Source organism: Chiroxiphia lanceolata, chromosome 6 (assembly GCF_009829145.1).
Source record: "Chiroxiphia lanceolata isolate bChiLan1 chromosome 6, bChiLan1.pri, whole genome shotgun sequence".
In the NCBI taxonomy this organism is placed as follows: Eukaryota; Metazoa; Chordata; class Aves; order Passeriformes; family Pipridae; genus Chiroxiphia; species Chiroxiphia lanceolata.
This window is the reverse complement of record NC_045642.1, coordinates 6,992,598-7,062,148: the sequence shown is the minus strand read 5'-3', so window position 1 is coordinate 7,062,148 and position 69,551 is coordinate 6,992,598. Positions and strand designations below refer to the sequence as shown.

The window sequence follows — 69,551 nt, the reverse complement described above, 5'->3', positions numbered from 1 at the left end:
CTATTTTTTACTGTTGGAACAGCTGTGGGACAAAAATTAAGCTGATCAGCTACAGTTACACCAGCGGCCTGTGGCCAAACTAAGGATGGAATCCTTATTTTCTGATCTGACTGTTTGCTGCTGTTCAGTTCCCTACAGCTTTTTATTTGGAAAGATCATACAGTGAAAATGAGCCAACTTCTAATCCTTACTTGGAGAAGCAAAGTCACTTAAAAGCCCACAGAAGATTTCACATTAAAGCTGTCATTTGAACCTATGATAACCAATAGATACCAGAAAGGGCATTTGAGAGACAAACTGGATTTTCAGGCTAAAGTATGTGGGCTGTAGTTATGGCAAATGTTAGACAAACAGTATTTTATGACTTGTTTACTGTAATCTTCCTCCTTCTCACAGAGCCTGCAAGGCTGTGTGCCAAAGTGCCAGGACAGGAACAGTTCTAAGACCATCTCACCCAAGATTTCTTTTTTTGTTGTTTGTTTGACCCAGGGAGGTGGACTGTTGGAGGGGTTTTTCTGTGTGTGTGAAGTAGTTACCAAGGCACCATTCCTTGGGTAGGAAGAGCTCTTTGTTGAAATCTTAATCCCAGTTTACCTTTGTTCAGACCAGCCAGTCGGACTCGTACATGCCGTACAGGAAATTTTTTTCGTAAACCGCGTTTTGATGGATTTTGTTCCCGGCTTAAAGCCGCGCTCGAACAATGGGGGCAGGCACATGGCATTGGTTGCACTGATGATTTAGAGTTTGCTGGCTTTTATATGGAACAAGAGGAAAGCTGGTCTGGTGTCAGCAGTCATTACCTTCTGTCTGTGATGTGCTTTCCTGACACAGTGGCGCTTGAGAGGCTGCTTTGTAACCACGTTACTATGAAAACAGACTTTTCCAAGGAACAAATTATCCCGAGTGCAGTAGCCATATGCAGACAACCCCAGCTGTAGCTCTGGCTTCCACTAGTATCGTTTACAGACCTGAATATTTGTATAAATGCCAATTAAACTGTGGTAGCATCATTTGTCACAGAAAGCTTAACCATATAATGGAAATACCTCACTTTCTGTTGCCAAACAATGTGAAAAGGACTTTTACTGCAATAAATCAGCCCTGCATGATTATAGAGTTGCAGTACGTAGTTTCAGCATTTCAGGGGATCTGATTTGGTGAAGTTGGTGATACCGCTCATGTGGGTTAGGAATGCAGGACTGGGTGCTGTGAAACCACTGACAAAACAGCAAGACCTGACAAGTTATAAGAAGAGCGCTTCTATTTGAGAGAACAATCCTAAATCCCAAGAATAGGGCAGTGGAAGAAATATTGGAATGGTTTAGGAGATAACACAAAATTTACTCCCTCCTCCAAACATGCATTCAAACAAGAACATCTTGCCTGAAGTAAGTTTGACCATCAGCAATTATAGCACCAATTTTAGAAATTTAGGCACAGTGAATGTGCCTATGAATCATATGAATCATCCTGCATATTGATTGATATATTTAGTATACTGAAATAGCTGTTTAAACTTTCCTTCCTCCAAAAATCATTTTGTGTCTATGCAGTTGTGTGTTTGTTACTGTACACACAGGCTGAAGCCGTGATGATAATTTGATTTACATCTGCAGTAAGAAGTACATGACCTGCCATCTAGGTCAACTGGTTCTTTTTCCTTTGAGACAACATAGCAGCTCTTCATAGCAAATGAAGCCTCTCTAATCTTCAACCATTGTCCATTTACACATGAGTAAATAGGTTAAACTGTTCATAAAACGACAGAATCATACAAGGAGTAATACGAAGTGGCAGTAGCAAAACTGAAAAGCAGTCCATTATGTTTTGCTCTGGGTTGTACCTGCCAGTGTACTGAAGACTGAGTAGAGTATTGGATAACCATCAAGTTAATGGCTAAGGGGCAATTTGGTTACTCAGAGAAGAGGTTTACTCTCGTTTCTCTTACCAGGGGCACGAGCACTCTCACAGCAGCCCTCCTGAGCTCAGTGCAGCCATTCACTGCTGTCCTGTGAGCCAGGACCCTGCCCCAACCACTAAATGGCCAAAAGTAAAGTGTGCCCACTTGCACTAAAATTGTATCTCTGCATAAGAGACCAGTGGGTTTCATTACATAATTAGTTCTCATTTTCCCGCCTACCTCTTTGTGGTCTGGATGGTCCAGTGTCCTTCCTATCACACACCACATTTCCTCCTCTACAGCAGCACCTCTGGGGTTTGTTCCTGCCAACTATCAGGTCCAATGCTTGGGAACTCCACAGGTTCCTCTTGCCAGCACTCACAATCCCATGGGATTTCCCTCCAGCAGTGGGAATGGGTACCTGGCACAGGCAGGAGAGAGAACAAGTGGTAAGCAGTAGCAATATGTTTTACAGTATGTTTGCGTATGCAGCATGGCATTCTTCTAGGATATAAATAAGCAGAAAAGAATATCAGTATTACTCCATCAAGCAGGAATGATTAATGGAGCTAGGCAGTTTCCCAACTCCTCCATCATCCCTTACCCTCTGGAAAGCTCTATGATCCTATAATAATCACTGGATGCTATCTTTCCATTTGGGTAGTTTGTCCAATATAACTCAACCAGGACTTACAGCTCACGCCTACTGTAACAGGTCACCATATGCTTCACATCTGGTCCTACAGAAAAAGCCATATTATACATATGATGGCAACTATTTTAGGGGACAGTCTCCAGAGACTGATGATAGCTGTGACTAGCAGTCTTGACAATTTAGCAGTTTCATTAATCAGCATTAAAATCTCATTTTACTATTGCAGGCATAATTACTACTAGTTCAAATGATGACTAAAATAAGCAATTTCATGAGTTTTGTTATTTAGCAAGCTGATATAGACAATTTTTTTTCTAAAATGTAGGCATTTAAAAAAATGCCAACAGCAAGTCCACCACTTTGTGTCATCAAAAGTTATTGGACCAAGCTGACCTCATCAGTGATGATAGAGCAGAAGTGTATTTAATCAGCAAACAAGCAAAGGATGTAGACTTCCTATATATGTTTCTCAGAATTCCAATCTGATTTGTCAGAGGAGGAAGCACTGCTTTAGGGTGGCCTGGAATATCTGAATGTTTGCTGTCAGGTGAATATTTCAATTTACAATTGGGATCTAACTCTTTCTTTTATTGGAGAGGGGGAGGGAAAAGAAAAAGAAGCCAATTTCCAGACAACAGTATGCAGAGAAATTGTGTCTCCTCTTGCCTCGCACACCACATGCTGGAACCCACTGGGTATTTAGAGTTTGAACCACTTATTTTCTATATGTTTGCTATAGAGGATTGAAACTTGGTACAAATTCTTTTCTTGAAATACTTGAAGTCTTCCTGAGAGGATAAAACACAGTAGCCTGGATTATTCACTGGCTGCCGTGTAGAATTCTATGCACGTGTCTATTATTCTTCTCCAATGTCCTAACAGCCTTTTCCCAATGCACCATCCACTAAAACATGAACAAGAGGAGGCCATGCCAGGTGGACAGGTACATTCTAACTTTCAATAGTTCATATTGTGAGAAGGCTGCCTGCAGGAACTCAGCCTGGCAAGCTGAGAAAAATGTCTTTAAAAAGAGCCAGGCAAAAAAAAATGCGGTTCTCTTCTTCATTACTCACAGAATCCAAATCCATCCTGTGTATGCTGCCACTGTGTGGGCCAGAAAAAGGAAACTTCTTCCTCTTCAAGTAAAACATTTTCCTCTTCACTATTGAAAGAAGAGTTACTTTCCATCAAATTTAGTGAAAATTTGCACGCCAGATTCAGTGTAGCAGCAAGGTACATGTACCTCCTTAAAACCTTGGCAGTATCAGGGCTAATTTGCAGGTGGTTTGTTAAAATGAGAAGTGCTCTAAAACTGTGCTGCAATTGCAGACATGTCTCTGCTCTGCCTGTGTCCCGTGGGCACTTCCTCACGAACAAACAATTCCTACAGCACTTGCAGCTGAAATTTTCCCCTTTCCTGCTCTGGAGTAGAAAGTTTCATTCTCCCAGTGCAAGGGTGACATTTAAATGAGTATTTGATGGGCAGGTTTTGGGCGCTCTGTATTGTCAGGTATGATGAACCCATTTTAAATGAACTATGCTACAACTACAAAGCAAGGAACTGCAATTAAATTTGGTTTTCTCCAAAAGAAAGATCTCTTTAAAGGAGAGGTAGCTATTGGAGCAAATGAGCAGGGATACTGGCCTGGAGCTGTCCCATAAAATTCCTTTAAAGGCCATCTGCTGTCTTTCCTGGCTGACTCCCTGCCAGGTTACAAACTGGAGCAGGAGGCTCTGGAAAACCCTTGAAAACTGTCATTTTTCCCAGCTGCCAGGAACTGTGATGCTCATCAGTGAAAACACGGGCGATGTACTGGATTCTTCACGTGAGCAGGTCTTCAGGGTTGAAATTTATTTTAAGCTTGTGCTTAAAATAACAGCTCGTGCTGTTGTTGTCAAACCTATGCTAAAGCAATTACTGTCTGCGAGGGTCACCTGGAGTTCAGTATCACTTAAGAACTTAGAGCAGGGCAGTGAATGGCTGAGCAGAGTGGCCAACACAGGCTCTCTCGCTTAAAGAAGCAGAGCAGCTCCCCTCTTGCCTCCTGCTTTACTTTTTTCTTTTTTCTTTTTTTTTTTTTTTTTTAAATGAGAAGCAGGTTTAAGCCCTATTCTTTGATTACATCAAGCCATACTGTCGAAAAACCCCTCCCCTGCTGCAAGTAGCCAACTCCCTCCCCAGATGCAAACCCTGACCTGTGCTGGGGCGGCAGCTCCAGCCTCCTTTTGCCTGGCCCCTCAGGGGTATTGAAAAAGCCAAGCCATCGTTAGGTTTCAGAGCAATCCACTGAGACAAGATCCGTTCTGACACACAGTCTAAAATGGATGAGCCGAGATGTGACAAAGAGCAAATGAAAGCCAAAGCAAGAAATAAACAGAGCCATCTAAGGGAACCCCTCAAATGTGCTTTTCCCCCTTGATCAGCTGCCAGCCCCTCGCTGCTCCTTCTCTGTCCGGCCCAAGTGGTGGGTTTGGAGCTGGGCTGCTCCAGCACTGCTGAGGGAAAGCCAGCGCTGTCACAGGGAAGCTCTGCTGCCTCCACGCAGCTTAATTTCCATTTTCACATTTTCTACCTTTTCTTAAATAACGCCATTTTTACATTTAGATGAGCTAAGAGACTGGTTTTTCTCCTCAGTCCCTTGGCTGGGGAATTACCGTGTAATGCAAGGCAGCTGTTCCTGCATCTGAAAGCTGGAATACCAAGACCTTGCCTAGTGAAAGAAGCCTGCACTGGGGAGAAGGAGTGTGACAGGAACAGCAGGGATCCTGGGCTGCCTGCTCAAAGGAACGACAATGAGGATTTTATGAGTCTGCATCAGAGCCCTATAGCCATTCTCTCCACCACAGAAGGAGGACTCAACCCAGGTAGGTACTACATTGCTTGTGAGAAAGCCATAATCATTGGTTTTCTCCTTGCCATAAAAAAGCAGAATACATGTGGGGTGGTCCCAAAATGTGTTATATTTTGACAGTTATGCTCCAGAGAAAAGTTTGATGGATGTAGCTGTTGTTTTTGGGGTTGGGGAGGAAAGTTTCAAAAAAAAAAAAATAACCAGAAAACTGCCTTCTGTCCTTACCTGATGCCCTTTTCAGTTTTTTGAGGGCTGAGGTGTTATACTGCTTCATTTATAGCAGCTGCAGATGGAGGGCTACTTTGCACGTGGGTGTATTTTTTATGTGTGTGTATACATACAACGTCATCATGTTTTCACTTTTATGTGTGTGTGTACACACACCACAAATGAAAACCTGTTGATGCTTTGTGCATTGAGAAGTATGCTCAGATGTTAAAGACAGCTGGTTTTGTGGGGTCCCTACACACACTTAGGAACTATGAGGACTGTTTTCATTATACCTCACCAGGAGGTTTTTTAGTAACAGAGCTCAAGAAGTTGCAAGCGAGATTTGGTTTTAACTTCTCTGTCATTCATGAAAATACCTCGTCACAAATAAACCTGTTATTTAACTCAGAGTGGTGATTATAGACGATCCTCTGGTTAGACTTCTTAGACAATACAGAAATGCAGCAATTTTCATCATTAACATATTTTACAGGTACTACACAACTGCAGATGAGCAGGGAGAGCCCTGATCCTGCATCCACTAGAGCCAAAAGTAGAGCCAAAAGTTTTGTTGGTAATCTCCAACTGCAGGTGGTGCTGTTGCTGGTCAGGCACAAGAGTTTTATTTAGTAACTGAGAACAGCAACAGAATCAGAATTCTGATACCACTTTTGGTGGAAATATGATACATTTTGTTGTCTGATCATTATTCTCATATTTAATAATGAGAAGGAAGTGTACTAAGTAAGCACAGCAGGATTAAAATAATTCCCTGATGGAAAGACAGAAGCCTTCAGGAAAGGGTCAAGCTTTATTGCCTGTGAGGGTGCTGTCAGCATAAATAATTATCATGAACTTCAACTTCGAGCAATCAAACTTCATCGTATTGAAGGAGCCCCATTAAACGCTCAGATTGTTCTTAATTTGATCTAGTGCAGTCAATTCCTTAGGGAAGGAGAGACTGCAGAAATCAATATGGCATCGCAAAGGAAGCTGAGGTGTCTTGGTCTTGTCTACCAGAGGAAGTGGAACCGTCTGAGGAGGGAGGTTGTCTCACACTGCTGAGGCACAAGGGCCGTAGAGCTCGTGAACTGGTCAGGAGCCCTGGGATAGCCTGAACCAGACAAAGTGTTTCAAAGCCAACTGAGGTGAGGTAAATCAGGCTCGAAGCAGCATTTCTTCTAAAGCTTTGCTGAGATGGTATTAAGCTCCTTTTTTAGGTTTCATTGTTTCCCAGCCCTTACCCAGACAGTTTGGTGATGGCATCTGCTCTGCCGTGGCGATGCTTTTCCAGCGCCATCTCGGTGCAGCTGGCAGGGTGCAGCTGGGGTGGTCAGTGCTGCCTCGGGTCTGACTTCTGTCTTCAGAGACAGGCAGAGAGCGATGCAAGTTTCAGTGCACCTTCTGTTGCCTCTCTGTTTATAGTTCTGCAAGTTATATATACACTGCTGGTTTCAATCTGATTTTTAAATCTCCACTCACTTTCTTCAGAGAAGAGAGTGAAATACTGAACCTTAGAAGGGAGAGATTTGTAGGCAAAGCTAAGACTAGAAATCAAATCCACTAGATTAAGCTTTAATATTCATAACATTTAGACTTAATGGACTATACTCCCTAGACCTGCACTGTCATAGTTTAACCCCAACCAGCAACTGAGCTCCATGCAGCTGCTCACTCACTCCGTGTTGGGATGGGAGAGAGAACTGGAAGGATAAAAGTGATAAAACTCCTGAGTTGAGATAAAGACAGTTTAATAAGTAAATCAAAATCCTTACATGCAAGCAAAGCAAAACAAGAAATTCATTCCCTATTTCCCATGGGCAGGAGGGTCCTCAACCATCCTCAGGAGAGCAGGGCTCCATCGCATGCAACAGTGACTGGGGTAGACAAATGCTGTCACTAAACATCCTCCCCTTCCCTCCTTCTTCCCCCAGCTTTATATGCTGAGCATGATGTCCTGTGGTCTGGAATATCCCTTGGATCAGTTGGGGTCAGCTGTCCTGGCTGTGTCCCCTCCCAGCTCCTTGTGCACCCCAGTCTAATTGCTGGTGGGATGGTGTGAGAGGCGGAAAAGACCTCTGCTCTGTGTGAGCATAGCTCAGCAGCAAGGAAAACATGCCTGTATTATTAACACTGTTTCCAGCACAAATCCAAAACATAGCCCATAGCAGCTACTATGGAGAAAATTAACTCCATTCCAGCCCAAACCAGCACATGTATAAACACCTCGTCCCTAAATGAGCCCCTTTCACTGTGAGCTTCTGTTACACTCCTTGTAGCAACTATTGTCGGAGGACACAGAAAAGTTGAAATAATTGGCACAAATTTTTCTTAAAACATCTCTTATCTCTCATGATTTGAAAATTACCCTCTGTCACTTTGTAGTTATTCTGTTAACCAACATTCATATTGAAATATTTCTAAACAAAAGAACAGCTTGTGGTAAGCAGACTTTTTATTCCCCCCCCATATTTTGATCACAGGACTGTGGAAAAAAAATTAACTTGACAAAAGCCCTTAAAAATTAATAAGGGCAAGGCCATTTATAAAGCAAAATGCCTTTTCATTTGAAAGCTTTCTGTTCCTCCTCACTTACAGATGTGGGTATTGCACATATGCTTTGAGCTTCATGGGTCTGATTGTTTCACCGAAAGGAGAATATGAGATGCTTCTTCTGAGCTGTGCCTCAGATAACTAAATTAATTTTATGTCAGAAATATTGAAAATGACAAAGATAAAGGTTTTACAAACAGATTTAATGGCTTTTCCCTTCTAATTGCTGGTTGAATATTGGGAAACTTGACCTAATTCAGAGTAGGAATAACACTCCCTACTCCTTCAAGTGGGCTTCAGTGGACAAAAGAAGCCTTGCTCCAACTCCTCGGAGGTAAAGAAAGCAGGCTTTCATATCCCGTTAGCCTTTCCTCCCTGGCAGGTTCAGAGTGCAAGCTTAAGCCTGCAAAGGGAGGGTGCCCAGCTTTCCCTGGCCTTTTCAAAATAAACCAACACAACTTTTAGCTTGCTAGCCCCACAACAGCCACCTTTTTGTGCAGCAGGAGATGGCTTGTGACTGACTGACGTGGCAGGTGCTGCAGGAGCCAAGACAATTCTGCATTTCAACTGATTGTTGTCACTACCAAAGCCTATTATCTGGGGTAATAAAGTTTAAGATTAAGGGGATTCTGCATGTTTGTGCTATTCTCCACAAAGCTTATCTTCTAATAGACCAGCTGCTTTATTACGCTTCACCCACCCCTTCCCATTGTGCAGGGAAGGCACATGCACGGATGGGAGCAGCCGAGGCAGGCCATGGCCACCAGCTGGGAATATCAGATCACCCCCCAGCCTCCATCTGGGAGTATTAAGTTACCAGCAGTTGCCAGCTGGGAATGTCGCATCTTCCACCTTGCCCAGCAAAGCACATCACGCATTATTGTCGGGATTCTGCCGAGTCCATAACCCAGTTGGGTTCCCACTCTAACTCCTCCTGACTTAGGTGCTCCATGTGCAACTGCTCTGGCTTTGCTGGCCACGGTGACTGTGTCCTAGGGATGCAAATGTTCAGATGAAACTGTTTCCTCATTCTATTCTCTGGCATATGCCCTTGTGTCCTTGTTTTGGCTGGGGTAGGGTTAATTTTCTCCCTAGTGCGTGCTATGGAGCTGTGTTTTGGATTTGTAGTGGAAATGGTGTCAGTAATTCAGGGATGTTTAGGTAATGCTGAGCAGCACTCACACAGAGCCAAGGCCTTTTCTGCCTCTCACCTCACTCCACCAGCGAGGGGCTTGGAGTATACGAGGAATTGAAAGGGACAGAGCCAGGACAGCTGACCCCAACTGGCCTAAGGGATATTCCAGACCATATGGTGTCATGCTCAGCATATAAAGCTGGGGCAAGAAGGAAGGAAGGGGGGATGTTCAGTGATAGCATTTGTCTTCCCAAGTCACCGTTATGGGAGACAGAGTCCTGCTTTCCTGGAGATGTCTGAATGCCTGCCTGTCCATGGGAAGTGGGAAATGAATTCCTTGCTTTGCTTGTGCATGTAGCTTTTGCTTTACCTATTAAACTGTCTTTGTCTCACTCCAGGAATTTGCTCCCTTTTACACTTCTGGTTCTCTCCCCATCCCACCAGCAGGGAGTGAGCAAGCGGCTGTGTGGAGCTCAGTTGCCAGCCAGGGTTAAACCTTGACTCCTTGGAAAAAATGCTAAACATCTGCAGCAGAAAATACTCAAATGAAACTGCCAACCATTCATCACCCAGAGAATTTATGTATGTCTTTACCTCACATCTTAAACCTTGCATTCACTGAAGGCCACAACACTGAGATATTATTGCCACATATCTTATACCAAACAGGGACTCAACTAACCTCAGGTCAGGAGAATAGGGGAGCATGGAGACATGGAGAGATGCTCTGTTGCCATGCCCTCCTCCCATTTTTTTTCCTCTGGATGTATCCTAGATGCATTTTAATAAATAGGATCTGCCATAACATCCTGCCTTCTTCACAGGGAGTGTGGTAACATTAAAACAACGTTAGCATTTCACTTTTGATTCAAAGATCTTGGAGTGTTTCAAAGGGACAGGAGCAGACTGGAGGAGCAGACCAATGGGAACCTGACAAAATTCAGCAAGGACACACACGGGTTCTGCACTTTGGAGGTACTAACCCTGTGGCACAGCACTGGGAAACAACTGTGCTGGGAAAAAGCAGTGGGAGGCAGTGAGCTGAATCCGAGCCAGCAGCGTGCCTGCCATAGCAGCTAAGGTGGCCAACAGCACTGGGGCTGTGTTAGAGTGAGCACAGCCCGCAGAGGAAGTGATGAGTCCCCATCTTCTGCACTTGTTAGGCTACATCCGTAATATTGTGAGTTCTGGGGCCCCTGATGTAAGGAAGGTGAAGAAACTATGAGCTACAAAAAATATTTTATCTGACTTCTGCATTACCATCCAAGTCTGCAATGGGAGTGTCCTTAATAGCTCTCCTGCACTGGGGGGAGTACGATAGCATGTCAACCCCAAAATCCCTGCCTTCATTCAAGGCCCTTGGGATCAGATCTTGCCATACCTTATAGCTTCAAAATGAGGACTAGGGCTGACAGTTTTCATCTTTGGGGATGTCATTACCTCTAATTAGCAGATAACACTACCCCTGACTAAGAAACTGAGTAGTCTTTGCAATTGAGACAGCAAAGCCAGAATAAAATGTCTTGAGGTTTGAGAACAGCTTCAAATATCACTTATTTCCATCCCTGATTCAGGCACTTTGTCTTCATATTGGCTCAAGAAAGCAAGCACATCAAAGATCAATATACTTCAGGGAATGTGTGGGAGGAAGGGAAGAAGAGTAATGGTGAGATGATTCTCATATTTCTTTGAGGCATATTAATATTTCCTTGGCCACAAAACACACATCACAGGTGTGCTAAGTTCCAGACTGGTGGGTCTTTGCTGCAAGATGCATAATACCTGTATGAGCTAGGAGCCCTGCAGGTATCTTTAATGGGTACCAAATATTTATGGGGAAAACAGGAAGAAAGATTGGTCATTTAGGGCCAAAACAGTCTGCATGAACAGAAAACTTGGGCTCTTCTTTTGTTCAGGGACACCAGCAGCAGTAACACACTGTAACAAACACAGGCAAGAATGTGTAAAGCTCTGCATAGCCAGAGCTACAGACAAAAAGGTTGGGCAAGAATAACCCAAATATCAGCAAAAAAATCCAAAAGAATGCAAAAGAGGATATTTTTCCCCAGTAATTAATTTTTTGGGAAAGATCTAAGTGGTCTGACTAGGGCCGGGGCTCCGAGCACGGGGTGTCCGCACGCGGCACTGACAATGGCACAGTTCACACTCCCGTGAGCGGCTCTGTCGTGAGGCAACAGCACTTAATTTTGCTCTTAATAAAAAACGTCAGAGGATTAAGACCAAGCTGAAGATTTCTACTGCCATCCTGGGATTTAGAGGTTATGCTGAAATCATTAATACAACCACTGTTTGAACTCTTTTGATCACCAAGTATTAAATTCATCCGTAAGTACATAAATCCCAAGAAGCAGGAAAGCAGAGCTACCCAGCATTGCTGGTCCTTATTCATCTGCTTTTCTCATTGTTGCCAGTGGTTGTAATGTCTCTCAGTCATATCCTGAACTGCATAAAGAACCAATACAACAGTCCATCCCCATAAAAAGCTGTCCTAAATTATCTTAGAAGTTCCATTTTCTCACTTCAGACTCCCTGAGAGCATCCATTACAATCCCAGGTGGCTTAGTTCCCTCCCTGGGGCTCCTGGCCATGCTCTGTGCTACCCCAGAGCAGCAGGGTTGGCCTTGCCCCCTGCCCTTTCTAGCAAACAGGTATTTCTCAAAGTGCATTTAAATGAAGGCAATGAGTCTCGATGCCTTTGCAGTAGTGGTGATAGCCCAGCCGAGCCAATGCAGCGTGCTGAAAGAGGGTAAGACACAGTTCATGGGCCAATATAGGAGTGCATCTTCCCTGGGCAGCTCAGGTATATCATGCATTCCTGCAGAGAACATCTGGCTGTGTGTTAGGGATGGCTGTGAGATGGGATGCTGCCATCGCTCCTCCCTATCCCCATGGGCAGGAGCAGAGGACAGCTTTAGACACGTGCACTCCACTCAGGTTTTCGGTGAATGTCAGTCCTCCTTTTTCATGCTATTTTCCCACTAGTGTGTTTGGCTTCTGGATTTGTGCCTGAAGAGTTTATTCTGTATTTTATTATTGTATATTATTATATGTTGAGTCCATGCTGGGTACTCATCTGGTGGCAGAGCTGACTTAACAGAGCTGTTCTGGCTGGCACATACCACTGTCTTGCACGTCTGTTTGTTGGTCCAATAACTTTATCCCCACGCTGTGGTGATAAAGAAGAAACCTTTTTTTTTTTTTTTTTTTTTAATAACATAAGTGACTAATATAAAAACCACCCTCTAAAGCCCAAAGACCTCAAACCATTTATTACAACAAAATCTACACTGGAATTGGATGAGTTAGCACACTAGTCAGAGAACTCCAATAGTAATTTCTTGTTGTTGTTTTAGAAGTTCTTAACAAACATTTCTAAGTCAGACAAAGGATTATGCTAATGAGCCTGCTGAGCTGACACTGCCTTTCCGCAGCCGCAGCTTTTCAAGACAATGGCCGCATTTTCTTCTAAAAGCAACTCCCTCATTAACAGGAAGACTCCAGAACACACCGATTCTCACAGAGAGACAATTCCTCTAATTATATTTTCTGTTTGACTTTAAGGAGTATTTGAATAAAACTGTCACTCCACAGTACTATGCCATTGTTTCATAGTCTTCCTTTTCACATCCTTTTCTCCCCTTAAAACGAAGATTCCTAAGAAACCCCTACTTGCTATCGCAGCAAACTTGTTTTGTTTTCCTCTTTCTTTTTTTTTTTTTTTTAAGTGCCCCTCGCCACATTGCTGACAGCTCAGGTTAGATCACGGGATGTCTTAAGAGGTGAAATGGTCTTAGTAATGCTTTAGACTTTCATTACTCAGCCAGATTGTGGAGTCTATCAATTACACCTACATTGACACGCCGGTGAATTAATTGGCGTGTTTGACAAGGACAGCTATTACCCCGTGTTGTTCTGACAGCTGGGTTTGATATCAGAAATTTGTCAACCTTCCCCTTCACGTGAGCTGCTGGAGGAACAGTGGAGTAGACCAGCTGAGGACATTGCAAGTTTTTTTCCTCCCCTGCACAATCTCAACACCTGGTGATAACCTAAACCCTAAATAAAATCCGGGACATTCATAACATCAAGAAGCAAGCAGCATGCCAGACCTGTGCTATAAAACAATCTCCAGACTGGGCTGAGAAAGCATTCAAGGAGTCAGAAAACTAATTCATTATCATCAGAAAAGTTAGCACCTTTCAGTAATGACTTTCTGTGTGTCCTTCAAGTGCCAATGATACTTATTGGGAGGGGTATTTTAAATTTATCTGAGTTTGGGGATTGGTGGTTACAAGACTGTTGATAACTTAAACTTCACCTCTCTTAAGATCGGGGGCAAGACTGAGTTACAAGGGCAAGACTGAGTTGGATGTAAAGAGTTCTGGGCATGGAACACCTTGCTGGGGAGCTGTGCTGCTCGCTGGCTACTACTGTCTCACTTTGAGACAGTTCTTGAGAGTTTCTTAACTTCCTTTTCCATGGCTGACAAGAGCTTTTTTCTGGCTTTTAAGACCAGATAAGAGAATTACGTAGTATTTTATAGAAAACAACATGTAGGCATCCTGCCCCCAGAGCTGGCAGAAACTCCCTGCCCTCACAGCCTTAGTCTTAGTGCCCCTTCCTCTAGAGGGAAACACCTCAGCTGGCCCCCAGCTTAGCAAGAGATCATCCCTTTCTGGGTGAAGAGCAAAAGCCAAGCTGTGGCTGTGCCCACCTCTGCACCCCTCTGATGGGCACAGAGAAGGAGAAAATGCACTTGCAGCCAGCAGATTCCTCCAAGGCTGACAGGAGGGCAATGAAAACAGACTCACTCTCACAGCCTAAAGCAGCTCAGGAGAAAACCCTCAGGCACGTAACTTCATTAGGTCTAGAATATGGCACCAGTCATGCTCAAAAGTCAAAAGTTAGTTTGTAAACAATGAGCATACGTTAAAGCTATTAGAAAGTCAAGATTTACAAGAACTCTGTGAAAAGGAAAAAAGAAAAGAGCCCCAAATTTCCCAGTTCCTCAGCTCAGCAAACAAGTAACAGCTACTTGGCTTTCCCAAGGCCACGTGGCAAATTGTACGTGTAGTGAGGAGTGAACCAATTGCTTTGGGACAGCCCTTTAGCCACAAAGCAAATCTCTTTTTTCTTTAAATAGAATGATATTTTTTTTTTTATATCTGGAAAATAGGTTATCAACATCCATTACCCTAAGAATGCCAACACGGATGGACCTTTGGGTGGGCTCTGAAAGGGATTGAATCCATAGGGAGACAGGTCTGGCTGGCTGCTGGCAGTGTGAGAGCAGAATCCAAGCCTGACTTCTGGCCTCTCCAGGCAAAGGTCTGGGCAAGGAAAGTGTTGGTCTCCACGTCATCAAAGCAAGCAAAATGTTGGTCGCACTGGTAGGTGATCGCCATAAATCTTTTCTCCTACAGCTGTGGTTCCCTTCCATGAGATGACACAGTGAAGAAGAGCTGCTCCCCTTCACCTATCAGCCAGTAATCCCTGGGTTAATTGTGTGCCTTGGGACTACACTACCATTAGATCTGGAAATTACTGGTCTTTTAAAGAGATAATAATGCAGCCAGGTTTTTGTTTATAGCTCACTAGTTTTGCTAGAAAGTGGTGTACAGTAAAGATTCAATCACCCAAAACCTGGTGAAAAGGTACACAGCAAACACTGTTATGGTGTTTATGAGTGTTGAGGAGAAATAGCTGTAACCAGTTAATTTTTTTTCTTTGACCAAGTCATATGTTGGTAGCCAGCAAAATCATGTCATCTGACACATAGACATGTGATTACCACAAAAGTCCTTTAGCAGGTGGTCCAAGAAACGTAAAGTTAGAGGTATTACTAAAACACATTCAAAAAACTAGCAGAAAGCTATCTGACAGGCTCAGGCCCACAGATTCCTGTAGGGAAAATTTGCTCATGGCAGTCAGTTGTTCCACTTACATGACCAGGGGCTGCTCCCCTGGACAAGGGTTTCCAGGGCTGGAACAAACGCTGTGATATCTGCCTGCCTCAGCCTCAAGCCACAGAAAATGGGTTCCTGGAGTCTTGTTCTGCATTTCATCCCAAAAAACCCATAAGATGGGAGAGGAATGAAAGTCGAGCAGCTCACTTACTTCTTCTACATGTGGCTGCAAAGCTGGTAGGTGATAAATTGTTTGCAAAGAGCTGGAAATGTGCAATGGACAAAACGTATTCCAACCTCTGAAGATCTGGTGATATCATCTCTGAATTAAAGAGATGCTTTGAACGGATGATTCAATCAGCGAGCAGAGAAAGTTGCAAAAATTATATGCAATTTAATGGTGAAACATTTCCATTTTTGAGGCAGCACATTAAATTATGCAGCAGTGCATCAAACTAACTTTCAAGTCAAAGTGACCTCTGGTTAAGGTATATTGAAATAATCTTACTTTATGAAATATTTGTTAGGGGAAAAAATCCCAACACCTGATATACATAGATTTTGCCATTTCAGTGACTTGTCTTACTAAATGAAAAAATATAGCCTTGTAAGTGTTCATTAGCAGCAGAAGCAGCACAGAGATCCATATGTGCAGTTAGTGTGATCACACTGAAGTGCTAAATTACCTAAGCAAGGACTGCAGTAGTAGATTTCTTTTAGAAAAAAGGATGGTCAAGTAGACACAGGCAGTAAGATTACCTTTAAAATGTTTTACTGTAAACCAAAAATAGCTACCCAGCTTTGGAAAAGAAAGAAAAAGAGAGCGGAGGGGAGGGGGGAAAGAGAGAGAACATAATTTCCAAACCCTTAGCTTATTTTTAATTTATAGCCCTTGGAAAAAAAATAAGTGGATAGCCCAATCATTTATATGCCTGGGCAAAAGCAATACATCTATATAAAAGTACAGTGATATATTTCTGTTGCTAGTTTAATGTGCTGCTCTGTGCCCTGCGTGTTCTGATTCATTGGAGAGCAGCAATCATGTCGACAGGAGCTGTTCTTCAGTTCCCATCAGCGACAACTAAAGGCCAATTCAAGGTTGTGGTGGGGTCATGAATCTAACACAGTCACTGATAGAACAATTTTCCTTCCACATGACACTGTCGGTGGGATGGAGGGAATATACAGCAAGGACTGCTGCAGGTATGTCTTGTTTTCTCATCCTTCCTCTCCTCCCCCCACCCCCTCCTCTTTTTTTGTTTTTAATTTTTGGCCATGGTCTGCGCTGTTAACAAGCAGCCTCTGGGGAAAACAGAATCAGTCACTGGAAAATAAGAAGAGAGGAAACTTCTAAGCCTCTAAGAAGCCAGCATACTCCTGGCCCCTGTGCAGGGCAACTCAGCAGCACCAGTTCACTGTGAACATTGGATCCACCCCAAGACAACACAAGCTGCATATCTGAAGACATGTACAGTCTTATAAAGAAGAAAGATGCTGGACCAAACTCCACAGTGATTTCACCTCTGGTCCAGCACCCTTCAAGTTAAATAAAGAAGCATTTTTTTCTGAATGTGACCCCACCTGAGCTGCTATCCTTACATGGTATAAGGTATAAGGTATGAATTTTGCCTGACAGCGCTCTTATTTTCACGCGTTGTAACGCATTGTAGATGATCCTTCCAGGGAACTTGGCACAAGCTATGAACAAGCTGGGGAAAAAAAAAAAAAGAAAAAGTCAACCCCCGCTATTGTTTCTGCTATATATGTCACTGGGAGAGCAGATTTTGGAGCAGATGAGTATTATTTCATTCTCATGCCATTACGAGCCATCACGAGACCATACTGCCCTAAAATAATCCTCTGTGGCAAGGTGCATAGTTATATTCAATGCCTTGTATTTCCCATAATTCAAAAGCCAAAAGCCCAGTGCATATTTGCAGTGGATAAGGATCGGTCCAAGCTTTTCTTACCACCAAATTTGCCTGCCATGTGCATCGTGCTCATTCACACCTGGAGCAAGGCCACACTGCAGACTTCTCTGAAAAGGCCGCAAGTGAACTTGGCCTCACTGAGGCTCCGGTTTCTCCTTCAATGGGCTGAGCACAGAAGGGCTGGAAGAATGGTGATCTTTCCTGTTCATAGGAATGCTGCTCACCAGGGACATGGGGAGCTCAGGCAGCCTGTGGAGTGAGCCTGCTCACCAGGTCAGTCTTCTCTTTCTGATATAAATGCACCAGGCACAAATGAGCAGAGATGGGAGAGAGGGAACTGCAGCTGCCCAAGGATACATGGAGAGCCTTGAGAGGAGATCTGCTCACTTGAGGGGTCCCCCCAGCTTTCTAGGACATTACCTTCAAAAGAAGTTCTGCCATCCGTTTAAAATAAGGGGTTTCCCTCCTTGTTTTAAGCAGCTTCAAAGCCAGATGAGCCCCAATCTGCCATTTCCCTTTGATCCCCAAGACAATTTCAATGTTTGTTTGCATGGAAACACGAACGGGACCCTCTTTAGGTCCTAAACAGGAGGAGAGAACCTAGCATAATTTAGGTCCTCTCCTGCTGAGATGGCCTTTAAGACCATCAGCATTTCCTGATTTAGCATTAGGAATCTTAAACACACCTTGACTGCACACTAGTGTCAGGGTCCCTCGCACAAAGACCGTGGGTGTTTGATGAGAATCGTGGGATGGAGCCAGGGCAGCCTCAAGCCCTCTGGTGGTGTTATCGAGAGGTGCCACAGCTAATTCGGGTGGTGTTCCAGTGGCCTCCCCGGAGTCAGCACAGGGGCTCACAACCACGTCCCCTGCACAGTTAGCACCGTGAGCAGGAGCTCAGTGGAGGCTGGGAGGCAGGACCTTGCCCTGAGCACTCCTAAATCCATGGGCAAAGCTGTGTGAGGAGGTCACCCGCTCTTCTGCCATGGTCGTGTTCGTGGGCATCAGGATTTAGCTGGATCTGGGAAGCTCCGGACAACCTTCTCAATCCCAGAGATGATCCCTCTCAGGCTGAGGTGTTTTGGCAAAGCAAGGCCTGAAAAGTGACCGTGGGTCTGTCTATATGCTGGGGTGTAATACAAGGCTTCAGAGCCCAGAGTTGTCCCACAGTTACCACCTGCAGATACTAAAATCACAGTGTTTCTGAGAAACATTGCGGCCAAATTAATGAAACGCTCAAATCTAAAATTAACAAAACACATCTAAAAATATAGCTGTAACTTACAACTCCCTTTAATAGAATTTTACTCCTGCACTTGCAACTGAACTTATTTATAGATAGTGTAAAAAAAGGGAATGGAAATGTGTATTTATGAGTAGTAAGGAAGGGCTGGAAGTGGAAAGAAGGGCGGTTGTGCAGCATTCCTGCTGGCATGCAGGCTTCCCCAACAGCATCCCACCAAGGATGTTAGCTCTTACTCAGTAACTCTCAGGCCCTGCAGCTGTACACAGCTGTGTCTACGTATCCAATGGGTTTTTTTACTCTTGTTTATACTGTTGCAGTTGCTCCTGATCAAAATTGCTGCAGATAAGATCACAGCATGCAGTTGAACTCAGAAGTGGAAGCACATGTCGTCATCCTCTTACTGAGCAGCTTCCATGTGTGCATGTGTCTGTCACACCCCAGGTGAAGAAAATGGAGGGTCTAAAACCTCCCAAAACTCAGTTTTCAGCCTTTCTTTGGGCAGAATGTTTTACCGCATTGATTTCACTTGTATTAAAAATGCTTCTGTGAAACTAAAGGCTTGGATCTGTCTCATTATTTTAGATCTGAGCTGGCAACTGAGTTAATATTAAAATGGCACATACACACAAATCACATTTCCTATGTTACAAATAACTGGAGCAAAGCGAATATACCAACATTAATAATTTACCTTATGAGCTTAGCCCTTTTTTATTTTTCTGGAGCTTCCACAAGCAGATTGCCATTTCCCCCAATTTATTCATTATTCAAATTCAGTCAACAGTTTAAAAGAACATATTTACCTACCAGATAGCTTACATTTTGCTTCCATTTTCACCGCTCAGTATTTGTAACAAAGTGTGAGTCACGATCATGTAATTAAATCACATAATATAATTTCTTTTCCTCAACTAAATCAAAATGTAATACTTCTGGGGGAAAAGTACTGCCAATGTGTCTATAAAAATCAAATTTCTACAAATAGCCTTGTCTATGTCTGAATTTCACTTACATTCATTCTAGCAACTCAGCTGCTTAGATGTTTAGCAAATGATCATTAAAACAGGCAGAGCAGCTTTATTTCCCTGCTTCTCTGTAAAGAAAGAAGGGAAATATATTTTCTATCCTTTAGCAATCTTTGGTTTCTTCTGCCACCAGTCTTTCCTTTCCTCCTGCTTCTGCAGGTGCCATTAACAACAAAAAAGGCTACTGACAGCAGCTACCTTTTAGTTGCATTTTATCCACTTTTGAGCAGCAGCCTTTGGGTTTTTGCAGATCCGTGGTGAAAGTGAAAACCAATACTAACCCAAAGAAACCTCAGGAGCAGAACAATAAATCTTCTTTCACTCTTCCCCCCAGTTCTTGCTCTGCTTTCATTTTTCTTCCCCCAAAAGAACTAGTTTTTTCACCTCGTTTTAGTTATTTTTTTTGTTAATTTCAAATCATGTTCCTTATTTATTGGGGGGGTAACCAGACATGAAACCCGTACATAGAAGCTTAAAAAGGCACCAAACAGACCTTTGCCACTTCTCCCTGTCTTATTTTTAGCTAAGCATTCAGGTACTCCTTGCACTCAGAAATCTCTGCTGTCATGGCTAGACACAATTACTTTCCATGACCACTGGAAAGGCAGCATCCCAAGTCCTTACTGTGTACTGTTAATCCAAGCAGAATCCAAGTGTGCCACCTGGGCAGCTCTTTCAGCAAGTCCTACAACAGAAGATGAAGTTCTACCAAAAAGTAATTATTACCTATGGAATTAGCACGGTGAGTATGCAATCCCAGGTGACAGTGGTAGGGAATTGCAGACCTTCCACTGCTGAAGGAGAAATGGTTGCTCTTCATAAGAGTGAGGTGGGACTCTGCAGCCTGACAGAGCTGCCTGCTCAATAGGGGAATCTGTCTCAGGTTCAGCCTGACACTTTCAGAAGCTGCTGGATTGTAGAATTATAGAATCATAGAATCATAAAATGGTTTGGGTTGAAAGGGACCTTAAAGATCACCTAGTTCCAGCTCCCCTACAGTGGGCAGGGACGTCTTCCACTAGATCACTTTGCTCAGAGCCCCATCCAACCTGACCTTAAACACTTCCAGGGATGGGGCATCCACAGCTTCTGTGGGCAGCCTGTTCCAGCCCCTCACCACCCTCACAGTAAAGAAAATCATAATGCATGTGTATGATTCAGACATGTGAGACGACTTAATTCCATGGAAGATTTCTGCCAGCTCAGGCTTTGATGCTGCTAAATGAATGTAAAGATTTTAACACCAGTGTGCACGTGTACAGCTCTTAGAAAGGAGCAAAGGCTTTTTCAAAGAAGAACAGAGTTGCAGGGGATGTTTTCTTCTAAATCCATTCTGACTTCTAAATGGCAGCACTCTCTGCATTTTTGGAGGAGACAGAATAGATTTAGAAAGTGGTTGCTTATCGATTTATTGTCTTTATGCTGGACATAGCTTTTTATAGAAGAAAGCAGATACTCAATACTGTTAACTAGTAATGGGAATTGACTTTTCACTAATTGCACAGAACCTGGCATTAATACACTTTAATAGAAAATAGGCTTGTGCACTCCAGATCAATCCAAAAGTTTTTTCTGACTACACTACAAGACAAAGGACTCCAGCAACAAGAAGACAGTTAAATAAGACATATGTATTTACTTATTATTCCTCCAGTTATTGAGATAGGGAAATATCTCCAGGGAACAAAAAAAATGCTTCAACTCTGCTTTTTTTCCACTGTTTGTTTGCTCCTTAGGTATCAGTGTTTCCTGGTCTGCTATTCTGCCCATTTCCCTAGTTTGTACATATAGAAGCATTTTTGTCTGCCTCAGTTACAGTGGGATACAGGTAGAAAAACCATCCTGAAAGTAAGGCTGACACGAGAAATAAACTGATTTATCACTTAATCAACACTATAAATATGTATGAAGATTTGTTGTTGTTACTATAATATTTGTTTAAAACATTAATGTTATTAAACAAATTCTCTATATGTCCAGCTTCACCTTCTGGTTTCTCATTAGAGAAGCACAAAGGGGATAAACCTCCTCAGTGTTATTTTAGGTGTGTAGCTCCGTGGGGCTTGGCTTGTTCCTGAAGAGACATCATGAGTTTGTGGGGCCCAGCAGAGGAAAGCCAGGGTGCTCAGTCACAAACACTGCATTTTCACCCAAGTGTTGTCACTGCCTTGGAACATTTACTAAAATAAGGCTTGCTCCCATGATGCAGTTAACAGGTAGTTTGCACTACCTGGCAGCCACCTCCGTAAAAAAGTTGAAGACAAACAACACAGGATGAGGACTCAGTCACCAGCAGAAAATGAGAACACGTGCTCTCACAGCAAATAGCAGTTCCAAGTGGAGGAAACAGGAGTCCTGGCCCATTTTAGGCACTATTACCAGTCCAATAAAGCAGTTAATAATAAAGGATTGCTGGTTTATTTCATGCACTTAAAACAGAATGGCAAAACCTTACTAATGGTTTGTGACACGGGAGCATTATGTCAGACAGGCTTCTGAAGAAAAGGCAGGTTCTTCTAGCAGTTTTGGGCTTTTAAAGGGTGGAAGTCCATGACTTTATCTGAATAAAGTTTGAAGCACTCTAGCCTTTATAATTACCCCTCCCACAGTCATCAGCTACTTTTAGATTCCCCCTTAGCCTTCCCTGAGCTAAGTGAAGAAAAAAGCCCCGTTCCCCTGGGCACCAGCAGTGACACGGGAAGCTGACAAAGGGCAATGCTAATTAGTGCTTCGTGCTAGTTAGTGATGTATGCTCATGTCACGGGAAAATCACTTTTAGCTCCGTGTGGGTCACACAGCTGGCACAACTTGACTCCTCCTCTGTCTGGCTTCCCACTGAATGGCCCTCGAGATGAGCCAGGGAACAGCATCACTGCTCTTCTCCACACAGGGGCAAAGGCAGCTCTGAAAGAGGAATCCTAAGCTTTTGAAAACTTCTGGCTCCCCACAACACTCCTTATATGAGAGAGCCAAACTGCAGGGGGAAACCCCCTCCAAAGATGAGGGGATATTCCAAAATCCCTCTCTAGGCTGGTCCCAATGGCTCCATCTCTGCTGTGCTTCAGCACAGGAGGATGCAGGAAGGTGAGTGCTCCCTCTGGCAGTGTTTCAGGCTGAGGTGTGCCTTTGCCATTTGAAAGGACGGGGAATGTGTTCCTGCAGGCAGCTGAAGGGCCCCCTGGGGATGCAGTACACATGTATTTGTTTAGTTCAGTTTTGGTCCAGGTCACAGAGATGAAAACCTAGAACCACATCACCAGTGCCAGGCGTTTTGGGTCACTGGACCCATCTGTGGCAGCAGGAGGTTGCTGCACCTACTATTGACTGAGAGTTCACTCACAGACCCACAGCTTTGCTCTGCAGCTCACCCACCACACCAAACCCCTCCTGCTGCAGGGACAACATCCCCTGGCCCTTGGCAGGGCTGCCCTGGAGTGCCAAGATAACATGCTCAGTGAGCAAACCATTGAGAACAACCTAATTATTTTTCTTCTTTATTTTGTTGCTGATAGTTCATCAAAGAAAACAGAACTCAAACTGCAGCCCAGTGCTAAGTATTAGCACTTCACCATGACTACTATTTAAAGGCTTGTTATGATACTGCTTTTTAAACACTGCTAATATATTACTAATTAATATCCTATCCTGAAGTGAATTTATAGCATTATTAATCAGTGATTTGTCCCCTTTCCTAGCATGGCAATTTATACACAAAGAGCCGCTCTATTTGTAGTGCCAGACATGTAGTTGCTTCTGGATACCTGCGGATACGAGGAGTAACTTGCCCCACAGGAATGTTTTATTTAGTAAGACAGGCCTTCGAAGTGAAAGGGTAACCATTTCTGATCATAACCTTGGCTTTGCACTTCTAGCAATTATCCTTTAATTGCATTACCCTATTTGAAATAGACTTGTAATTGGAAAAAAACAATTTGACGTTCCCTGATGCATACTCTGACATGCATTATTTGCTTTTTATTCAAATATAAGTGTTCTCTATAATGCTATCAAAGACAGGAGAAAAATAAAGCAAAATTGAAATGTCAGTAGCAATTTCTGACATGTGAGAAGCATCACCAACTAGTGCTGGATGGGAAAAATAAAACAGTGAAATTAGTGGAGTCAGAGGGAAGGAGAGATGCAAAGGGGGAAAGAGCTACAGCTCCACTCCTCCAGAAGCTCTCTTTGTTGCACATGGTAGTGTCTCAAAACTGAGCTGGGTACCAGTTGTAAAGAAGAAGATGCAGAAGAATAATTTCCAGCCTTCCAGTTAACTATTAGATAATTGCTAAGGCCAATACAAGTCAATGAAATGGAGGTCCCCTTTGCTCACACCCCACGGGACAGAACGCACACTTAGGGAGAAAAGCCCACTTACTTCTTCATTCTTGGGCAGATTCAAACAAATCCAGTTGGATCAGTGGCAACATAGACCACATCACTTGCACCTGGTATTTCTGAGAGGTGAGCTCCAACTAGTTTGATGGGATCAGCTGCATTTACAGTCCTACGTGTTACTGAGTCCTGAATCAGCCTTGGGCCATTTGGAGCACTATGCAGATTAAAATTAAATAAGTTACAGGTACAGTGTTGGTGATTTAGGTTCTGCCATTCTGCAGCAAAAGCGTTACTTTAAGGAATCAGTATGTGCTCAGAGAGTACACAAGGAAAACCCTGTTACCCCAGTTTGAGTCAGAGATGCCTGGTTGGGATGGAGTGTGGGCATGTAGAGCTGCATGTTGCAGCTCAGTCCCTCTGGAGGAGAAGAAATTCCAGACATCTTCTGCAGCAACTCCTACAATGGATGTCCTTTGTCAGTGGCCCTGCATCCTCATTTGTTCCAAACCAGATCTAGCCCAATATTTTACTTCAAAAAGTCAGCAGTTCACAGAGAAGGAATTAACATGGGGGAGTCATAAGGCAGAGGCAGCTGGCACAGACTAGGCTGGATAAATTTGGCCTTTCTGAGGTTTTCAGTAAAAGCAAAACCAAACCCACAACACAGTGGGGAAAAAACCTCTTCAAAAATTAAAATTCTTGGTTTGCTTAGAGATATAACCAATTTTGATTAGTGTAAGTTACTGTGCTTTCTACCCAGTTAGTTTATACTGACTACATCCAACAGAAAGTACATGAAAAGCCATCTGATCTACTTCTGCATGTCTGGCTGCTCTGTCCCCTGTCCTGATTCTGAATTCCAAAGGGAAACCCAAATAATTGAGTTCAGATCCAGGCACTTCATAGGGACTTCAGGCTTCTCTAGATATTTAGGGGACAATCCTGTAAAGGCGACCCAACATTTTGCTGTGGGAATGCAACAACAGAATGTATTTTATTTTAGGTGTACACTGATGGTTGCTCCACAGCTGCCTTCTGCAGTGGCTTCCTAGGAGCCTAGGATATCAGTCACAATCTCCACTCCTGTTTCCAGTGAGGTGAATGGTCTCTTTGTCCAAAAAGTTCTGTCAGTTCCAGCATTTTTTTGATGCCACATTTCACCTGGGCAGAACCCACGTGGTTGCTTGGCTTGCTTACACCCCTAAAACATTTCACTCAAGTCACCAGGACTGTTAGGAGGAGTTCACTACTGAGACATGGAACAGTGCAGTGAGATTTGGGGCTCCCTCTGTGCTGCTATGAGGAGCCTGCACAATTTTAAGGAGCCTGCTGGAGGTTAGGCACCCTGCACGAGTGTATTTAACAGAGTAATCACTCTGATTTTTCTCTTTATTCTTAGAGGTTGAACTGAAATTCCCAGGAAGCAGCACAAAGATAACAAATTAAAACTAATCACCTCTAATTAATAACTATTGAGAAGAGCTGGTCAGAGAAAGTGTCAGGAACATTGAAATCAGCCCATCTGATTGAAAGCTGACAAGGAAGTCACCTGTTATAAAACAGGTGGAAAGGAGCAGCTTGGAGGCTTGATGGTGAGGATTTTTGGTTGATTTGGTTTTGTTTTTGTGCTACAAACATACAGCAGAAAATAGTTGAAGTTAGAAGAAAACTCATTCTCATCTGGATTATCAGGTACTCTTATGAAGAATTAAATAGAAAAAGAAATACTGAATTGAGATAACTTATTCTACTGAAAGTTGGTAAAATCTGATTTTCTACCTCTAAGCAAAGTAGTTGTGTTAATGGGTTCTTTAGTTTCAGTTTCTCAGATGACTTGAGACGTCTTAAAAGCTGTGAATGGATCAGGGTCTTTGAATTCCCAGTGAGGAATTAAATTCTGATGGTCCTAGTAAGCAGTTTACCTAGGTTGTGCAGCTGATGCTTGCTGATAAATATATAGGTATATTATTTTATTATGTTAAATAATGTTGTTTTCTTCATGGTACTAATTCAGTAGCTGAAACGATCAATTTAAAATAGGTAGAGCTATCAGTTAAAATGCAAGAACAAATGGAAGAATACCAAGGAGAAAATCAGAAGATGATAGAAGAGAATTGCTTTTACTTCTGGCTGCAGTCCGGGACTCTGCACGGACTCTCTGTTTACTCTCTGGAGGTTGTAGTAGATAATGCTGACACCTGTGGGTGAGATGGAGAACTGAGTTTGTTGTAATCTAATCGTTAAGAATGTCCTAACGAGAGCTTAGGAAAGCAGGTCATTTAGTGTGTGATGCAGGTTTAATTTACTGGTGAGTGCAGGTGAAGGGCTACCAAAGGAAGCTGGGGGAAGAAGAGAAGAATTAGTGCAGCTTTCTCACCACTCAGTTACGGTAGGAGAACCAGGGAAACTTCCCATCCCCAGCTACCTCTCTTGACTTTACCTCACCCAACACACCTTATGCGAGGCTGCTTCTGGCTACTATTGTAGCTGCTCTGCTAAAATACTGTCAAACACTGGCAGCAGCACCACTGTGGATGTCAGGAAGTTCCCTGCTAATCAGTGCAGGGCCCTGCTGGGAGGGGGTTTCTTGGCTGCCCAATACTGAATTTCTAAGGGAAAGTTCAGCTCTGAACTAAGGTTTCACAGCAAAATGTAAATGTACCTGCAAAAACTGTGTTGGTCTCCTCTTAAAGAACTAGCAGTCATCGGGGTATTTGGGGGGCTGGTGTGAAGTTCTTATGAAGTCCCACAAGCAAATCAGCTTCTCTGAAGTGTTAATCCTGTACTTGAGTCTGCTCTATCGCAGCCTCATGGATTTGGGTGATACTTCTCTTGTCCTGGGCTTGATTTCTCAGTCTGTCAATGAAATCCCCCCGTCCTGGGGCTGCATCTCTCCCAAGTGCAGCCCGGGGAAGCTCAGGGCCACGTTTGCAGTGAGCTGATGCCCTCTGCTGGGTACGAAGAAGTTGGAAAATGTAAAATCCCCTCTTTCAGAGCAGGATACTGGGTTTTGAACACAACTCCTGCAAAGAGTGAACTGCACAGTTTAATTGCAACCGTTCACACCCCCCCACTATGCTTTTTAATATGTGTTTGGAGGACAGCTTAGATTTGGAATCTAATTTCAGTGACTGAATAACAGAAATAGTTCTGGTTATGGCTTCCACATTGCTGAATATTAGATTCAACTTGTAATTAAAGATCTTCAAATATAATAATTTTAATAAACTGTTCCTCTACTAATAGTATGATTTAAAAGCATGTATAACTTGGAGAGAAGTGTTTCGCCTGTTTAAATAAGTTGTCAGTAGTATGACATTAACTGGTTAGAAATCAGTATAAAGGTGAATAAAACTTTCAGAATGTTTGCTAAACTTAAAAATATTGGGGAAAAATATCTGGACTGTGAGGGACAAGCTACTGCATGTCAGTACATCCCATATTCCACTGCGAGATCAGTCGAAAAATGCCAAAACTGCATTTATTGAGACATAAATATGACAAAAAAATGTAACTCTAACCTTAGGTGAAAACAAATTAAAACTGGAAATTGTTTATGCTTTTTCATGAGACTGAGAACTCCAAGGCCTTAATGCTGATTTCAGCAAGCTGGGATGTTTCTGTCACTTAAGAAGTGACAGAACACTTCACTTCTGTGTAGTATTGTCACTATGGGGTTTCAGTGAGAGCTTTTGTGCAGTTGTCTGTTGGCCCATTGTGGCTAATATGGGTAATGCCTACAAGAAAAGGGTAAAAAGAACATTGAAACAGGTCTAAAATAAGTAAAAAATTATTTAGTCACCTTAATAGTTTTCTTCTTTTCTCATAGAAGCTTTAATTCTGACTCCTGGATTTATAAAATCACGTGGGTTTTTTTTTTGTAGGTCTGTCCACTTTTTGCTGTTTCTTATGTCTTAAATAGCCAGCCAAGAGATTAAAAAGTTAGGAGCTGTCTTATGTTAGTTAGTAAACTTATGATTTTAATTAATTAAAAGGCAAAGAATGAATTTGGTTAAGGTTATAATGTGTCTCCCAAAGATAAATGCCTTTTTGTAGCACAATGCTGAAAATGCTAATATAAACCCTTTCTGAGTTAATTACCTGGCTGTACTATATTGTTGAGTATTAAACAAAAATAATCCCAGGGGTTATTTAATTGGTTTTAAACTTTCAGCTCCACAAAAGGGCACATCCTGCCTTGGGTATGACCACAGGGTTGTGTGGTAGCACAAGATCCACAGAAGAACCCTCACTGACTTTTTGAAGATGTAAATTTGAGTATTTTTTAAATTTGATGTGAAATTTGCTCTGTGTGAGAAAGAAACCAAAACAATCCTTAACACTGAACTCACAAGATCACAATTCTGGAGCTGCTGTTCAATAAACTCAAGGGATATGTATTATCCACAAATCAAAGTCTTTCACTGTCATTGAGTTTTGCCTTTTAGATATGTAAACTTTGTCTAGGCAACAATTTTTGCAGTTAATACCAAAAGGAAAGTTTTAACACAGCCACTGAGGTGTACCTGCAGTTGGCTTCTCTCTTCACTGCATGCAGAGTCTAAAGTGGTCATGAGACCTGAATTATTGGATGGCATGGAAAGCAGTTGTTTAACAGGCTTAGTTGTAGAGTAATTCTGAAAGATGGGGAAGTACACATGCTACTGGGAGCCATGTGCAATCACTTTAGATGATGATGATGATGAAAATAGCTTGTGTGGTGTTTATAAAAACATAGAGAAAAAACCTGAAGAAATTCATAGCTGTAAGCATTTTAAATCTAGCATGATGGTAAAGCTTGACTTGTAATGATGTCTTTTAACAAAACAGATGAAGGGCACCTGGAACTGTATAAAACCACACTATTGAACTTAATTACACACTACAGCCTAGGCATGATAAAGAAATGCAGCTAAATGGAAATGCCCTAAATATGTTAAGAAGGTAAGTGAACAGCCCAAACCAAAAAGTTGGGCTTTTTACTAGGAAAAAACCCCACCCTATGTGTCCTGTAGCCACTATAATAATCAACAGTACCCAGTACTTGACCCAGGTTTTTAGTCAAACAACAGTCCTATGCATTTTGTTAGGAAACAAGCTGAGTGATTTATTTGGGAAAATATTAATTGCTATTGCACCTGTAAAACGAGGGACAACGTTGCAGAGACTCAGTGGAGTGGGAGAAACAGAGTTCTAATAATGGGATCACAGAATCACAGAACATGCTGAGTTGGAAGGGACCCACAAGGATCATCAAGTCCAACTCTTGGCCCTGCACAGGACCATCCTCAAGAGTCTGAGAGTGTTGTCCAAACACTTCTTGAACTCTGTCAGGTTTGGTGCTGTGACCACTGCCCTGGGGAGCCTGTTCCAGTGCCCAACCACCCTCTGGGGGAAGAACCCTTTTCTAACATCCAACCTAAACCTCTCCTAATGCTCTAGGCAACTTAAGCTACAGGTAATTCCTGAATCCAAAATCTAGCTGTGGACTTTAAGTGTTAAGTTATATTCATCACATACTTGGAAAGCTGTTAAGTTCATTAAGAATGGCTGCTGCTGACTCTGGTCTAATTAAAAATAATAATAAACACACATAAATGACAAGACTGGACCAGCTTTTACCCTCCCATGTTCAGGGAGGTTATTTATTTATACTTTCACCTATTTCAAGAAGTTGCTTGAGAGATAAAGCAGTTCCAAACATGGGTCAAGTGCACAAGATGAATTGCTGTGTCAGGATAACCATGCTCTGTACTCAACAAAGTAAAACCTATTAAATGCCACTGGCATGTAAGGGAAGCCATGGCTATTACTCAGTTGTGGTGCTGCCATCTAGAAAAGTGTAGTGTGTGGCCCTCCCTAAAACTCCCATCATGTTTCTTGTGATAAAATGTGGCTGGAATACAAGGCCAAGGAGACATCCATTGGAATAACAGCCAATACTCAGACCAAACAAAAAGGAAGTCTGCTTATTTTTATAACAGATTTAATAAAAATGTAGTGTAAGTTGGTTCTTATACTCTGCTAGGACCAGCAGATGTCAGTAGAACTCAAAAGAACTTTGAATTTTGGTGATGCAATGTTCATGACACTTACCAGAAAAGAAAATATGCTGAAGAAATAGATAGATTATACAACTTCACCAAGTGAGTCTTTAGAAATCAATAGTTAACAGTATTCTTGAATAAATGTGACAAATAAAACATGTAGATCTTCCAAGCCTAGCACAGAAATAGGAAATTTATTCAAAATGCAACAAAAATAGTAAGAATAACAATATTACTAAGATTTCACTTGTAAAATCTCTTTTCCATAAACCTTGTTATATCGTAAGAGTTTAATACTCTGAGGACAGACAATGTATCAACTAAAGATAATTTCAATTTGACTGTGGGTTTTTTTGTAACAGTCTAGATATCCTTGGTGTGGGAACAGAAACTCAAATTTATTTCAGCTGCATATAAACCTTCACCTTAAAAACAAGTAAAAAGAGGAAAAGAAAGGGTAGAGGGCTGTTGGACTATTAGTTCAATCCAATTACAGACTGATAACAAACAGAGCAAAATTATTTTCATTGTGTTATACAGAAACCAACAAAATAATAACTTTCGTGCCATAATTAATACTTTAACATATTTTACAATGCCTTGGCAGTTTAATTTCAGTATTTTAACAGTGAGGCTTGAATTAATAAGGATAACTTGACCTCAAATCCCAGTAGCCTGCATGGAATCTGAACACCTAAATGCTTTTGAATCCTTTCCAAGTGGACAGGATTGGATTAATCAGATTAATCAGATACTCTATAGTAAAGATGCAGCATTCACTATTAATACTGGAGAGAGCTTTATTAATACTGCATGTAAATTAATTCAGAACTTTCAGTATTTCACATAAAACAGATAAAACCCATAAGATCCTGATCTAGAGAAGGAAAAAATGAGGGATACATGGAGATGGTACATTTCATGAAACAACAGTGAGTGGCTCAAGATAGATCACATTAAGATTTAGCACCTTGTGTTTAAATACAGTGATTGTTCAGCAGGATCCTACCTGGATGACTAAAAAGCCTGAATGCAATGCAGAATAAAGTGTGAAGAGAGAGCAGCACAATTATCTCCATAACCATACGGAAAATGATTGTGAAAGTGAGTACATTAATCTTGCGGATTGTCACAAATTCCATTTCATTAAATTACTAAATGATGAATGCGCCGTGTTTAACCAAAGCATGGAGTACATGCTCAGGATTAGATAATGCACACATGCACTAACCAACGTGCTTATTTCTGATTATTTCCCCTCCTTCTATCTCGATTTGCTCGTAGAGCCACTTGCGGTCACAGCGACATTCCGTCCCACACTTGTTGGAGCCGCACTTGGGACAAGTATAGAAACACCCCAGGCAGTCTTCGTCCAGGCAGTCACACAGGTCCATCCCACTGTAAAGCAGCAGCCCCTGGCTGTCGTAGACTTTGCTCTTGGCTGGTATAACTTGCCTGGATAATGAAAAACAACAGTTATTTCCATGTCAAAATCCACTTATTTTGAGGCCGAGCTGCTAAATTTGTGGAGGGGAGTTTGCTTTCTTCAGGTGTTCGTTTCAGCGCTGTTAATTTAAAAGACATACCTACCCTACAGTATTTGACAACATTTCTCAGCCCTAATTGTATTCCCACTGTGTGCCCAAACTAAGCAGAAGCAACAAACGGAGAGGAAAAGGATGTGCAGTTGGTGAGCAGCACATCCAGTGTCTGTCTTGTGAGTTTAAACTTCAGTGGAGAACAGGGGCAAGCTATTAATGTGATAATTACTGCATGTTTTAACAAATATTGTATGACTATTTAAAGCTGAAACTTCTGCCACTCTTCTATTAGTAGCAGACTGGTCCAAAGATTTAGTGGAAAATAACAAAGTTCAACTTTCCTCTTTAGAAAAACGTGATTTTTTTTTTTTTAAATCAATCACATTAGAAGGTTATAACTTTATCTAGTATTGTCCAACATGGATGCTAACTTTGTTCTTTAAAAGGAAGGCAAGGTCCTAACCTGCACACTTCTGTTTACCAAGTGTAGTTACTGAGCTTACTAAAAGATAACTGCAATATTTTAAGTGTAGTCTAATATATTCAAATTTAGCCTATCATCAGAATTTTAGTTTATGCATAAATTAATAGCTACATCTATGATCCGTGTAGTATTGTCATGCCTCACAAACACTTGTTTATAATATTCTAATTGCCTGAAATATTGCTTGTATGCCAACCTTTTATCTTCTGGTTTATATATCTCAAGAATGAGAGTGAGCTTTAGCAACTCATAAACACAAAAAGACCCACACAGATAATGTTGAATGCTACAGAGACACTGACCATAGAGGATACTTTATTTTGAAATGAAAGATAATGTAAATACAGCAAACAGATTACCTGTCTGAATTAAATGCTGCAATTTTTGATTGCAGCCTTCTTTTTTCCCTCTTACTGGTCTCAGGAGTGAATTCAGTCTGTCGCCCTGGATTAGCAAACTGCAGAGACTTTAAAGCCTTGGCTGTACGTCCCTGAGGAAAGACAGAAAATGGCCTTTAATTATAAATACAAATCTACATTCTTAAGAAAATGTCCAGTCAAGCCAGGATATTGTAATAACCCAGGTGAATTCTTGACCTAGGACTCTTAAGTCTTAAAATGTTTATGCTGGAGAACTATATCAGTCTCAGAACTCAGCAATACGAGTTTTGTAGTAGCAGTTCTAATTAATGCTTTCAAATTTCACTCCTATCAGCCTCCTAATCATACTGACACGGAACTGAAAAATACAGTTGTGCAATAGTTCCTAGAGTGGAATTCTGCTTTGCTCAGGGCATGTGTGGAGGAGCTCTTTGGTTTGGTTGCCCATGCTACTGATGACCTGTGTTACAGCAATGCACCAGCTGCATTCTGAGCTCAGCACTATCCTCCCACACCAGTTCATTACTGCCCCTGACCAAACACCGTGGCCTTCACAGCCCAGACACCACAACCAGAGTACACTTAATTCACCTCAATGCAGGTTCATCTGGTAATGAACTGCTAGAAAAAATTGCCTTTCTTTTTTTTTTAAACTGAAGAGACATCCCTACAAACAACTTCTGCAGCGTTCAGTTTGTTGTTTGTAAGGCTTGAAGAACAGCTTAAAATACCAGCAGCAGTCTGGTATTTACATGAACTTATGAGTTGTAAGTCACCCTAGCAGACAAAATTTTTCAGATTTTTAAAGGCCATAATATTTAATTAGACAAGAGGACTTTAAAGGTCCTCCAAATAAAGGTTTAAACACAGTAAACTCCCCCATATCTAAAAGACTAAATCCTTTCTTAATTCTATCATAAAAAAATTAATTTTTTTACGTAGTAGTTGTACAAAGCCCAATTCCAACAGCTTGCAGGACTTGGGGGGGAGGTGGGAAAACTGATCCATATACGTACGTCCGGATCCAGTTTTCTTCTCTGTCGCTCTTCGGGTTCAACATCCACACTTCCATTTATTATCTGCATACATTTGGGACACAGCTTCCAACCGGGCACAAACTGCCTCCCAAACTTGGCACTGAGAAAAGCTGCATCATCCATATCAATGGCTCGTAAGTTTTTCTTGGACAGCTTTCTGTGTATGTTGAAGGGGTCACAGCATGATTTCTGTAAGTCTTCGAATCTCTCAATGTAAATTTTCGCGTGGTGGAAGCAGATTGTGTTGTTCTCTGAAAGGGTTATTCCAGTCCTGAGCTGAAGCAACAGCAGGTCAGATGAAGATACATCTTGCTTAGTCTTGAAGCCGGTGTGACGGGTGTAATAGGTCTTATGACACTCATTGGTAGCTTGAAGCTGAACTCCAACTGAACAAGGATCCATTTTACTTTATCAGAACAACTTATTGCACTTATTTTGCCTAAAATGAGTTCTTTGAAGCCTTTAGGAGTTTCTGTGAAGATCACCCTAGAGGAAGAATTAAAATCAATTAGATTTGCACTGCAAACTTTTATCCATAAGCTTGACATATCGGGTTTAAGTAATTTAACAAACACATAAAGAAATTATAGCCTCCTAGTCTAGATAAGCTTAAAAAGGCACTAAATTTATTCTGGAATGCATCTCATCCTCCTTTTAGAGGCACTTTTTTCCAGCTACAATAAGCATCTATTCAAAATGTTTAGCAGCATTACTTTCACAAAAACAATTTGGGAGCAAGGTATGAGGTGGATGAATTGTACAGACAGCAGCCTGCTCTGGTCAGGGCCCCCTCTCTTGGCACAATCCCTGCTAGTCTAGACCAGTTGTTCAGATTGCCCACAGAAAGAGACTGCTGATGGCTAAACAACTCACCCATCCTGTTTCCAGGTAGTTTCTAAGGGGGGAAAAAAGGCTGCTGAAGGTAGGCTGCACAGGCTGGCTGAAGTCAGTCAGCAATCCTCATCCCACAGTGCTCTCCTACGTGTTCCTCCCCTGTGTATCAGGTGCAAGTCAACACAATGAATCAACCTGAGCCTCTTCAAGAACCAGTCTGGGGTGTGCACAAAGATTGGTGGTTCTACATGTGTGCAGTTTTCGTGGCCATTGTGTGCAGCTCCCTGCAGCTGTGTGCTGTGTGTGTCTGAGGTAAATACTGGGCAGTTATTTAAACACTAATTCAGGCACAAAACACAAAGTGAGCTGTTGCAGACTGGTCTCACACCCAGGCCAAAGTCTGTTGCTATTCCAATACCGGCCCTAACACATAAGAGCCTGAGCCCATCTTACATTCTTTTCTACTGCAACATAAAGAACAAATTTCTACCAAAAGAAAGGAATCATGTGCTCTCAAACCCTCCAGGAACCCTAAGTACAACGAGTTCAGCCTAACTGGGATGTTCATGTTCACCCACGCACTACTCTGCAAAGGCAAAAACCAGACAAACAAAAAAGCAATGTACTGGGTTTGTCTGGGACAGAGTGTAATTCTTCACAGTAGATGGTGTGGGGCTGTGTTTTGGATTTGTGACCACAACAGTGCTGGTAACCTGGTGATATTTTAGCTAATGCTGAGCAGTGCTTACAGTGTCATTGCCTTTTCTGCCTCCCACCCCACCAGTGAGGGGCTGAGGAGAGGCACAAGAAGTTGGGATGGACCAGAGCCAGGACAGCTGATCCCAAGTGACGTTCCAGACCACATGGCCTTGTGCTCTGCAGTGAAGTGGAGGCTGGTGGGGAGGGGTCACTGCTCTGGGAATGGCTGAGCATTGCTCAGTTGATGGTGAGCAATTGTTTCCACTTGCATTGCTTGGTTTTTCTCGGGTTTTACTTCCTGCTCTCTTTTGGTTTTCCTTTTATTTCCCTTACAACATTTTTTAAAAAAAATTCTTTTAATTATTGAGCTGTTTTTGTGTCAACCCACAACTTTCTCACTTTTACCCTTCTGATCCTCCCCCCACTGCAGGGGAGTGAGTGAACGGCTGTGTGGTGTTTAGTTGCCAGCTGGGGTTAAACCACAACACACACATTTGTTCTAACCACTGAACAGGGTAATATGGCCTTTTAATCAATCAAAGTATCAGCCAGTTGTCTGGACAAGAATCCTGGGATGCTACTTGCAATAAAATAAAAGCATATAGCATCAGGCACAATCTAATGACATGAAATGTGTAAGTTTGGCCAATATACAGAAACATGAACACAGCAGTGCAAGAGTTTGAAAGAGAACAGTAAGTTCATAGGATTTTTAAAATTAATCTGAAAAGTTTTTGGAGCAGAAATCCACTTTGGATTTTAATGCTTCAGTTTTTTTCAAACAGATGTGTATGTCTGAAGAAATTACACAACACATTTCCATACATTAAACGGCATGGGTAGTAATTTAAAGGTCTTGTATAGGACATGGTATTGTCTAGTGACTTAGCTGATGCAAATATAAATAATATGCTGGGTTCTACTCAGGCTAGTAAACTTGTCTTGAAGTGTAATTTTATATCTAATTTGAGACAGAACTGAGTATAACCAAACAATTATTTTTAAACAAGTTTTCTCAGCCCAGCTTTCACATTTAAATTAAAGCAATGATAACAGAGGCACAAGGAGTTCCAAGTAGAGGCACAACATTATAAACCTGTGAGTTTGCAGAAAAGGGAGTGTTTCATTCTGAAAACAATGAAAACTGGTTTTTTTTGCAAGTGATCTGAAAATACATGACTTAAGTATTCTAATACCTAACACTAATTTCTCAGGTCAAAACCTAAATCCTTTATTTTCAGAGCCAGAACTAATCCAGTCCTAAATTACCAGGCTATCTGAGCATTTCTTCACTCCAATTTCTGTACGCTGAGTTAACTCCTGAAGTTTCGAGCTTTTCAGATCTGCACTGAATAATACAAATAAGAAGCAAAGAGTAGGTGCCCATGAAATCAGAAAAATTCTTATTTTCAGTGTCTGCTGAGCACTGACTAAGTTTTACTACATAAAAGTTCCAGTGCCCTTGCCTATTTATACACTTTTACTGCAGTACTGACTTTGTATGATTTTTTTTTTAAATCTTTTCTAAAAGACCAGCTATCAAACTTACAGGGTATGCACCAAACTTACCTCAGGTGCTAACATGTACTTTTGACTGATCCTCGCCGTGCAAGGCGGGGTTTGCGTGTGTGTGGCTGAAACACACGAGGCCAATACAGAAGTGACGACCTGAATTTCAAAATTCCCGGATGTGTGATGAGTCAGAACTTTTGGAAGACGTCCTTATTAAGAAACCCAAGTAGTCTCCTAAGGAAAAATCCCCCCAAAAATACCTATTGCAATGCTACCCATGCTACCCTGGGCAGGTATCTGCTGTGACAGCTGACTGCACTGCGTGACAAATTCAACAGAACTGAGGGAGGGCACACCGGGCCCATCGGGTTGCTCGAATGACACCGTGCTGGGGAATGTAAAGTTATGTCTCTCATCCACTTCACCCGCAGGAATTCCTGGTGGAAGCCTCAGCGCGTTTCCCGCCCTTGGGAGGGGCACGCAGCTGCTGTTCCTTGGTGGAAACAGGAAGGAGCTTAAAGCAAAACAAAACAAACAAACAAACAAACCAAACAAACAAACAAACCCCGACCCACACTGCTAAGACGAAGGTTTGCGTCTGCACCTGTGGAGTCGATAATCGGCGCTCAGGGCACCGAACGCGGCCGCCTGGGGCAGAGGGCTGGGGGCGGGCCGGCAGAGCGGGGCACCCGTGCTCGGCAGGGATCCAGCTCGGGCCTCCCGGGTTCCTGCTGCCGGCGGAAACGTGGGATGGGGGGGAAACGGGGGGGGGGTTGCACGGGCGGTAGGAGCAGCCTCAGGGAAAGCGGGGCCCGGCCGCCCCGCGGGGCCTCGCACGGCACCGCCCCGGCCCGGCCCTCCCGCTGCTCCCCCCGGGCGGCCCCGGTACCTGTCCGTGGGTCCGGTCCCGCCGTCCCGCTCCCCGTGCCCGGGCTCCGTGCCCCGCTGGCGGCAGCGGCCATGAACAGCCCTCCCTCAGCATGGCGGCGCTTCCGGGCGGGCGGCAGCGGCCCCTGGCGGGGCGGAGGAGGGGCGGGAGCGAGGGCGGTGGAGCGGGAGTGTGCTGTGCCCTCCTCAGGAATGACCTCTGCCTTCCCCGGGAATGACCCGTGCCCTCCTCGGGAATGACCTCTGCCTTCCCCGGGAATCACCTCTGCCTTCCCCGGGAATGACCCGTGCCCTCCCCGGGAGCGACCTCTGCCTTCCCCAGCAGTGATCTCCATGCCTTCCCCGGGAATGACCCGTGCCCTCCTCGGGAATGACCTCTACCTTCCCCGGGAATGACCTGTGCCCTCCCCGGGAATCACCTCTGCCTTCCCCGGGAATGACCCGTGCCCTCCCGGGGAGCGACCTCTGCTTTCCTCAGCAGTGATCTCCATGCTTTCCCCGGGAATGACCCGTGCCCTCCTCGGGAATGACCTCTGCCTTCCCCGGGAAAGGCCCGTGCCCTCCCGGGAATGACCCGTGCCCTCCCCGGGAGCGACCTCTGTCTTCCCCCGGAGTGACCTCTGCCTTCCCCAGCAGTGATCTCCATGCCTTCCCCGGGAAGGACCCGTGCCCTCCTCGCGAGTGACCTCTGCCTTCCCTGGGAATGACCCGTGCCCTTCCCGGGAGCGACCTCTGCCTTCCCCGGGAATGACCCGTGCCCTCCCCGGGAATGACCCGTGCCTTCCCCAGAGTGCCCTGTGGCTTCCTCAGGAGTGCCCTGTGCCCTCCCCGGGAATGACCTGTGTCCTCCCTGTAGGAAAAATCCCTCTTTTAAATTTAAAAAGACGGCATAAACTCACGAAATGGAAGAATTTATTCAGCGCGCTGGGGTCTAGTCTCACACCGAGTTTTTCCGGGAGAAAGACCCTTTGGATTTAAATACCATACATTTTATAGTTTCGCAAAATCCCACCCTTATTCAGATAAGTTTAATATATTAATTTTGCCCAAAAAGGTTTCTTTTCTCTGAAAAGGGACTTTCCCTTTCTTCTGGTTGGCTGCAAGGTGTCCTCTGTCAAAAATGATGGATCATCCTTTTTTCTTAGCCCAAAGAGAGAGAAGAAACCCCTGTGTACAAAACTTCCACATGGCCTTGAAAGATTTTAATTTTTAAGAACTTTTGTATTTCTCTTATCTGGCCAAAAAAGACCCTGACACCCAGTTCCATTTGGAACTTGGATATCTTGCAACTTCGCGATGCACCTATGTATATAAAATTCATATTTTCTCTCTCGTATCCCCAGGTCCCACAGACACTGTTTCACACACACTCCCCCCTCCCGGCCCCGAAATCAGCACTGCTGAAGCTGTTATTTGTTTTAAATAAAACCAAATCCTCGCAAATCTGCTGCTTCATTTAAGGGGAAAAACCCAACACAGTCTTTTGGTCACTAGAATGTCACTCAAAAGTCTGTTACTCTTTCTGTTTGTTTGTTTGAGAGATTTGTTGTTTTTTTTTTTTTAGTTCTATAATGTGTTGAGCAGGTGCCTGGATTTGGCGCCAGGTGTTGTGGTTTAGGGATTACAGTGGTGGTGGTGCTGGGCTGATGGTTGGGCTGGATGGTCTTGAAGGTGTTTTCCAACCTTGATGATCCCATGAATGTCTTCAGGGCAATGGACTTCTCAAGCAGTAATTGAAGAATTGGTGTCATTATTATCTTAAAGGCCTGTGGAGGTGAGAAATGATTTTATACTTGCTTCAGGAGATACCCAGAAGGCTAAAGCACAGGAATATAAAGCTTTAATGGCAATCTGACAGTAACAGTAAGTAGGCTGTGCCATTTTCTGTTTCTCCATCTGACCATTAAAGAAAACCATTATAAATTCCATCTTTATTGCTTAGGTCATACATTGGCTCAGTGATGACAAAGAGACTGTGAGGAGCTATCATTCAAGAAGGCTTCAATAAGGCTGCTTCTTCTGACTGGTGTTGCTTAGGATGAATTGTGTGGAGTTAATGAAGGGGAATAATTCATGAGAGGAGATACTCGAGATACAGGTTGTGACATCAATTTGTACTAAATAAATATAGGAAGAGCAGTGAGGTGTGTGTATTCACTTTTTCAGAGTTAGTGTCAATCTGTGAGGCTGATTGTATAGGGCTAGGTTCAGGCTTCAGGTTATCTGGGAATTAACTTGTAACAAGTCTGCCATCCATGGATTTATATTTTTTGGTTGATCACGATTAGCTTTTATGGATGTAAATGGAATGGTGCCTAATGAGGGAGAACTTCGGGGTTTAGAGTAAAAGGATTTTAGATATGACAGATGAAAGGTAACAGGATCATGAGCTATACTAGATGTGGTAAAAATGTTCTCCTGTATTCTGGTAATACTGGACAGCAATTGAAATTTATTTCTCTGCCAATGCAGGTTGACTCCATATGCCATTTTCATTCATAAGGGCATCTGGAATCTGTCAAAGCTTGTGCTACAGAGGAATACGTATGTCAAGGTAGTTTTTAATGGATTTTGTGTTGAAGAGTAGCTGAAGTCGTACTCTCTGTACCCAGTTTTGTTGTGCTCACTAAGTTTCAGTGTTTAGTGTGTGTCTCAGTTCACTTTTACACTCAGTGTGTAAAAACTGTATAAAGCAGTGCTGACATACATCATCACTTCAAAATTGCTGTGTCTTCCTGTTGCCCTGATTTCCAGAGTTTGAAGCAGTGACAAATTTGTTTCTGATCTGCAAAACACATTGAGATAGACTCAGAAGAAAGATGATATTGGAACTGCACAATTCTGTGTAAGGTGCAGTTCAGGCATAAGAAATAGGGAGACTCAGGACAGAAAGGGGGCTGTATAACTAGAAAGGATTATTTTGAGTTACTAGTTTCTTTTTAATAAGAAATAAAGATTTGATGAGAGAAATAGGTGACAATTTTGGTTGAAATGCTAAGATGTGTTTGGAAGCTACCACTCTTACAGCTTGTATATTTCCCTTATGCTTTGGGAATCACCAGCTCAGAGGACTTCTTTCTTTTGTGACTGAACACACACTCTGAGAGCAAATATTAGCCTGTTTAAATATTGCTTGTGGAACAAAAACATAAGCTTGTAGAAGAGTGAAAGAAAAGGACCTTAGAGAATTTATTTTATTACCATTAAATTTATGTTGTCCAACTGGTCTTGTGTTGACATTTGTTGTCTTGTCTTTACCCTTTACAAAGACCTACAGGCTCATTTGAATGACACCTAAATCAATATATTTTATTACATCTATGGGTAAGTGCTGATTTCATGCTTTTGTCCACACAAACTCAAACACAAGCAAAAAGACATGCACTAAAACACAACGTTGTAAATAAGTACCCTACATGAGCTTTTCCTTGAAGAAAATGTGATGCCAAGTGCTGCATTTTATCTGAAAGTCACGAACTAATGTCTTGGTACCAATAGAACTGTTTATGTCACACCAAATCTTTAAGTTGTCAAAAGTCTGGATATCATCATAAAACTAATGGGAAAAAATCTTAAAAAGTACTTTGGGATATTTTGTAGCATGCTGATAAGTGGGTTTTTTGTAAGATATGGGTGTAAGAGTATGCAAATACTGGCTTAAATTACTTTCTGGCTGGGTTGTTGTTTGTTTTTATTCTAATTTGGCAATGTTATAAAGACTTGATTATTTTAAAAATTTGCATTTAAACTTTGACACAGACTGTTAAATATTTGGATTCATATCATGCTGCAATTTTTGAGTAATAGAAATAATAAAAATTCTATCAGGTAGAAAAAAAATAAAATCCCCTTCAGTAATTTGGTTCTTGCTGTGTCACGATGAGAATCATCTACTTTACTGGCATCTGACTTTGGAATGCCTCTTTGGGAATCTTCTGCCCTTTCCCGGCTGATTCCTGGGTAGTCTTTATAAATTTATTGCCTGGAACATTCTGTCTGTCTGCTCAGTGAGATCTTCCCTTTTTTTTTTGTGTTGAGGAGGGTTTTGGCTGCTGCTTCCAGTCTGCCCCTCTTGTTTGAGCAGCTTCACAGATGATGTGGCATCACCCTGTTGCTGCACTGTGCTCTTTGCTTTGGGCCTGAAGAGAACGTGCTCAGAAACATGGATGTCTGCTGCCCTTTGGAATTGGTGCAGGCACTCTCTGCCAGGTTTGTACCTCATTAGGAAGTCCCAGCAGACAGCATTTTATTCTAACATTTGTGTCTCAGATGGTTTGGGAGTTTTCTTTACCCATCTGTAAAGGTGTTGAATTTATTTCTGATTCAAAAAGCAGGGACATTAGTTTCTGCTGTTCCTAAAAGCAATCTCATTCAGCCTCTTTCTATTCTTACAGAACAGCTTATACTTGCACAGACCTAAGACAGCTAATGCCTACTCACTGGTAACAGGTTAGGGTGTTCAAGGAATTTAGGATTTGCCCTTTCTGAAGAAAAATGTCCTCTCCGTGCCTGGCTTGAGGGAAAATAAAGGTTGTTAATCTGACAGTTGGTGAATCAAATAGGGGAAACTGCTGTTTGCTGGTGTATGCTGAATGATTTGTCTATTTATCTGTTACTTCTTCCCAATGCACCCTCAAGTCCAAGGAAGCAAAGGGCTTGAAAAATGGATATGTGCCGGTGAGTAGGCATTATGTTGGAATGTAAGTGTGGGTTTATGGGTCATCCATCATTCTAGGAAGCTTCCCATGATTTTTGCCTATTGAATAGTAGGGCTTGATTCATGGTTATTCTGCAAGGCTGCCTTTAACTGAACACCAAAGCTGAGGAGAAGAAATAAACAGCATTTAGGTCTAGAAGTGTTTGTTCTACAGCAGCCACCAGCTAGTGAAAAGTAATCTAGTTTAAAGTCCTAGTTTTGGAAAACCTATCCAGCGCAAATAGATAGCAGTGATTATTAGCCATATTGTGGAAACTCTTGTGTATGATATTGTCTGTAATGGGAGATATTTTCTGTGATATTTTTATTCAAGCAAAAAATTTATTCTGTTGACATGGTTATACTGGCACGAAAGTATATGTCGATATCAGATGCTGTGGGTAGCTGATGCATACCATATTTAAAAGGATATTTTTCCAGGGCAAATCATGTCTACCTAAACAGTCATCAGTTTGTAATCTCATTGAGAGGGTCCTAAACAATATCACTGAGAGAAGTGGCTTGCTGAAACCCTGAAGCAGATCAGCAGCAAAACAAGAGTAGCACCTCGCAGGTCTCAGCGCAGACTTATGGCCTCGAGGGCAGCTGTGCAAGGTTTTGTTGGTGCAGTTGTACTGGTATCATTTATATGGGAAACATGTTTTAGTATGGCTTGCTGCTTTAGTGAGGCCCTGTTGCAAGAGTATCTTTGCTTGCTCAGCTCTCTGTTCCTAACACATCAGTTCTACCACATTTCCTCACTTGCACTCATGGAACAGCGAGTCCTGAAATGTTTGTGACAAGGAATGTCAGCAACTGACTCTTATGTTTGCTTATCACATGTGTTGCACAGCTTCTTATCAAACATGAAGTCTTGGTATTAAAATGGTCACAGCAGCTGGGTGTATGCATAAACCAAACAAGAAATGTATCTGTGGGCTTAGGTTTTTTTCAGTCCTCCTCTGTTGCAGGGGTTGGGCACTGCACAAAATTCCGTAGGGGGTGATTCTTCAGTTCTGCAGCGTTCTGCTCCATGACTCACTGTGCATCAGACTTTTCTGTCAGCTGTAGCTATGGGAATTACCATGGTTCCTCGAAATCCTTATAGAAGTAAGACAGTTATCCCATGAAACCTTTACTGAAATCAAGTTTATTTATATGTTTTCTATTTTTACATTAGAGAGTGATTTTTTTTTTCTTTAGGCGTGGGAGACAGTTACATTGTCCATCAGTTTTATAGCCCTGTGACAAATTGCTGACCTAAAACCACACAGTTTGCCCTCTGGATTTCATGCCTCATTGTGTATTTGGAGAGAAAATGGTCCATTTTTCTGCAGCTGATAGGTCTGTTAGCAGGTACCAGCAAGCACTGCAAATAGAGTCTAAACATAGCGATTTTTAACATGTTCAGCCTAAGATCACTTTGTTGATGTACTTCAGTGTCAAAGCCAAAACAATGCTAGTACTTATGCTGGAACAAACCAATTTATGAGTCAGTCTACAGTTTGTCAAGAGAGCTGTACAGTAGTTTATAGTTTACAGTTACAGTTTTCTTTATAGCTTTTATTGAATCCAAGCAACATAAGAGTACATCTCAGCTTCCAGAGGTAATGAACATGAGTTAATACCAGCAGCTGACAAAACAAAGCTGTTACCAAACTGAAAAGTGTAACTATTCTAAAGAAAACCTAGAAAAGGTTTCTTAGTTTTGACAGTAATTATAAGCTTTGATTTTTCAAATTAGAAATTTTCGTCTTATGCCTTTATTGAAAGCTAAAGAACAAGAAAGGTGGTGATACCACGCAACATTGCAGTTAAAGTTTCTTCGTGCAGGGAGGGACATTGAGACTGCTTCTTTCTCTGGGTTTTTTAGGGTCACTCCAGTGCCAACAGGGAAATGTCCTGGTCATTAGGGCCTCTGAGTGTGTCACCAAGTGCCCACAAAGTGCTGAGGGAAGGCTTCATGTGTGTATCTAATCCCTGGTTCCCGGAATCAGTTGGAGTCTGCTTTAGGCCATGGTGTAGGCTCAGTAGTGAGCTGCTTTGAGGTTCCAGGGTCTTTTTTGAACTATATCTGAAGACCTTCTTCTGGAATATCCTCAAATAACTCGTTAAGGCAGCTCATACTATGAGCTATGATTAGTTATTTATGTCTTAATATTCTTCTCTTTTCATTGCCAACTTCAAATGCTCTTTTTAAGTTTTTCCCTGGGTAAGTTGAATACCAGCTTCACAACAGTGGTGTGCTATCATTTTATCTGTAATGGTTTTCTCATGTCTGTCTCTGAGGCAGTTGCAGCACATAAATCTGGTTTGATTCTGACAAAGTTCTGTTTTTCCCCAATGCTTTCTCTGATACAAGCATTCCTTACTTTCCAAGAAATCTTTGTTGTTCAAAGGTTTTATTTCCTGTGTCAATAATGTGAATTTACTGTGATCTATAACCACAGTAGAAGAACTACTGTGGAAGAATAAATTATTCACCATTTAAATCAATTTATGTTTGGCAAGTCCCCAGTTTTCCTGAACTTTGATAGTTAGCAAATCATTTAGGACTTTTTGCTTCTGTTTCTTACTTTGGATCAGCTCTGTGTCATTCTCAGGCAATTGAATTGCTTTGTGCCTCCTTATTTATTCATACTTTGATTGTTAGTACCAGTTTTTTATTATCAGGGCACTGTTTTGGTGCTCTGTTTATGCAGGATCACCAATGTTGCTGTGTGGCTAAGGATAGAATATACATTTATAGTCTTATTTGTGATCAGCAGCAAGATATTTAATCTCTTCTTTTTGATGATAGGGACTTTTTTTGCAATTCACTGAGATGTTTTTGTAGTTACTGAGCCATTCAGCCTCCTCTAAATCTGGTTATGTTAGGAAGTGTCACATGTTTTTTCATAGTTGATAAAAATGTGCTCAGTGGTGACGGAAATCCTAAAGAACTTATGATTTCAGGATGTCATGTGGTTCATTCTGATTCTGACATTTTCTTCATGCAATTCTGAAGTGCAAAGAATAGTTCTGATTTTGGGAGTGATACCATTGTATCAAGACTCCAGATTCTCATTCTTTAGCAGGAACAAAGATTCCCTTTATCTGCTTGTCCAGCTGGTGTCTGGTCATCTATACATCGTTTCAGGTTTCCAATTGTAAGATAACTGCTAATTGCTTGGAAAACATCTCCTGGTACTTTCCCAGTTTTTATTTTCAAAGGAGAAAATGCCTTTTTCTCTTACACAGTTGAAATCTGACTTATTTTCCTTTCTCAACTATGGCATTTTAACTAGTTCTGATGAGGTAAATCTCTTGCTAACTTTTTGCTTGTTAATTTATCATGTCTTTGCTGTTTGGGCAGAACTGCCGTGCTGTCAGAGTGCCACTGCAGAATCAGGTCTTTGGTGAACATTTGCTCTCAAATTATACTTCAGAATTTTTTGGCATGGGCTTATGTACATCAGTTTTAGTTAAAAAATATTCATAATTGTGTAGTGTCACTGGTTTTTCAGATATTTTAAATGAATATTCTCCTTCCTGAACATGTTTTGTTTTGCTTTGTTTTCCTGATTTTATTACACTCCAGCTACAGGAGACAAACATTTCAGCCATTTTTTGTCTTGAATTCATCTCATTTTAAGTCTATAAGCATACCACTGGAACACTTCCTTAATTATTCACTTTAATGGACTGTGACCAATACGTTGTTTTCCCTTTGTGTAATTTCCTTTTCTTTTCTGTAATCTCAATGTTTACAGTGGGTTATATTGTTTTTCTTTTCCTTTATTTTGAAGCTTATGCACATTATGTTCATCCAGCCTCTTTTTGGTACCGCTCTACAATGAGCGGAAGAATTTTAGAAGTCTCTATGACTCTTACTCTAAATGATAAACATGCACTAACTTTCCAGTGGATTTTTAAATATTAGAAAGTCCTTGAAAAAGTCCTTTGCATATCAAAATTCTTTCACTTTGCATAGGTGTCTAATTGTAAGTGAATGTGCACATCATATATACAAGTACAGTTTTTATGGGCTGCAACTTCAGTGTGTCAAGGTATTAGGAAACCTGTCCAGAAAACAGTTCAGCAAATAGATTCCGAGTGGCATAGGCTGAGAAAATTTCTCCCTGAAAGGGCTACTTCATATTGTTGATATTTTGTAGCCCCTTAGAATTTCTTAGCTGGAAATGTTGCAATATTGTTACATATTGGTCTGACTGGAGAGATGTTTGAAACTTGGATTTTAATCTGAATCTTATCAAAATGCAGACAATTGAAAAACCTTAGTGTGCAGGCTTATCCTAAGATTAGTGGCTTCTCAAGTATGGGACATGGAAAAAGAGCCAGAGTTTTCTGTCTCAGGAGAATATCTTCTCATAAATTAATGTTTTTGTATATTTATCAGATGTCTCTGAATGTAAGTGCTTTTTCTTTCAGGAGCCATGAACTCTTTGGAGTGGTCTAATGCAGCAAAGTGCACAGAAGCATCTGCTTTGTTCTGGGTTTGTTCCCATGAGGTAACTTGTACTCTACACAGTGGTACATTCTTTGCTGAAGGGGGGAGCTAATTTTGTGAAGTGAAATATGGTCACTGTGTACAGTGCTTGGATCAGGATGGGTATTCTGGAGATAGGTCAGGCTTGTATTCAACAGTTTGTGTTCACTGTGGTTTTGTGCCCTAGCACTGGTAGTTTTTTGTTTGTTTGTTTGTTTTGTAATAGCAGAAAGCATCAGAAAATGATGGCAAGCATATAAAAAAGTAAAAGAAAGATTTTGTGTTTGGGAATGGATTATTTATGGTGTCAAGTGGGATGGGTGTTACTTGGTTTTACTTGTGTTTACTCTCTAGATAGCACCATGACTAACAGGAAAGAGGTACTGTGCTATGTTACAGCCATTTGCATGGAAAAAAGTGTATAACTATCCAGTCCTCTTCAGACTCTTGTCTCCCCAAGCACCAAACGATGTCTGAACTGTAATTTTTTAAGCAGAAGCACAAGCAGGATGATGCCTGTACAGTGTAACCCTGTGGGAAAAGCTTTTGAGCTTTGCAAAGTGTTTTGCTCTGAGAAGCTAAAGCAGATGTTAAAGCAGAAGGAATTTATGCCAGAACTTAGTAAGATGAACAGAAGGGGAAAAGGTACCAGAGGAAAACACTAAATGAGAGAGTAGACTGGAGTAGGTCAGAATAAATGAAGGAACATTGAAGACTGATTGAGAACCTAAATTAAAGATGAACTGAGAAGGCAAGTTAGTAAGACTTAAGGACTGGGAAAGAAAGGATTGAAAGAGATATGTAAACAGCAAAAAAGGCAGAAGCAAAATAAATGGCAGTAGCAAAAATGTCCAGAGCTCTGAAGTTACTGCAATTTTTTTCCCCTCCAGTTAATTTCACTTGATAAAATTATCATGTATGAGAAATCTGGCTTTGATCCTTCTGACAGTCAAGGTACACTTGTTTCTCAAAATAGGGAAAACAGCAGGAAGGTAATGTGTTTTAACTTAAGGAACTGGGTATGAGAAAATCCAGTACAATGACTTTTTTCCCTTCAGTTTACAAAGCAGAAATTATTTGTCAAGGTGGTGGTGCCAAATACTCTCCTGGACACCAACTGTGTACTTTTTTTTTTCTGTGTTTTGGCTCAATTTTATGAACACGGAGAGCTCAGAATATGGACATGTAAGACTTCAAACCTTAGACAAGACCAGTGGTTGTATCAAACTCTGTCAATACTCTTGTTATTTTGTTAAAACAACTGCCTCAGGAAAACACTAGGTAGCAAGTGGAAAACAATCTGGAGATAACTCACTCAGAGCGACTGTTTTAAGAATACACTTACCAACTTCAGTTTGGCTCACATACTGAAGCAAAAAAGTTTAAATTGTTTAAATTTACATGTAATAGTAATGCATGCCCAGAACTGGGGGAAGGGGTTGGGTATAAATCACACTGTCATTGTATCAGAGGAAACGGAGGCTCAGGCTGTGGCTCTTATTGAGCTTTTCACAGTAGCTAATGGAATTTGGAAAAAAAAATGATACGATACCTTATTCATATTGAAATGTTCCACAATCATAACCTAAGAAATTGCATTTCTAGAGTCTGGATCCACGTTTTACCCAAAAGTTAACATTTTGGCTATGAAGAAATTAGGATGAGAAGACTCAAGAACAAGGTATGTGCTTCTAAAAACGGTAATGCAAACAGAAGAGACATTTTTCTGACTGTTCATTGCACTAATTTCATCTCAAATGGTTTCAAAACGTGCACATCATGCTTTTAGATAAGTCTCCCTACAGGGATCTGTTTACCCTTGAATAGAATGCAGCGGCTCTTTCTTGCAGTGAAAAGCAATTGTTGACAGCAGTTAGTATAGAAGAATAATTTCTCTGTGTGCAGGAATCTTTGAGGAAAGCTGTATTCACTTACACTGAATTATGATTCATTATGCCAAGCTTTTCTTTATCCCCCTCTCTTCTGGTCTTCAGAAATGTCATTAAAGCTCACAAAAAAGAGGAGGCAGCTCAAATGCTCTTGAAGTGCACTGTACAGGACACATTACAGGGATAAAGTGATGGAAGCACTGACTCGATGTCATATCTTGTTCGTAGGCTGACTTTGTCCTTAAATGAACAAATTAGAGGTGTGTCAGCAGTCACATTCAGGTGTTCCATGAGTGTGAGGTGTTACTTTGTGGTCTCCCAGAGCAGCACACTTAGTCTTGGCTAGAAGCTGATGGATCAGCACAATGACCTCCTCGCTGTGCATGTTTGACAAATCTTCTTCCATTCAGTTCTTCTCAGCCATACTCTAAAATTCCATGTGGTGTCACATTGCAAAACCAAAGCATGAGCAGATTTCTGGTTTGAAGCTGAATGTTTAATTTTATGGTATTTAATTTTATGTGAGGTGATGACACATTTTAAACTGAGCATGTTTAAAATTTGTAAAAAAAAAAGTATTTGGTGTCGTCAGACAGTTCTGACTATTGTTGCACTTCAGATATAAAAATAAATTAATAGGGACTGCTGCAGTCTTTTTGTAGTAAAAAGAAAAAAAGAAATTGTGGAGTTGAATGGGGGCATAAAAAAAAGGAGGATCAGATTAAAATTCTACTCTACCTGGTGGGGCATATAGCGCTGTTGTATTTAGCCTTAGTTTGCCCTTTTCACAAGCATTTACTTCTTCCTAACCAATTGCCCCTTAATATCCTTCTCAGTGTTTTATAATCCAGCAAATATCTTCTGAAGGGTGAGATCATATTGTATCTTGCAGTTTATGGAAATTTGGAAATTCTGTGATCTCTTTATTAAGATTCCCTCGCCTCTGTTCAGTTTAGAAAATCTTCAGAGATATTGCTTTTTCACACTATTTTCTTGTGGGTTTTTTTTTGTTTGGTTGGTTGGTTTTTTTGTTTGTTTGTTTGGGTTTTTTTGTTACTTTTTTGTTTTTGTTTCTTTTGGTTTGTTTTTTTTTACCATCAGTAAATTTTTGATGCTCAGAAGGAGACACACTCTAAAAGATCAGCTATTCTGTTAGAATCAGCATTTCAATTGCTACAATGACAGCTTGATCCTGAAATGAGGATCTGTCCACAGTGAAGTTATTGGGATCTTCTGTAACAGCTCAACAACGTAAATGAACTAGTGAACAGATTTTCCTTAAAGTTGGCTTGCAGATGATTGTACAAGCATATCTGATGCTCTGAGAAGCATAAAAATAAAAGCATTCCCATTAGAGTAGCAGGTGGAGGAGGGCTGTTAATCAACTGAGTGCCTTGTTAAGGAGATAATTGAAAAGTCTTCCTCGGCTAAGTGTTGTTCCAGAGCCCGTTGAAATCAGCAGGTGGCTTTGAGTTTGGTCTGGCCTGCAGTGTTTCAGTGAGACAATAAAGCAGAAACTGCCATGGGTATTTGTTTTAACAGGATCTCCCACCACTTAATCTCCAGGAAAGAGGGAGAATACACTGGTTAGGTTTTTTTAGTGCTTTTTTTAAACTGGGAGATAAGAGACTTCCTGGCACTGGGAGTTTACTGCTGATTCCATGACTCTATGTGCCATCGAAGAGGACAATGACTAAACAAGTGACAGGTTTGATACAAATCTATTTTATCTGGAAATAGTGCATGTGGACTTAGAGGCCTGGAATGGTTCTGGCTGCCTAGGTTATCTTGCTCAGCCTCTGAGATGTTGCAGTTCATCGATCTTCCTCCTGCTGTAGGATTCTGCCTCAGCTACTGCATGCATCCTTCAAGAGTGCTTTCCTGCCAAAGCCCCTGAGAAGATACTGTCTTAATCTTGGTGTGATCCTGGCTTATCTGCAATAGGCCCTGAATTTTCATAATGCCATGGTTTTACTGCACAGCTGCTATGCATCAGCTGCACTGGCAATAGTCGACGAGGGGTTTATGTGACTACCAGGAGAACACCAAATTACACTGCAGTGTTTTCTTTAGCTAACCACATACATTTGTTAATTGCACAGAGTGGCTGAGTCTCCATTTTGGTGCTATGCTAATTTTCACTGTATTTAAATGATACCCCACAGCTCTTATGGACCAGTGAACTTGCATGAAAAACATTTACTTCAGCTGGAGAATTGTATTTGGTGGGAACTGAATGAGCAGCAGTGGTCAGGATGTAACTGAACTGGTTCTGCACTGACAATGAGCCTGGAGATTGCTCACATGTAGTTTATTTCTCTATAAAATATCATCTATGAAGTGAGTAATCCATATTTTCTGAAAGGAAAAATTCCAATTTTTAATGCTCTGCATTTTCATTGCCTGTATGTGTTTTCTCATGTGACTTTCGAGAACAGAGACAGGGATATCAGTTTTCTGCGTGCTGGTTTTTTAGGGATGATTCAGTGAGCACTGAATCCTCCCAGGCACAAGCAGGCAAGAGAGGGATTGTGTACCAGTGCTTCCTATTCCTCACCTTACTGTAGTGTAATGCCATCTTGTGGAGCTGTGTTATATTAATCTAGATTAAAGTGAGTAACACATTCTGTCGGTTTAGAGGGTGCTTTCCCTTTTCCTCAGATGGGAGACCTGCACATTTATCCTGTCATAATAAACAGAATACACCACAGAGCTCTAAAGCTTTATCAAGAGGGGTAAATAATTCATGGGTTCAGAAAAACACAAAGGTTAGCAGGCAGGTTGTGAGGGAGACAGTTTAATATTCTTGATCAACAGGTTAAGTATCTCTTTTTATACAACACAATACTTCTTCTTGATATCATAGCAAAGGAAAATTTTAAGGGAAGATATGAAGGAAAGCTAGGAAGTGCCTTTCTGGATGTGTCAGCTCTTAACTTGACAGAAAGTATAGGGATGCTTGTCTAAAAAATTAACAGGAAGATGATGGGATCTGTCACTACAGCTTGATTGGAGGCCTCTAAATACTTGATGAGAGATAGGATCAGTCATAATGAGCCTTGAAAGCGATGGCAATGCCTTATGGTTATTGCCATAGAGAAGGGGATGGTCAGCTGAAGGTTGCAAAGAGCAATGATATAGTTGGATTGGCAAGCAAGGCTGATGATTTGTACAGCAGCAATCTTCATAAATCTATCATCTATAGAAAGTGAAAAAAATTTTTACTTTTCTATATATTTTACTATTTTATTGATGTTAACATAATCACTGACAAATAAATACTCTCTATCTTTACTTTTTCCTTTTGTCAAATGTGTCACCGTACCACAATATCACATGGGGTATGATATATTCTTTGATTGTTCTGCAGGTAAAACTTCTACAATGAGACACAGAAGTTTGGAGAAGTAGTAGTTGTAGTATAGCTCAAACAGTAATTCTTCACTGGCTTTCTGTTGTTTTCTTAGCAAACCACAGCTGTATCCCTCACTTGAGTGAAAGTAGGTAAACAGGTAAATATTGTTTCTATGAGTATGAAATGCCCTCTTAGCAGAGGTGGTATGGTGTGCCTGGTATCTCTGTTGTTCAGTGTATTCTACTCTCCCACTAATTAGAAAAGAGGAGAATCAAGTTCTCTGTGTTTATTTGATTTGTTTTTTTGGTGTGGTTTGGTTTGGTTTTTTCCCCCCAATCTGTATGTGCTTCAGCTATGCTCAGCTAGCTTTGGTATCTTTTAAAATACATTTAAGTAATTCAATGTTACATCTGGCAGTTCAAGGAGGCTGAATTTCTGGCTTATATGTGGGAATTATCATACCTGGGAAACTTCATATTTATACCTGTGCTTGGTGGTACATCAAAGATTCTTTGTAAGAGCTGACATCCTTCAGCTGAAAAAGAATGATGCTACTTGATTTTTGTGACCCGTCACAACTGCTAAGACTGATAGGATTTCAAATATTGAGTCTTTACCACTGCCTTTAGAAATATATTGAAACAACCCAGGGTGTAAAATCACCAGATAAATCAGTCTAGCTTGCTTGTTAGCAAGCTTCTGTGAGCTGAGCAAGTGATTATATCACTTTATTAATATCTTAGTTTTTTGTATATTCCAGATACTTCTATAAGATTATTTTCTGAGTGCTGTATCTGTTGATTCAGAAAGTAATAATACTCCTAGAAAAGTTCTATGGGAATTAAAAGGAAAACTCCCTTCACTCCAGAATCACATGAACTTTAGTCTTTCTGTGTCCTTGATGGGTTAAAAAAGATCAGTGGAAGATTGCTAAGGTAAGATCCCTACACATTGAAATAAAAGGAAACTAACTCCTTACTGCTGGGGGACATTCTGTACTATCATATTAAAGGACAATCTTGCCATCCCTACTTAGAGAGTAACTGGCTCCATTTCATCTCTTCTCAACTTCCTGGAAGGGACACGGCCCAGAGATCTCCTTAAATTACGCTGGAGTTGGACAGATTTTAGGATGCTTAAAAAGATAATGGGAAGCCACCCATAAGTGAGTTTTGAACCTTGGTGCAAATGAGTAGTTTAGGTCACTTAAAGAATCACTCTCAAAGCTATTAGCAAGAGCAGATTTAATATAAGTTAGCAATATATATCACATGGGGTATGATGTATTCTTTGAATGTTCTACAGGTAAAACTTGTACAATAAGACATAGAAGTCTGGAGAAGTAGTAGTTGTAGTATAGCTCAAACAGTAATTCTTCACTGGCTTTCTGTTGTTTTCTTAGCAAACCACAGCTGTATCCCTCACTTGAGTGAAAGTAGGTAAACAGGTAAATATTGTTTCTATAAGTATGAAATGCCCTCTTAGCAGAGGTGGTATGGTGTGCCTGGTCTCTCTGTTGTTGTCTGTGAGACTTAAAATTTGGTGCAAGGCTCACTTCATTACTTACTACATAGATGAAATCAGCTTGAAATCAATTTAGACCGATTTACACGCAGACTAGGGGCACAAAAGGGGTAAGGATGCAAAAGGGTAAGGGAGACCCACCTGTTGAGTTACAGGGTTCACAGTGGACCTGTTGCTTTCTAATCTGATGGAGCTGAGCCCAAACTTAACCTCGACTTGGTCAACTGTTTATGCTTAAAGGATTTAGCAGCACTTAATCGTTGACTAATTTAACATTTACAAAATGATTCAGCAGGATTTGTATAAACATAGCAGTAACTTAACTGGAGATCTGAGAAGGCAACATTATTCTACACTTGCTCTACACACACGCAGACACAAAGAGCTCTGTGCAAAGGTGTGCCTTTTAAACTGCCCTCGAGTTCAGTGAAATACGTTGGTTGCCTTTGCAGTTCTCACTGGTCAGAGGGTTCAGCCTCAAGGAGTTTGGGGTATCAGCAAAGGCCTTGCTGTCAGCTTTCATTGATGGTCTTCTGCATATCCCAGACTTGAGGGCTGGTGAACTCCAAGAGGTGTCCCCTTCAGAGGGAGATGCTGGCACAGCCTGCTGCGGTCCAGGAGCGCTCAAGGGGCCTCACTTAGGACCACTGCTTATGAGTTGCAAGATGTTTGGCTTTAGTCATCTGTCAGTCTCCATCTTGGCCATAATCCAAGGTGGTAATTGCTGCAGTTTTCCTCAGAAGTCCAGTTACAACAACATTGTTTTGCTCTGGCTGTGATTCAGGCAAATAATGTTCAAGGCTTCAAAGCCTTATTCTGTTAGACAACAGATGTTCCTTAGGCAACAGAAACTCCTGAGAACAGACAGTGTTTCTGATAAGCTCAAGGGAAGCTTGATTACCTGGGGGCCATTAATTAAGTCTAAGGCCTTAACAAATATTCCTGAGATTGTTGAGCAGCCTGAAGAAAGGGGAGAGTGGAGGGATGCACCACCAAAAACCTGGGCATAAGACCTTTGGTTTGTGTGAATTCATTGCCACTCTTAATGCTAATGAGAATGCTGAAAGGCTGGTTTGTGATTTAGAGTTTGTCTTATAAAAAAATGATGCATTTAGGAAGGATTGTTCAAGCACAGGAAGTTTTACAAGCTAGGTGGGATTTCAGAGCTGAACTTCAAGCAACTGTTACACAGACTCGTAGCTTATTCTGGTGAGCTACCTGAGGACACATTAGTGTAATAAAGAGTAAATTAGATTTAGGAAACCTGACTTGTGGAGATTTTAATTTAGATAACTAGGGCTGTGTTCCTGAAAGTATTGCTCACAATGAATTACGATGTGATTTGTTTTGGAAACTCAAGTGTTCACCAGGAAAATCTGTCTGGCCTTGGTTTCCCAATGAATTTTACTTTAGTGCAGGTGCCACATAAAGGTCATTCTCATCCAGGCAAAGAAAAACATTACTGGAAATCAAAACACTGAGCTCAATAAATACCAAAAGCTGGCCAAGTTGAAGTGGTGAAGGGGAAATTATCTTTTGTTCTACATTGAAATCAAACCTTGTGAATTTCATTACTCATATGTCCATTTATTCCTGTCACAATATCAATTTAACTTTCTTTTTTTGTGATTTTTGATCAAACAGTAGCAAAATAGACTCAGTGTTGTGCTCAGCAGAGGTGGAAAGCCAGCTAAAGAAACATTTAAAAATACCAATGCTAAAGTCTTTATGGAATTTATTGAGCCTTTTTCTTAGCTGGACGGACTTACTCGTATAACAATAGGTTTTTCTAAAGAGAACCAGAGTTCTAAGTTGTTCAGAAGATTTTTCTTCACTGCAGAATATGAGCATTTCATAGCTACATGGTACACTTTTGCTATATGTCCTTCAGCTCAGGACTTTTAAAAAAGACACATACTGTTGTGTAGTTAATTCAAAGGCAGCATCAAAAGCATCCACTGAGCATCTTAAGCAGAAGATGACTGATGATGCTTCTTGGTACCTAAAGTCACTGCCATTTATCAATTACTGAAAACTTGACTTTCAAGCTTATGTGTGGCATTATGTGTTCTCAAAAGTGAGCATGTGTCCATCTAGAATTGACTAGAATTGCTCTTCAAAGGACTTAATGTGAAGTAGATGGGAATTGTTAGCGATGTCATGATCAAAATTGTGAATGAATGCCTCTTTCTGCTAGTTAGTCACCAGGAAATGTGATAAGGAGAGGAAGAGGAAAGCAGCTGTTTTATTAAAATTGAATAAAAATGTAAAGTATCCAAATAAGGTTTTTCATTTGTTTGTTTGTTGGGGGTTTGTGGGATTTTTTTGTTTGTTTGTTTTTTGGGGTTTTTTTTGGTTTTTTTACTAAAAATCTTAGAGTAACACAACCTGAAATCCTGAGCATCGATTAAGGAAGTGAAAGGGCAGTGAGATTTGTCTGGCTGACAATCCTTGATACATTACATGGATGCCAAAAAAGACTATTCTTTTCTTGGAGTTTTGCTAAACAGTAGGGAAAATTTATACAGTGTTGTGGGGTTCAAACCTACAGAGACCTAGGTGGGATTGCCAGTTGGCTTAATGAGAGGGACTGTACACATCTCTGTGTTTAGTGCCCTTGTCTCTCTTGGGCTGTTGGATCCAGAATGTTGTATTTCTCCTTTAACAATGTCCATACCTGCTGAGTCAGAGATGCAGTAATTGTCACCAGAACCAGTCGTTAAACTGCATAATAGTTGATAAGTAATGAAAAGTGTGAGGACATGGTCCATTTTTGTTTAATTCAGCAAGTTTATAGTTTCCTTTACCTGTGGTTTTCTTTTGGGGAGAAGCTTGTACTGTACATTGCTCTCCATATCTATAAGATATGAAATTTAAGACCAGTTTGAAATATCTGCTCCTGGAATAACACTCTTTCAAGACATCTTAGGCTTTCCCTGTAGAAGGAAACATGGCAAACCAGAATGCCATGGAGGGAATGCTTGACTAGAGTGAGTATTATGGGGTTAATTCCTGCTAGTAACATTCTTGATTTTGTGATTGGTTTCTTGCTACATTCTTTTGCAATGGTTGAGGGTCTTTTGCTCTGTCCTACAGTGATGCTACTTGACTTTTTAACTCCAGTTAAAGAGATCTCCAGAGATCTCCAGTCTCTAGTGCTTTTAGTTTCTCTGTTTTCCCTGACATAAAGTTAGATTTTCAAATGTTCAGCAGCACATTCATATTCATGGTAATGAGTCCTAGTCACAAACAGACCAGCAATGTTTACTGCCTTATCACTACTCACAGAACAGTTGGAATGTATTGGGAAAATAGATCCCTTACTGTGTCCCCTCATTGATATGAGGAAGAAATGTGACTAAGGAATCTTGCTTTTTAGTGTTGTGGGGTTGCATTAACCATGGCAAACACAAGTTGTCAACATCTACTTGGAAATAATTTACAGGTCGAAGAAGAACTAAATTGCATGAATTTCACATGAGGATTCAGCAGAGGCAAGCAGGAAACACTTTGTGTTGCACAGACATGTTCACTGAAAGAGTGTAATGTGTTTCAAGCAGGAGAATCCCATTACGACATAGATTTTCTCTGTGTGAAAGATCTGATTTCAGTGCTTTTTGCACAGCTGTTTTAATAATGTTTTTGGAACCATCTCACATAATGAGGGTATATAGCGATGTCATACCGAAACCAAAGGGATTTCGCAATTCAGTTCCCTGTTTTCAAACCCTGGCAGGTCTACATTAGGCTCTTTCCATCTATTAGCAGAGTTACAACTTGACACTCATCCCTTGTTCTTCCTTCTGTCATGGGCAATAAGCTTTTATTTTATTTTCAGATCAAGTACAAGGACACGTTTTTAATAAACTGGTGCGGTATAATAATATTATCAATTTTATAATGATTCAAATTGTATATTCATGTTGATTTGCTTGAGTGAGAAGCTGGGAGGCCCTGAAGTCTCCCTTATCAATTGCCATACTCTTGGGCAGGTCACTTTTCCCATTTGGAAGTCCATGGGACTGTGTATATCAAAAGCAGGGTTGCTTTTTTTCTCTTGTGAGACATCCTGAGTTATCAAGAATGAGATGCTTTTTTGTGCTGTCAATATTACCTATGTGGCAAATAACCTGAAATAAGGTGGCAGAAATTAACATAAGAGTGACATTAAAAGGAGATTTTCTAATTTGGGATCTGACACTATTCCAGTCTTCAAAGTGTTTGTGAATATTTAATAGAGCAGACATCTACTGAAAGGAGGTAGACTGGATTATTTAAGGGCATCATAAGCTCTTGAATATTTCACCCCTGAAGCACTGAAATTCACATTTGGGAGTTAGTTATCCTGATATGATGTTGTTCATTCCCAGGCTCGCTCTCATGCTATTTTTTAAAATTTGTTTTATTATTAAAGCAGCATTGGTTGCAGTATGAGCAAAATGAAATGGATATTCTTCAGATGCTGTATCAGAATACTCTGATACCACTAGCTATCCTAATCTTAAAATAAATATTCTAAAATATTATAGTGTTAAATAGGTGAAAATAAACATTCTTAGGCTGGTCCTCATGAGAGGTCTTATATACTTATATAAGACCATTTGAGACAACGTACTTTCCATTAATTAGAGTGCTTGTTCATAGTGATGATGTTTGGGGCTTGTATTGGGGTGAAGACTGCTACAGCTTCATTATCTCTAATGAATTTATCAGCTGGATATTGGAATTTGGCAAGGTAGTTTCTGCACTCTGCTTAGAGAAATGCTTAGTAAAGTGGCAGTCCTCCCTGTGTTGTACATATGGCATGACAATATTGAATAACCAGGTTGTGCATAGGCAGTAGCTGATTTGGTTTTACGTTGTCCCTGAATTAAGCATCACAGTGTAGAGTGGTTTTGAGTTCCAGACATAATAAGCCATGAACACATCTAGACACTTGTGGATCAGGATCTCCTTGTCTTAAGGCTCAACTGTGTAAACAGAGCCTGTGTGGTGAAGTTTGCATCTGTTCACACCGACGGTGTAAATCAGTCTCACATCTAAAGCATTAGCTCTTTTTTAGAATTCTCATGAAGATTAAGGTATTTCTCTAAAAGGAGAAATCATATAGGAAAGAACTGATACATTGCTTGGCAGAGCTGTCTTTGGTACGCTTTGGAAGTGGGAGCAGAATTAATTTCCAGCTGTCTGTATTATTTTTCAGTCACTGGGCTCACTGAAGTGCATACCCTAATTTTGTGTTACCTAGCTGGTAATGATTCTAAATGCCTGTGTGAAAAGGCAAGTATTACCAAGGATAGACCTGACTCATAACCCTTTGCCTTGCTGTGACATAAATTTCGTCAGTGTCTGAACCAAAAGTTTTCTTTGTAAATTTTTAATTTCTAATGAAGATTTTTCTTCATTATCATATTATTTTGACTGGGAATTTCCACAGCATTCACAAAAGCATCAAGATACTTGCCAGTACTGCACAATGAGAAAAGGAGATCATAAAAGCTAAGATAGTTTTTGAATTGAAACTTTAAATGTAAACACATGACAGAAGAGGAAAACTGGATTCCTTTAGTTTAAAGATTTGTCTACAAGCCATCGGACGGTGCTAGGTTACCTTTTATGTCTTGAATGTTGTCATTTTAAGAAGGATGTATTTTAGGGGATAGACTCATGTCCTGACTGAAAAATATATATTATTTAATGCATGTAACTACAGCTGAATGTAAGCCAAACGTATTAGTTTCATAATTTACCTTACTTTTTCACACAGAATAATGTCTATATATTGTCTATATATAATCTCTGTTTCACACAGAATAATACAACACAAGGAATATATCTGAACCGTTTCTCATATTTTTTTCAGTGAATTAAGAGGTCTAATGGTTAATTACTGTGAAGCACAGCTAGTTAATTCTTTCTCTTCCCCGCCTACACATAATGAAACACTGACATTTGATTTCTTGAAAGTATGTCCTTTCTCTAACCCTGCTCCTGTCTCGTTTTCTCTATTTCCCAGAGGCTGCAGCCTTGTGAGCTGCTGTAATGTCTATCAGTATAAGTCATGCTGAAAGACCAAGGCTCTCATAGCTGATGTTAATAACATAAATTGAAGAGAAACATGAGAGACACAGAAAAATTTTATAGATCCCGTTGCCTGAGCGGAGGGGAGCCACTAATCTCAAGGCTGCCATCTCCAAATGATTTTTTTGATTAGCTGCTTAGCTCTTTTGGTTTTTTACAGTTGTTTTTATTGGTAGTTTCGATTAAGGCGATAGTTGTATTTTTTTAAACGAAAATAAAGCGTGTGGTGAAATATGGCATAGCGGCAAAGCAAAACGCTCTTGCTGAGCTGGGAGGGTGAAAGAGGAGCGTGGCATATAAAACACCACGCTCAACACTCTTTCCCCTTCCCATTCAAATAGCCCAAATTAAGGGCAGTCTCAAGTTGACACGTGCAAGCCAGGCCAATGACGTTCCTGTTTTCCACCATTGTAATTACCTCTGTTTCAAGCTAGATTTGCCTGAGGATTTGTGAGTGACTAATAAGTTCTTATTCACCAGTTGGGTTAATACAGGGAGAGGACATATATAATTCTTGTTTATGGTAAAAAATACCGTGAACCCAGTTATGTTGCAAAATTCAAAAGGCAAGTGTAAACCTGTTTTAGGCCAGGAGGAATGATTTACTTGGGCTAGGAATAATAGCTGAGCTTTGACAACAGCGGGGTGATGCTAATATGTTGATGCTTTTTTTAATGGCTTCAAGGTGAGGAATGTCTGTTTCTTTGTCTGTCTGTAAAATCAGGGTGTGCTTTCCATCTGAAAATGCAGTGGGATTAAATGGTCATTTCAATTAGTAGGACTATGAATACTGCTGCTGCACGTCGTGTTCCCATCTTGATGTCTGGAGAGCTTCAAGTACAACTGGCACAGACACTCAGAAGATCAAGGTCAAACTGTCTGCATAACAAATGATAGAGAGTATTAATTTGCCCACAGATGTGGCAGCAAAGAAGAATAATCTCTGTGCAGTTTATCTATACATCTGGGATTTGAAAGACTTAATTATTTACAACAAAGTGAATCCTGCATCAAATGTCTCTCTCAGAGGTCTATAAGGGACAGTTCAACACTGTGTATTGCCCCTGTGCTGTATGCCTTCACCAGGGGGTCATAAATTACAGTTTTACAGGTTTGCTGTTTTCAGGCTTGTGCAAGAAAAAAGAGAGTTTTACTTAAATGGGAGTAAATAAATAGTTCAGTTTGGTTTAGTTTTTACTACCTCTGAAGTTAGTTTCTGTAGGCTGGTGTCTAAAATCTGGCATATTGTAAGGTCTTTTTGCAGAACCTAACATCAAAAATAGAATTAATATGCAGTTTTTGAAAAGTTCACTGTTAGCAGATAGTTCTGTTAAAGTTGAAAAGCATTTTACCTATTGATTTCCATGGAAAGTGTTAGGCCCGTGGTAGATATTCTTGAAAATCTATTTTTGACTCTATTAGGAATGTTTCTAAAAGCTTACTCACCAGTTTATTTAGAATAGCATGTCATACTGAGACTTTCACCTTTTGACAGAGTTCCCATTTACTCATCGTGACAGACCGAGACAGAGAGCATACAAATTACTTCTTAAATACTTTTCTTAAATAATAAGCAGATTTGGAACTCAGTCTACGCTGATATTCGTGACTTGCACGTACCTCCACAACAACTTTGCAGAAACACTGAGGTAAAAGTAAGTTTAATTAAATTATTGGGCATTGAATGGAAATTGAACTTTAAAAAGATAAAGTCTCTCTTACAAGCTATCAAACATAGACTATGATACCTTCAACTCAGGGCAGCCTCCTCTAAGAATTTCTGAATTGCTGTCACTGAAAGTACCAAGAGTGAAATATTTGCCATCAGTCTGTAGAACAACAAGTAATTGTTGACATGATTTGGAACAGATTTTACTTCAGAGTAGAATACCAAGTCTAACTTTATATAAAGGGAGGCATGTATTGAAAGCTGATGTTAACAGCAAGGCTTCATGTGGGACTTAGATGTTTCCTGAGCTTCATGTGTGATCACTTATGATTAGAAAAAGAAGCTAAATTCAATAATTTGTTTGCTGCTCCCTATTGGACTTTTGAACAACAGAAAGCTTCTGATGCATGATATACCCATTTTTTTCAAAGTCTTTCAAGCTTTATGAAAGAGATTCAGGTAACTGATGTTTAGGTAGTGGACAGAGGTTGCAATTGGCTTGGCAAGGGTGAGTGCTTAAATGGAGGGCATCCTTTTCTTTGCATCTTGGAGTCTCTAGGGTTTGGTATTTACCTCACCGTCAGTACCTGGTACGTGTAGGAAATACAAAGTGAGATTCTGGAAGCTTGTAGTGATGCATGATTAGATTTTTTTGGTCAGCATTCTGATATTAACCTCAATAGACTTTTGACTGCATTAGTTATAGTTTCAGATTCGAGGTTCTGAATTGATTTATTTGCAAAATGAAAATGAGTGCTGCATTTTTCTGATGGATAAAATGAGAGCTGTATGATTTTTGTTTTCACATGAAAGCTAGTTTGTGACATATGTGGACACAGATCTGGACAGGTTCTAATCCCTAAAGTTTAAATAAAATGTTAATAATAATCTTTATTCTTATCCACAGTTCTCTTGTGTTACAGCTGTGTAATATTTCATCATCACGTTATTGGATCAGGCTAAAATATACTGGTCTTATTTGTTTTGATTTGGCCATATAATGTAAATATGGTTCAGGTGGGTGTACTAGTTGCATGAAAAAAAAGTAAGAGGAGGGGAAGAAAACATGTGATTTAAAGCATAGTAAAGCCAGGAGGTGGACTCTTGAGTCTTTTAATTGGTTTATCAGACACATAATGAAAGTGCAATAAAATTATTTTTATTATTCCAAAATACACAATGGACAATACAGATCTATGCTGAAAACATTTTTCCATACTTTTTTACTACAAGCTATTCTGTTTTGCAATTTTAATTCAAATTTCTCTCATTTAGAGTGGAATAATTGCTGATATGAATAAAATACTTCATTTTAACAGAAGTCAACTCATGTTTAAACTGAGACCCAATTTGATTTACCTATTACTTTACCACTTTTAAAGCTTCACTAGACCAAAGAAAATGCATATAGATCTTATAAATACAATCAAAAGAATTAATATCTTTTAGTAAAAAAGCTAAAAATGAAATAAGTTAAAATATCTGTTATAAGAGAGATTCAGAGTAACACACAGATTTCCTTTAAATAAGCATGTCTGTAAGGGCCTTAAAAGCAGACGTGCCAGATTCCTGCCTCATTCCCTTCCCTCATTCCTGACAGGTTCAATGTGTTCTTGATGGCCTGTAGTGGTCACTACTCCACAGACCCCACACCCTTCCTTCCTTCCTTCCTTCCTTCCTTCCCTCTTTCTCTAGCCCCCTGACAGTTTATTTCAATGTCTAGTTGTCTGTACCTTTCAGAAGATTTGCCAGTGACTACTCTGAATCTTTCTTTGGTTGTTCTGTTCTCTTTGAACATGGAGAACTGACTGTTCCTGTTCTGTGTAACAGTCTTCAAGCATGTAAAACGTTCCACTAATATTCCCCCCCCCCCAGTGTTACCTCCCATAACAAACCAACCTCATTTATTTAAATCTTTCTCTCCTAAGGTGTTTTTTAGGCCTCTCTCCCTTCTTATTATTCTTCTGTGGGTTTTCTCCAGTCTTTCAATGCACTGAAGTTCTCTGTTCAAAGCTGGAAATAACCACTCAGCCGAGGTGAGTTTAACGTGTCCCGTTAGAGTGGTGGAGGTAGGTTGTGTCCTGAAGGCTCTACTCCTTACATTCCCAGTTTTCTGCAGCTCTGTGATGCTGTTGACTCTTGCTTCTCTTTTACAACCTCCAAGTCTTCGGTGCCAAGCTGCTGCTGAACCAGTCACTTTCCATTCTGCGTCTGCGTAGTCGATTCTTTCTGATGAAGAAGAGTGTATTTTCATTTTCCTGATGGGATTTCATTCCGTAGGCTTCAGATAATATTCTCAATAATGTGAGGTAATTTTTTGCTCTGATTCAGTCAGTCTTCCAGCTTGCTTCCAGACCACCCCAACTTCGTATTGGCCTTGGCAAAATTGCTGCAGAGCTTTATGAATTCTATTCTCAGAAAGGACTACTGCGAACTGCTTTCAAGGCACATCATCACACCATGTTTGCACTACTGGGTTCAGGTGCCTCTAGATTCATCTCTAAATAATTTGTGAGACTGCTGTGTTAAATAATGCTAAAGAATTCTCATTATTACATTCTGTACTCGGGTGAAGATAGAGAGCTAATGATTATTTTTTCAAGTTAACCAGGTATGAACTACAGTGCCTGTTACTTGTGCTGTTGTGGCACTGAGGCTGAGCTAACAAGCCTTACAGAGAAAGTACAAGAATTCAAGTGATATTTACAGAGAAAGTACAAGAATTCAAGTGATATTCAACATTTGAACATAGATTTTGGCTCTTAAATAAACATGTTGTTATTATTTACAGAGCATAACAACTATATGAAGTATTTTGCAAAATAAACCAGTCAGGGTCTCAGCTGAGAGAGGTTTACAATCCAGCTAATAGAAAGTAAAGGCACAGACGTTGGTTGTAATAAAACCAGAGCAGCAAAGCTTTTTAAAGTAAGTGCATTCTGAGGAGAGATGGAAAGCAGGGGGTAATAAAGACTTGAAACTTGGGAACTTTTTGAAAGCATAGAATAGCACAGAATAATCTAAGTGAACCAGGCTGTGATAATACAGGAATATAAATAAAGAAGTTGTGATGAAGAGGAGGCAAGGGCAGAAGAAATCAGAAGGAGCATTCTATAGATGAAAATGATTTTAAGGCAACTGATGGGATAAGTAGGGAAGGCCTGAGGAAGAGTCTAGTTAGTAGCTCTCCACTTTGGCCTTAAAAATCTTTGTTTAAATCTTGGTATTCTAGATGGCCTCGCTTTTTATCTTCCACTTAAGCCTGATCAGTACCTTTATTTAGAAGGGAACATTTAAAGCCAAACTGCCACCTCAAGCACCCTTCACTGGTTGCTTCCACTCTGACTGAAGGAGCAGTAGGATGGCCCCAGTCCCCTGACGGTGCAGTCGGTGGTGTCAGTGTCACAGGTCTCACAGTGACATTCTGTAGCTACTGGGTATGAATAGAAAGATTCAGGATGGTCACCACAGCCAGGGATCTTCACTGTTTCGTACACAACCTCCTTGAAGGTGCATGTTTGCTGAACGGATGATACTGGTGGATATTTGTATACTGGATCCTGGAATTACAAGAAGGAAATAACCATTTTGAAATTTGCTACGGGGTAGAATTCCAAATTTGTATAAAATAGGAAAATCCCACAGAGGTCAAAAGTGTTTGGATCTGACTCTCCTAATTTCGCTTAGATCCTTAAATTTTGCCTTTCAGGACTGATATGGCAAATCTGTGTCATACCATTTCCAAACAATCTTTCAGGTCAATTGCTTGGCTCTTCTTCAAATTATTTGAAAAGGTGGGAGTCTACATAGTGTCTACTTGCAACCACAAATCGAACACAAGGCAGAGATCCCCACTGCTATACTTTTAACTCTAATTATACAATATAAACATAATGTGAGCAGCCAGTTAAAGAACTGAGTTTTACTCATGTCTTTTCACCCTCCCCTTTCTTCAGATTGGCTGGGTATCCACTTTCCTGTTACTCAACCTGTTCTTTCACAAGGCTCATCCTGCCGATGTGTTTGCTATGGACTGGAGAAATGGGTTGTTCTTGGAATATTTAATTCTGGTGCCTGGAATTAAAATTAGGAGCCTCACCCTTGTGAAGCAGTATCCGGAGCACCACGTGGCGTTCACTGTAATGCAGAATTCACATTCTTCTCTTTCCACTGCTATGGTAATATTGGTGAGCTGGCAGCTATTGCAACAAATTGCTTTCCAGCAAAGTAACAGCACGTAACAATTAACTGTCTTCATCCTGTGTATAAAGCAAAAAAATATATGTGTACCAGAGAGACACGTATAGTTTTTTCAACACGAAATGTTTATTGAGACAGGGTAGTAGTAGTCCTATAATAGCAAGCTTTTGGAAACATCAGTGAAAACAGAGACATTAAATAGGTCTATCCTCACGTTTATTGTTAAAGGAGTTTGATTTTCCTAAGAACTGAAATGCAATCTTTGCAGATTAATAATAGCAGAATACCATATTGGTTTCAATGAAATATTTTTATCTAAGTTTCTGTACAGAGAATGTGCCCTGTCTTTAGGAAAAAGAAAAGGAAGCAAGGGAGAGAAAGCACAAAGGATATTTTTCAGTAGCAATTAATTACATAAAGTGTTTGTAATTTGAAAAGAGATTTCTAGATGAAATCTAGATGAATGGATCTGATGAAAACTTACCTGTATTCTACTCGTCTTCCTGGTAGTAATAGCTGTAGTGAGAAGAAAGCCCTATGCTTCCCTTTTATACTGAATTGTGTGTAATTTATACCTCGAGGATTTGCAGTGTATTAATGCAGCAGGCATTAGTTTGGGACCTGGTGAAAGCGGATTAGTGCTCAGCCAGACAGTGAGATTAAGCCTTGTTAAGGGGAAAAAAGAAAAGCCAAACACACTCAGGAAGTGGTGGTGAAGGTTACTGTCACAGTGTCTCTCTAGAAGTTTCACTGGATTTGATTCAGTGGCATTTAGAAATAGCTGAGCCATTCAGGTTGAAAAGCCTGCTTTTGGAAAAGTTCAGGTATTTTAACTGTGTTCTGTGTCAGCCCTCAAACTGGGGTTTGGGGTGCAAAGCTGGTCCTCTGGTGGTGGAAGACCCTTCATAGTTGGAGATGTTATAGTGTTTCTTGCCTAATGAACATGTTCTTGGGGTTTTCAGGGTATCAGTTTTAATTGCTTTTCTCTGAGTTAGGTCTTACCCACTGAGCTGCATATGTACTTTCTTTATTGATCTGTGGTCCAGGAAAGCTAGTACTCTGAATTTTGTTAAGCCATGAAGAATTAAAATTTTCCTTGCTGTTCCTAATACCAGTGTGGTTTTTCTATCCCAGTATGTGCAGTGCTGGTTCCTGTCTGCTATATGGTCACATTTTTTAACTTATGCAAGGGACGTCTGTAGGGTGGAAAGGGTCAATAGGGATCTCATAATGAGGCTCCAGATCTGTGTTTTTATGTCAGTGATCTCAGATCAGATATTATCATGTTACAGGGAAAATGCTAATATTTTTAACTGACAGCCATGAAAACTCAATTTGACTGTATTCCTTAGTTTCTCATGATAATAAAAGATTCTGTGGATAGTGTTCCCTTGCTTACTGCCCTTTTCTGCACTCACAGGTCAGTGGTGTGTGCCTCTTCACCAGAATAATGGCAGAGAAAGAACTTTGTTGAGTTTCACGTGTCACTTCTGGGGAAAATGACTCACAGCAGGGCTGTATTTACTATCACCCGCCCAGAACAGCCGGTCTGGCTTTGTTTTGACTGTTTGAGTATGGTCAGTCTGACTTTCACAGAAATCCATCCACAGAAGAAAACTAGACAAGGACATATAGCTAAAAGCATTTTATCTTGAAAAGAAATTCTCACTGGCCTATTAGTTTCCAGCAGATGGGATACTTTTCTAAGTGGCTTTTACAAATGAGCCCTTTAAGTGTGTCATACCTTCCTGTGGTCCTGCGGACTGGCCATCTGCTCCAGCTTCCATGAAGTCTGCAATGCCTTCATTTGTTAATGAATTTCATAGCACAACAAAGTTAGAAAGTGAGCTGGAAATTTTCCCTGGACATCTCCTGTAATAATGACTTTGTTTGAATGAGAAGACAGCTCAGTTGAATGTATAAAGAAGACAAGAAATCAGACATTTTCCTCTGTGCTAATATAAACTCTGTGATTGTTTGATAGTGGTCTTCTGTGTCAGTTAGTGTCAACACAGTCTATCTTCTCAGAGAAGATTCTCAGCTGCTGTAAATCACTAATTCCAGAAATGCCAGACAAAAGCTGATTACAATTTGTTATAACCCTAGTGAGGATCCTGTCTTTTCTAAGTAATTTACACTGGTTCTAAGTAATTTATGCAAATTAAATGAAACTAAATAAATATAATTTGCAAAGGACAATACAGAAAATATCTAATCTCTCAGTTGCTGTGATCTGTTTCATGACTTGAAGAAGTCATACACATCCACTAAAAGCACAGTTTCACAAGCAGAGAGTGCAAGCTCAGTCCCCACCATGCTGTTTCTTCCCTCCCCTAGTTCCTTGTTTTGGCTCACTTAGCCTCCTCACTTGTGGAAACACAAATTAGGGAAATCATTCTGTTAAAAGTAGAAAACCAAAACCAACCCAGCTGTCTTTGACAGCACCGTTGTTAATCCATATCAGTTTGTTCCACAGTGAGAGGAACAGCTGTAGCAGTGTAAGTGATGGGGTTGATGGGGGAGTGTGAGTGAAGGTTGAGGTTAACAGAAAATGCTTTACACATGTTCATGAAGCCACACTGCAAACAGAATACAAACTTTTTAACAGGAAGATTTTGTCCTGCACTGACTTCAAGGGCTTTTGTTTCTGTAATCAACAGTTCTAGTTTGACTCTCTAGCTATCAGCTCTGCTACATTCAATGGGAGAGTACATGAATATGCATTTTTAGGCTAACAGGAAACGGCAAATTTAAGTTCAACTAAACCCTAGCCTGCCATTTGAGGAGCAGTAATTTGGTGAGTTATTACTTGGTTAACTTTGATTTTGATCCCACACCTTTTGCTAGAAAGATACACAAAAGGAACTACTTCTCAGGAAGGGCAAGATGCTATGTAAGTGCATGCTTTTCTAAGATTATTAATTCATACCTCTGGGAAATGTTTATATGCTAATTGTATCTTACTCCTTCAAGTTTATATTCGCATTAGATTAAAAAGATTATGGTAGTTTTGAAGGGAATAGCAAAATTATTTATCCAAACAACTATAATTTTCACATATATGTGAACATTGTGTTACTGAAGTTTGTATCTATTTGAGAAATAGTAATGCTTTCAATTTTAAATGGTTTATATTTCAATTTAGGGAATAATATCAGAGGAAGGAACACTTTCTCCTCACATACCATAGCAACTTTTATGTAGTGGTTTTATCTATCCAGTTCCCAAGCAGTATTGTCCACCCAGGATTTAGCAGCTGTCATTATGCTTCCAGGCTGGATGCTAGGTGTTGCCCAGACTGTCAGAGAAGAATTATTGTAACCCTATTCCTGGAATTCTCCGGTGGTTTATGTGTACAGCCTTGGAAAATAAAAAATACTGTGTTATGTCTATACAGAAAGATTCAGGCAGATCTGCATGTGCTCTGCAATTCATAGGTCTGGAATGTCTTTGCAAATGGCCTTAGCAAAGCAGCCTTATGCTCTTCCTACACCTTTCTGGAATTAATTTATTAGTGGGTCCATTGTGCAAAATCCAAGCTACAGCAAGACCCGTGAGAGGGCTCAAGTTGCCACAGGATCCTGTAATTACATTATGATTGGGAATGGGAGGGTCCTAAGGGAGCACTTAATGGTCAGGACCTCTGTCAAGGGAGATTGCTCTACTCCTACTGGAGCGAGTGCAGAAATCTGGCAAATGCTGTAATGGAATATTTTCAACCCGAGCCAAGGAGCTGGTTCATCAAAGTTTAAATATTCCTGTAGGTGAAGACACACCAACTTTTGTGCAAGTCACAGTGGACATCAGATTCACATGTTAATGCCTTAGTGGCACCTTGGGGAAATAAAAGGCTTCTCCTATTGCTATATTTTCTGTGTTCTGTGGCTATTTCCCTTGGACTGTTTGCTGCTGTAACCTGGCAAGCCATTGTTACCATCACTGTCACAAGGGAGCACTTGCTTTGCTGTTTCTAATCACTTCAACCAGAAGTGCTGTGACACTTGTTTCCTTTCCTTCTTGTTTCCTTTCTAGCAGTAATTGCTCTTTTTCTTCTGCTTTTCTGCTGCTTCTTTCTGCTTTTTCTTCTGTTTGGTGGTTGGTTTGCTTGTTTGTGGGATTGTGTGTGATTGTGTACACTGGGGTTTTTTTTGGTTTGGTTTTTTTTTTGTTTGTTTGTTTTGTTGGTTTTTTTTCCCTTGAAAAAGTATCTAATACAGAACAGAAAGCTTTATGTTCCTTATATGTTCTAAACAAATGCAATTTCTTTCTTTAAGTGGGATGTTGCTAAGACTAACAATTCTGTGTTTGCAAGTTGTAAGCCTGCCTTGCTTAAAAGAAGGTAGTTTAGATCTTTCAGAGAACTTCAGCACCTAACAAAGTGCTATTGGAAAACTTCTCTATATGTGTGCAACTCATCCACCATGAGTAATAAATCTGACTCAGTCCTGATAGAA

At 40.8% G+C, this 69,551-nt stretch overlaps 2 protein-coding genes across 4 annotated transcripts; both read right to left on the bottom strand.

Annotated features, from left to right (window-relative positions):
• Nucleotides 1-29,715: 29,715 nt before the first annotated feature.
• Nucleotides 29,716-37,321, bottom strand: ARL14EP (ADP ribosylation factor like GTPase 14 effector protein). 3 transcript variants are annotated; one of them, XM_032691859.1, is made up of 4 exons: nt 37,196-37,321; nt 33,241-33,747; nt 32,204-32,334; nt 29,716-31,274 (listed from the first exon to the last, which is right to left on the bottom strand). In XM_032691859.1, the coding sequence occupies exons 2-4, from the start codon at nt 33,661-33,663 to the stop codon at nt 31,046-31,048; spliced, it is 783 nt and encodes a 260-aa protein (XP_032547750.1). In that variant the 5' UTR covers nt 33,664-33,747; nt 37,196-37,321; the 3' UTR covers nt 29,716-31,045. The 3 variants fall into 3 exon arrangements, with proteins under 3 accessions (XP_032547750.1, XP_032547752.1, XP_032547751.1); XM_032691861.1 differs by lacking the exon at nt 37,196-37,321 and adding an exon at nt 36,911-36,929; XM_032691860.1 differs by lacking the exon at nt 37,196-37,321 and adding an exon at nt 36,364-36,499.
• Nucleotides 37,322-64,220: 26,899 nt separating this feature from the next.
• On the bottom strand, nt 64,221-65,155 carry FSHB (follicle stimulating hormone subunit beta). Its single transcript, XM_032691347.1, has 2 exons — nt 64,997-65,155; nt 64,221-64,457 (listed from the first exon to the last, which is right to left on the bottom strand). The coding sequence occupies exons 1-2, from the start codon at nt 65,153-65,155 to the stop codon at nt 64,221-64,223; spliced, it is 396 nt and encodes a 131-aa protein (XP_032547238.1).
• Nucleotides 65,156-69,551: the final 4,396 nt, after the last annotated feature.

Excerpts from the sequence above, each read along its gene's own strand:
- ARL14EP (XM_032691859.1), bottom strand. The coding sequence starts at position 33,663 with ATGGATCCTTGTTCAGTTGGAGTTCAGCTTCAAGCTACCAATGAGTGT. Across the intron at positions 32,335-33,240 it reads GAAGAAAACTGGATCCGGAC|GGACGTACAGCCAAGGCTTT; the intron begins GTACGTATATGG and ends GTCTTTCCTCAG. Across the intron at positions 31,275-32,203 it reads GCAGCATTTAATTCAGACAG|GCAAGTTATACCAGCCAAGA; the intron begins GTAATCTGTTTG and ends TTCATTATCCAG.
- FSHB (XM_032691347.1), bottom strand. The coding sequence starts at position 65,155 with ATGAAGACAGTTAATTGTTACGTGCTGTTACTTTGCTGGAAAGCAATT. Across the intron at positions 64,458-64,996 it reads CCGGATACTGCTTCACAAGG|GATCCAGTATACAAATATCC; the intron begins GTGAGGCTCCTA and ends TTGTAATTCCAG.